Below are 72,089 nucleotides of genomic sequence, written 5' to 3'. Positions count from 1 at the left end.
CTCAGTAAATAGAAATTCCATGCTGTGGTTGAAAGGTCTATGATGAAACAACATTCATAGGAGAATAAATGTGAAATATTTAGGAAAAAGCAGAAGAAACTTTTTTTTAAAATACAGAGGGTAGTGAGGCTACTAGTGAGCAACTCGGCTCAGGATTTTCATCTCCCAACAGAGGAGTGAATCAGGTTGTGAAATATGGAACTTTGTATTTTTGGATGGGAACATATTTTGGCTCGGCCTGCCTGACCCCAAATAAAGCCTGTGTGGCTTTTGACAAGGGTGGAAAGTTTTGGATGCAAAACGTGCGCAAAACTCTTCTAAAATCAGGGTCCCCATTGTGAGGACCACAGGAAATTGTGTGCATTTCCTTCCTCTCTCCATTTTCATTTGGTTTTGAAGCCAGGAGAAAAATGAACCTTCTTCAAGAGCTGATGACCATAGAAATACAGAAAATAGGAATGGTAGTAGGCCATTTGGCCCTTCAAGCCTGCTCTGCTATTCAATATGGGGGATTATGACTGATTGTCCAACTCAGTACCCTGTCTCCACTTTCTCCCTATACACTTTAGTATATTTAGCTTGAAGAACTAGACCTAACTCCTTCTCAAAAATAGTTAATATTTTGACCTCAAACAATTTCTGTAGTAGATAATTCCATAGGCTCACCAGTCTTTTGAATAAATTTCTCCTCATTGGCTTACTCATATCTTTAAATGAGACTACCGGGGGAAGGTTGCTGAGGAGTCAAGAACATGCTGAAAGTAAAGTGTGACATAGCTTGACACTATCAAATGTCATTATTCGATATTCCATTGTAATACAGATATTATTTTTTATTAAAATGATTTATTACAGGGATATGTCCTGTAAAGGTAAGCTTACCTTTACATTGACAAGTATTGCTTAAGTATTGGCAAGCTTTATGGTACTCTTCCATTTTTCTAAAGTGCCAGAATGAATGTCGTATGAGCTTCTGCCATAATTTAATCAACTGACAGCTTTAGCTTTAAATAAATAGGTTTTGAAAGTTGAAAAAGAATCTTTGCACCTGCTCCTATCTGTCAATTGACAGGCACTGTGCTCTGAAATGGAAATGTGATAACATTCTGTAGGTTTCGCTCAATGCAGCTGGAAGCTTCTATAACAACAGCTGTAGCCATTATGAATGCTTGACTTCAGCACACCTGGGGGTCCTTGAATCTAAGAGTATTTGAAACTCTTAAGAGGTTTCAATGACACAATGTGGCTTTTTTTTTTACTAATTGTTTGCAAACTAATTGGGACTTAAAGCATTACAGTGTTTTGTGCTGGAGAGGATGGGTGGGCTGTGAGGGGATATGTGGTAGTGTGAGTGACCTGAGGGGGTATAACCTGAATGCTCGCATGGGAGAGTATGTGGGGAAGTTTGCAATGAGGCCTAGAGGGGATTTAGATGGTATTGGGAGCTGTGTCAAACCTTCTAATTGACTTGCATTTACCCCCAAACTGATCACAAACTCCATTGTACTTTGAACTCAGCCACAGTGGGAAAAGGGAGAAATCTCAGGCAATGACATAAATTCTGCCAGGGTTGCATTTCAGAAGATGAAAAAGGGCACAAGACAGCTTTTCCTCAGCCCACAGAAAATCAGTCTGCATGCTAATATTTAAAAATGGGAAAGCTAGGTGTTTGTAGGAAGGCTGGGTAACAGATTATGGAAAAAGCGTGTGCATTTGCAGTTAGAGCCAATGGTGGATAAACTGATGTAGCAAGCAATTGCCTTGTGGTATTGTCGATGGACTTGCAATCCTGAAACCCAAGTAATGTTTGAACACTATCACAGCAGAGAATGGAACTCGAATGCAATCAAAATCTGGAATTAGAATTCTAATGGTGACCATGAAACCACTTTTGATTGTTGTAAAATACCATCTGATTCACTTGCAAATTTGGGGAAGGAAACTACTGTCCTTATCTGGTCTGGCCTACAGGTGACCTGAAACTCACAGCAAGGTGGTCATCTCTATGCTCTGAAATTGCTGAGCAAGAGTCTTCATTATGTCAATCAAAAATAGTCTCCAAAAAACAATGAAACTACCTGTCACTGTCTAAGGCACAGGATTGGACAATGGCAAACACAGACCTGAAGGCCCTTCAAGTGTCCTCCTTATTAACATCTGCAAGCTAGTTCCAAAATTGGTGGAGCTGTTTCATAGTCAAGTAATGGCCTGACAGTCACAGTCACATCATAATACCTTACTGACAATGTCCCAGAAAATATTACTACCAAACTTGGGTATGTCCTGTACCACTGGTGGGACAGACGCAGCAGAGGTGATGGCATAGAGGTAAGCAGTTGGGAAGGAGTTCAATCTTGACTCGAGACACATGACATCTCATGGCAATAAGTCAACAATGGCAAAGAACTCTCCTGCTGATTACCATGTACCTCCCATGCCCAGCTAATGAATCCATACTCCTCCATGTTGAATAGAACCTGGAGGAAACACTAAGTGTGGTAAGGGCACTGAATGTACTGTGGATGGGAGGACTTCAATATCCAATACCAACAAGAGGGAAAAAGAAACTTAACCTCAACCATAACAGTATCATTCAGAGTGACTACCACACAGTCCTTGTGGAGATGAAGTGCCACCTTCACATTGAGAATACCCTCTGTTGCGTATGTGACAGCACCATCATGTTAAACAGAATAGATTTCAAACCGACCTAGCAACTCGAGACTTGGCATCCATGAAGCACTGTGGTCCATCAGCACTAGCAGAATTGTATTCCAATACAATCTACAACCTCATAACCAGGGATACCTTCCACTCTACAATTACCACCAACGCTGGTTCAATGAAAAGTGTGGGACATCAGCAGGCAGGCCTAAGCACTTGGTGTCAACCTGGTGATGCTACAAAACAAAACTACTTGCATCCTAAATAGTGTGAGAGGCAAATGATAGTTCTAAGTGATTTCACAATCAATGGATCAAATCTAAGCTCTGCAGACCTGCCACATCCAGACATGAAAGGAAGTGGAAAATTTAGCAACTCATTTCAGGAGGATCCAGAAGTATCCCTATCCTCAATGCTGGGTTAGCCCAGCAGGTCAGTGAAAAAGGTAAGGCTCAAGCATTCGCAACAATCTTCAGCAAGAAGTTCTGAGTGGATTCGTCCAGAGGTCTCCTGCATCATTGACGGCAGTCTTCAGTCAATTTAATTCATTCCCTGTTACAGTGATAAATGACTGGAGGTATTGAATACTGCAAAGACCATTGGTTCTGACAAATTTCTGGCAATACTACTGAGGATTAGTCTCCAGAATTTGCTGTGACCCTAGCTAAGCTGCTCCTGTAAAGTATCTATTAGGTATATACCAAATAATGTAGAAAATAGCTCAACTATGTCTTGTATACACATTTGACTGAGTGTGGCATCAAGGAGCTCTGGCCAAACCGAAGTTAATGGGTATCAGCAGGCAAATTCTTTACTGGTTGGAGTCATACCTGGCTCAAAGAAAGTTGACTATGGTTGATAAAGGTCAGTTATCTCAGCTCCAGGACATCTCTGCAGGAGTTCCTAAAAGTAGTGTTCTAAGCCCAATCATCTTCCCTGCTTCATCAATGACCTTTCCTCAATCATAAGGTCAGAAGTGGCAATGTTGGCAATGATTGTGCAACAGTCACCAACATGCATAACTCCGCAGATACAGAAACAAACAACATTCAAATGCAGGAAGACCTGGTCAAAATTCAAGCTTGGTCTCTTTAATGGTAAGTCATATTTGTAGCACAGAAGTGCCAGGCAAAGACCATTTCCAACAAGACAGAATCTAACCATCGCCCCTTGACAATCAATGCTATGACTATCTCTGAATCCTCCTCTAGTCATAGTCTGGGGTTACATTAACTAAAAACTAGTCATATCAATTCTTTGGCTATGAAAGCAAGTCAGAGGCTAAGAGGCTTGCAAGTGAGTAACTCACCTTTCAAATTCCCAGAACCTGTCCACCATCTATAATGCATAAGTAATGTCCGTGACGGAATATTCCCCACTTGCCTGAATGAGTGCAACTCCAACAGTAAAGATGCTTGACACCATCCAGAACAAATCAATGCAATTGATTGGCATCAGATCAACTAACATGAGCTCCATCCTCTGCTGATGTTCAGTAGCAGCAATGTGTACTATTTAAAAGATTAATTCCAGAGTTTGCGATTTAAATTGTGAATTTGTATTCATTAGTTCTACCAATTATAATTAATTGTCTTAAAAATCTGATTAGTTCATTAACACCCTTCTACAAATGAACACAGCTATCTGTAATGAATACCATGCTTTGTATTTGATTTAATGTCCTCTGAAGCAGTCCAACTAGACACTCAGTTTAGAGGCAGGATTTATCAAGAGGCTGCAGAGATACACAACACCTCACTGTTTCTAATGTAGTTGGTTTCTTCAAAGGAGCATGTGATAGATTTTCAAGGCATAAAAATGACAATCTTGTATTTACCATGGCCACAAACGTAAGCAACAATCTGAGATAAAACGTCCTCAATGCATGTTATCTTGATAGGAAAAACCAAGTAAACACTGCAAGTGTTGAAAAGAGAATAAAACTAATACACCAGGTCTTCATACAGGAAGACAGGTTTTTGTAGGTCGACAATTGCAGTAGATATTTTTAATGCCACAAAACTTATTTTCCTGGACTGGGTTAGTATTTTTCAGATTTTCTTTTCTTGTTATCATCAGTGTTTCTTTATTCATCCAGGGTTGTGAGAAAACAAGATGCTTTAAGGTGCATTGTTACATTACTCTTGGCGCTTGGTATAGTGGTCATTGACAGTTTATCAGCATGCTTAATAATCTGTTGAGTTCAGTAATATTTTAGAAATATGCTATTGAGTTTTGTGCAGAACTTCCATCATGAAACCAAGAGGCTTCAGCCTTCAGTAGAATGCAGGGAGGCATATTAATTTGCTGCTAATCTGGCCATCCATATAATTAAAGATGGGGACCCGCTTCTAAGAGTTGTTGACCCAATAAGATGATTGGCAAATCTGCAGGTTCAGCAGTGTCACCACAGTGGCAGTTATTTCTGAGGCAGAGGGCACCTTGATAGCTGGGCATCTGGCTCTGTTTGGGGGAACACTGTCATCAGTCGGGCAAGCCTCTAAGACTGGAGGGGGCAGGGCAATGCAAGGATGAGGAAATGCCCATTATATGGAAGCACCATTGCTGCTGTGGGGAGCAGAGTGGGATGGGCAGTGCTTTTGAACCTGAAGAGGAAGCCTCCAACACCAGTGCCTGCTGAGAGGTCACCAGGTTTCAATGGGTGGCTTCCACATATTGCGATGAGCCCCTTAATGTGAGCAAAATGCCTGCAGAGGTGGCAAGTGGCCACCAATTGACCATTTAAATAGCTCAATTGGGCTCCAAGTGGATGGCTGATCTGTCAACTTTTCCACAGCTTATCTAGTTTGCCTTTCCATGTGAACTAAATACAGAGCAGTAAAGGGTAGGACTGCCTATGTTGAGGGAAAGGATGCACAACCACTAAGAATAATAATTGCAACATGGGCATTACTTTAAAAATAATACTTCTCATTTAAAGTTATCTAGATTTTGCTTATTCTTGTACAATGAAGCTAAATGTGAAAACATGATTTTGTAAATTAATACTGCAATTTAAAATCCAAAGATATGACTAAAAACATCTCCATGATTATTAATTTTTATGCAAAAGTTCTGAATGGATTATCACGCGCTGGAATCACAAAATTCCAAAATGGATATTTACTTATGGAGGAGTTACCTTGTAATATATGTGACTGGTAACGGTTTCAGGAGATATGTGGTGGGCACTAAAAAGGGACATGAGTACTGAGCTGAAGGATAACTTGTGAATAGATGCCATTCTGATAGAGGAAAGTGGAAATTGTTGACAAAATAATCAACAAGAAAACTTTATTTTAGTGACCACAGCAAACAATAGAAACATCTCTGCACACTTTCTAGCATCCAATTAATTAACTCATATTGTTTAGTTAAATGTATTGTTATATTTTATGGCAAACATCATAATCACCTAAAAGTAGCTATTATATTACTCATTAATGAGGAAACTCACATACTTTTAAAAACTGTTCTTCTTTTCTCTTATGCCAGGAAATGTATATCGGCTCAAAATAAAATAAAACTCAATTCTAGTTTGGCAACTAATACTTCCTTAGCAACTCACAATGAGCTTGTAGCTTATATGTTCTCTTCTCCTTCAAGTCTTTGCCTGAAAACAGGTTGTTGGCAATTATTTGCCTGATCAGAGATAAACGATGTGAGTTGTAACTGTGCGTGCGGTGAGGGGGCTGAACATTCAGTCTCGCTCAACCAGGTTGAGAATGGAATGATGTTCTGTTGGAATTTATCAGATTCATAAACTGGTCACCAGCCAATTAAGGTAGCTGGCTCCAATCTTAAACATACGTTGTCCAAATTATGTCATGCCCTGTTTAAATAAAATTCTCTATTACTTTAAATGTGCAATTGCTTCAGAGTAAAAACAGAATTGCTATTTTAAATTAAAACACAGGTAGGCAATAAGTCAGATGATTAATAATTAATTATTTAATAATTAATCAATTTAGTTCTTGACCACAATCATTAGTTCTAGATCTGAGATTCACACTGACAACTGAGGAATCTCTTCTGCTTTCCAGTTGATAAACAATGATAAGGTAGAAATTCATTAATTGAACAGAAAAATAAGAATTTGAGAATCAAAATTTATTGGACTATAAATCTAAGGTACAAATTAAGGACAGAAATGTTATCAATTTCATGAAATATCCCCTTGTAGCAGAAGATAAACGTTTGTTAGCAATTACACTAAACATCTGTCTAAACATGATGGACAGAGGAAATGTTGAAACAAGATATAGATATAAAACCTAAAGCAGGAAGGGCTGTGTTCCCTGAGGAAGAATGTTTGTCAAGCAATGATTTCCTTCAGTACCGGGCTGTCATTCCTTCCTAGTTAACAGACCAATCAACCATGAAAATTTGGTCTGTTGCATAATTTTTTTCAAAACGTGTACTGAACACATGAAAACATGACATACAATTTATATTGTAATTATTTGCTGAATTATTTTATGTTTTGATGTATCATGATTCTCATTTTGAAAATCATTTTGTGCTTACTTTTATTGTTAATTTTCAGCAAAATATAATTTGTGCACTGCCAACAAACTCTCTTTGGATGGACACAATCAAAACTGGTGGACTGGTGTCCTGTCACTTTGAATAAATGATAGATAGGGGCATAAACAATTGAAGGGGTTGAAGATGGTAGGAAGATTCAGGAAAGACTAAATTTTGGAGGAACAGGAATATCAAAGATGTAGAACTGACGAGTGATTTGGCTAAAAATAAACAGAATGGGTCAGGAAAGGGCAAACAGCTTAAGAAAGATTAATAGAGCATAAGTAACAAAGGTGGCACCAGGGAAAAAATGTTAAAGCTAAAAGCAGTATATTTAAATCTGTCTAAAGAGATGAATTTTTAGCATTGACTAAAAAAAAGTAATGCATTTGATTTAATTGACATTAGACAAAAGTGTTGCAGAGAAATTAAGAATGGAATCTATATATACTCCAGGATACAGGATGTTTAGTAGACATAGGCAAAATGGAAAAGTGAGGTTAGTTTTGACGGGAGTGGGGGTGTGGTGCTTATGGGCCTGCATAGTCTTTGTACTCAAAAAAAAGGGATGAACACAGTGGAGAGAAAAGACCTTAACTCGGAAAAGCATAAGGCAGAAATTTTTGAGTAGAGCTAAGGATCAAGAAGCTAAAAATGCTGGCATGAGCAGTTTCTACGTCCTTAACTATGGTTACAGTATCAAGCAGAATATTAATCAGTGAATCAAAGGTATGTATAGATAATGAGGGTATTACACTAACAGTGGGGGAGTTTCAGCTTATAGGCTGGGCAAACCAAATTTCCAATAATAGCATCGAGGCTGAATTAATCAAATGCAATTGAGGAACGATAGGAAAGAGGTTATTTTAGATCAAGATTTGTGCAATGTGACGGGATTAATTCACAGCTTTGTGCCAAAATGCCACTGCAAAGAAGTGATCATAATGTGACAGAATGTTATCATGAGCTTGCAAATGATTTGGCTAAGTCGGAAACTGGGGCCATAAATCTGAACAAAATAAGCTACTTAGCTATGTGAGGTAAATTAGTCAAAGTAGATTGTAAAGCTAGTTTAAAAGATGGGAGCACATATGTATCATAGATATTTTTATTTCATTCTAATTTATGAGAAACACACATTCCTTTGCAATGATGGATGGAGTAGAAATGTATCGAAATCTCACTTCAGTATCATGTGTGATTCCAACATCTGAATCATCTATTATAGCCCTACCAGGGTGAAAACCAGGATCCGTGAACAGAAACAAGGGATAGATTTTACTGGCTCTGGTAAGGGAACTTGTCCACCAGTTGGAAAACTGATGACAGCCTGCTGGGGCTGTTTTTGAGAGATCTGATGCAATTATATCCTGACTGAGCATTTACCTCTCTGTCATTGTTTGTTTGAAGGAAATTACCCCACAGAAAACCTGGTTCACAACGGATATCATACTCCCAAAATCTATGTTGTGGAGGTGCCGGTGTTGGACTGGGGTGGACAAGGTCAAAAATCACACGACACCGGGTTATAATCCAACAGGTTTATTTGAAGACATAAGCCTTCTGAGTCTCACTCCTTCTTCACACCTGAAGTCACTCAGAGGCAACTAATGGTATTGCAGCCCAGGCAGAGGATCAGTAGTAGAGCACTAGGAACAAGGAAATTAGAATGGATTTACTGGAGCCAGGCAAGGGCAGGTTCTTCACCAATGGATGGCCCAAGCTCTCTCTCTCTTTGCTGAGCAAAGGCTGCTGAAACAGAAGGAAGCTTCGACAAAGCTGCAGACATACCAACTGGGGTTAACTAGCAGTTTGTTTAACTATCAGTGCTCTCATCCACCACAAGTTTAATATCATTGGCAGGATAAACAGCTTATGACCCCAAAAAGACCATTTAAGGGCCTCACTTGGACTCAGGAAGGGAAGGGCTGACCACCCTGGACAACATTGGGGTGAAGTGGGAAGGCAACTGCGATAGGGTTAGTGTTAGTGTCTCTACCCTGCATCATCCAGCCTGAGAACACAGCCTCTGCCGCCTCTGAAGGGTACATTAAATTCAGTCATTTATCAGTATTGAGTGCAAAGAAACCTCTCTTCTAATGTTGTCTATTGGATGAGCAATTTGACAAATTAGAGATGGAAGATGGATCAAGAGAGGAAGTGGAGGGGTAGTATCATGTCATGTCAACAGTATATATGTAGACCCTGATGTACGTATTTGGATGATGTCACAAAGGAGCAGCATATAAATGCGCAATGAGAAGGGGACAAGGATAAATGCTTGATGGACTCCAGTGGCAATAGGAGGAAAAGGCACTGCAGTCGATTCTTTGACTATAACTGGATGAATAAGAATAACCAGTCTGGTGTCTTTGAACTGACATTAGAGGATGATGGTATAGTCAAACAAATGAAGAAGGAAGAGAAGGGATAGAATTGCATCGTCACATCATATAAGATGTAATTAATGACGTTGATAAGTTCAATTCTGTGGAAAGCTGATTCATGGGATTCAACTTAAAGTCTTGGAAAGATGCACAAATTTTGGAGATGACAGAACAGGCAGGTCTGGAGTGAATAGCTGGAAGTTCGTGTTGGTGAGGTAATTTATTGGAAACAGGTGCCATGTTATTTTAAGGAGGAGGTTGTGTTGGTGGATTTGAATGGAAGTGTAAGTTTATATGAATGGAAAATTGTTAACAATATATACTAACACAGGTATGGAAAGGGAGATTGTGTCACCAAGAGTTTGGTATAATTAAGTTTGAAAAAATAAAAATAAAAATGGAAATCATTGGAGAAACTCAGCAGGTCTGGCAGCTCTCTGGAGAGAGAAACAGAGGTAATGTTTCAAGGCTGATGCAGCTCTTCTTCAGAATTTAGATTACAAGTATATTCATGATATACAGCACTCCTCAGATAGCTGCTCCCAATGCAACCTTAATTCTACACTGAGTGCTACTTGGCACACCCTGTCACCCACTCTCCCCATTAGCATTGCTCCACACTATCTCAAAGCTGTCCTGGTGCCCAGTTCCATTTCATCACATTCAATGCACTGACAAGAAACATTCTTTTCTTCCTTTCAGGTGTTAAGGAACATAAGCTTCAAGAACTCACTGGTACCAATTCCTCTCTAGACTCTTCCTCCCCTTATTTCCCTCTGACTCCATCTCTTCCTCTAATCCCAACTCTAGAAATGTTTTAATTATGCCCGCTCACCTTCCTCTCTCTGATGCTGAATGATCCGTGATTAACAAAAGAACTTAGTTTATTACTTTACAACCCTACCCCAATTAATTTCCAGATATGACACAGGCCTCTTTGTTCATCGTTTTCAACTCCATGCCCACTTCTTTGGACAGGTGTCCTTTCCACACTCCAATGACTTTTCCATCTATCTGCAATACTCCACCCCCACTTGGAGTCCTCCCTTTGGCCTCTTAACTGAATTTGATTTCTTCATTAGAACTGTCAACATGGCGTTTGCTGCCTTAATTTCACTGCCTACCTCACCCTCCTTACCCTGTGTCCCTCCGAACTTGCTGCAGTCTGTGCTGTCAGGTCTAACCCTAACTTTGTTAACAAGCCTGCTGGTAAGGGTGGTGCTGTTATCACCAGGCATGCCAATCTCTCCCTTGCAGAACCTGTGCAACAACTCTCAGATACGTTGTTCTTTATCCTCCTGAACCATGACTTTCATCAAGTTGTTTCCAGACTGTGACTGATCTCATCTCCTTTGGATATCTCTACTTTACAAATTTGCACCTGATATTTCCCCAACCACACACAGCCTGATTCCACATTCTTTTCCTAATCCAGAAAAAAGGACTGCCCCGCCAAACACATTGTTTCAGCTTGTCACTGGCCCAGTGAACTTATCTCTTCCTATCTTGACTCTATTTACTGCCTCATTAAAAGGAAAGTGCTGAAGAAGTCAAATTGAAGTATTAACTTTCTTTCTCTCTCCACAGATAATGCCAGACCTGCTGAGTTTCTCCAGTATTTTCTGTTATCATCTCAGATTTCCAGCATCCACAGTATTTCACTTTTATTTGATAAACTAGAGGATGGGTTTCTTGAGCTAGATAAGCTCAGAAAGGATATAAGAGAATATAGGAAAGAACAAGTGTGATTTTTACGTGATAATGAGCATAGGGAAGGGGTGGAGCAATTCAGAATAGTTTGACCTGATGAGACAGTATGAAAGGGAGGAGAGTAGCAGATCCAGTGGAATGGATAAGCTCAACAATAATATTCAATGTGTTCTTTACACTCTTTGGGGGTGACTGTGGAGCAAACCAGTTTTAAGATGTTCTGCAGTGAAGAGAAATTGGACGTTAATCTTACATTCCAGGATTATCCTCAAATAAGCGTTTTCACAGGGTTCAGCCACTTTGTGTGCTTGGTACAATCCATGGTGCTTACTTAATAATTATTCTATGTTAGAATAAAACAAAAAAAAATCTGCTGACGCTGGAAGTCTGAAACAAAAGCAAAAGGGTCACCTGACTGAAACGTAAACTCTTCCTTTCCACAAATGCTGCTGGACCAACTGAGTTCCTCCAGTAACATGTTTTTATTATTGTCATCCATGTTGTTTGATGGGAGGCAATGGCCTAGTGGTACTATCGCTTGACTGTTAATCCAGGGACCTAGACAATGGTCTGGGGACCCGGGTTCGAATCCTGCCATGGTAGATGGTAGAATTTGAATTCAATAAATACCTGGAGTTAAGAATCTAATGATAACCGTGAATCCATTGTTGATTGTTGGAAAATACCATATAGTTCACTAATGTCCTTTAGGGAAGGAAGCTGCCATCCTTACCTGGTCTGGCCTACATGTGACATCAACACCAACACAAATGTGGTTGACTCTTAACTGTTCCCTGGACAATTAGGAATGGGCAATAAATGCTGCCTAGCCAGCAATGCCCTCAACCCGTGAATGAATAAAAAAAAATTCAGCATCCAGTGGCTTTAGATGCTGCCCATGGTGCTGATTACAGCAGCAGGCTCTGTTTGACACTCTCCATGGTCCTGACTGTGTTCAACGGTTCTGATGAAGGTTACTGGATGCGAAACGTCAAGTGTGCTTTTCTCTTCACAGATGTTGCCAGACTTGCTGAGTTTCTCCAACACTTTCTGTTATGTTTCGGTTTTCCAGAATCCCCAGTTCTTTCTTTTTATTACTGTGCTGACTTCAGCAACCTCCTCCCTATGACATAGTCCATTGCGCAGACTTCAATCTCTGATTGATTAATGATTGGCTGCATTAAATATTATCCAAAGTGCTGATGTTGGTTGCTGATAAACATTGTCCATGGTCTGAATTTATTTATGGAACCACAGAAAAGTAACAAAATCTAAAGAGGCCTTTTTATCCCATTATCATTACACTGGCTGAATAAAATAATCACCCATGTTAATCTCACTTACCAACACATAACCCATAGCCTTGCAGGTTTGAGCATTTTAGGTAAAGATCCAGTTCCTTTTAAATGAATTAGGGGTTTCAGACTCAACCGCAAAACAGTACAGTGTATTCCAAGTACCAATCACAGTCTGGATGTGTCCCCTGTACTGTTTCAACCAATCACCTTAATGCTGTGCAGCCTGGTAATTGACATCTGTACCAAGGGAAACCTGTTTCTCCTGTTCACTCAATCCAAGCTTCACACATTATTTTGAACACACCAATTGAATTGTCCTTCAACCTTCTCTATTCTAAGCAAAATGAGCCTAGCTTGTTATTGATTTACCAAGAACTGTCAGGGTGCTCACTGTGGTAGAACCTGTCTATGGTGTTGATTTCAGTTCCCTTTTAGGTGATGTCAATGATGCTGACATCAGTTCCTGTTGGGGTTAGGTGATGTGTAGAGTAAAATCCTGCTCATTCTTCAAAAACAAAAAAAAAAATTGATTCATTAAAAAAAAATTCACATAGATCCAAATTGTGTGAACACATACGTAAATTACTGTTGTGGTGGTACAAGTTCTTATCCTGTCAAACACAATGGGAATAGTTTCTACCTATCTCCTCTGTCAATACACCTCATGAATTAAAAACAAACAGAAACATCAATAAAAGTTCCTCTCGATCCTCTCTTCAAGGAGAACAGCCCAGCTTCTCCAATCTATCCACATATTTGAAGTCCTTGGATGATTATCATGTGTCTTTTTTGCTCCCAATATAGTGCTTTCATATCTTACCTAAAGTATGGTGCCAAATATTGGACACAGTCCTCTGTTTGAGGCTGTACCAGGCTTTACACAGGTTCATCTTAACTTTCTTGCTTTTTTAGTCTTTTGGATTACATATAAAACTGAGGATCCAGTGCTTTATCACCTTCTCAAAGAGCCCTGACCTTAATTGACTTGTACACATTTCTGTACTTTAGGCCCTCTGCTCCTGTGCACCCTTTAGAATTGTACACTTTATTTATGCCTACTTCTCTTTTATTCTATCAGAATGAATCACTTTGTCTAATTCTGTATGATACTTCACCTGTCAAGTCTTCACCCATTCCACCAGCCTTTCATAGTCTTCTTGACTTCCAGTTGAAGCCATACCACATGCTGTTCATTATTCTGATGTGACATCCAGTGCTATGCTGTCTGCACCTCTGCTAACTTACCTGAAACTTGTGTTGTGATGCAGGTAGTTTCTAACCATTCTTCACTGAGCCATCATTTCCTCCTGATAAATAATTGGAATACCAAAACATCAATTGCTATGGTCTCTATACACATGCCTGTATCCACTGTACCCACCACTTCCATTCCATTCTTGGTCATTATTGTAGGTTGAAGCACAGGTCTCAATCACATGAAATTTTTGACTCCAAGCTGTGCTTTCTGTCCCATATTCTGCTCACCGCAAACCTCAATAATTTTACTTGTCTGATGAAGAGTCACTCGACTTGAATCATTAACTCTGTTCTCTCTGCACATATGCTGCCAGTGAAATTAGCAAGTTAAATATAAATCCTCAGTTACAATGGACAAACAAAGTTACATTGCAGGGTAGAGTGGAGGCCAAGTTTATGGAATGCGTTCATGATTGCCTTCTTCATCAGTATGTATTGAAACCAACAGGGAGCAAGTTATTTTAGATTTGCTCATTGTGTAATGAGACTGGGTTAAATAAGAAGGTAGGAGTAAATGTCAGGCATAGCTCAGTTGATAACACTCTCACCTCTGAGTCAGCAGGCGTAGGTTCAAGTCCCACATCAGAGATTTGAACACAAAAACAACTAGGCTGACACCTCAGTATAGTGAGAAGGGATTGCATCAGTTTTGGGACATACCATCTTTATGACATGATATTAAGCTAATGTTCTTTAAAGTGGACATAAAAGTCCTCAGACACTGTTTTGAAGAAGAGCAGTGGAACTAAACCTGGTCAGTATTAATCCCCAATTCAACATCATGCAAACATACAACCAGTTCACTCTCAACTTGCTGTTTACGGGAGCTTGGTGTGTTCAGAATGGATGTGATGTTAACAATGATTCCATCTCAAAAGCACCTCATTGAAAGCAAAATGCATAGGAACATTTTGAAGTTATGTAAAGCACTATTGAACTGCATATTGTTCTTTCCTCAGGGGACTCAGGGGAAGAAAAATAAAAATATAGGACCATCTAATAAAAACCGAAAGAACTGCGGATTCTGTAAATCAGGAACAAAAACAAAGTTGCTGGAAAAGCTCAGCAGGTTTGGCAGCAGCTGTGAAGAAACAAATCAGAGTTAACTTTTCGGGTCTGGTAACCTTCCTCAGAAGAAGTTTGCGAATGACATTATTAAGAAGGTGTCTTAAAACTAAAAAACTAAAAATGCGAATTACATAGAACCAGTAGTGAGTTGCTAATACAGATTAGGGAACTCATTTGAAAGATATCAGGGTAAATAAGCAATCGCAAACATTTAATAATTATTTATAATACACAAAAAAATTAAATTCCTGTAGAATAGAATTCCCAAGAGGAAAATCAGCCCTATCCTGACTAACTGGAAAAGTGAAAAATAGCACTAGATTAAAAGAAGAGGCTTAAAATACTTCTGAAAAGAATAGTGAGCCTGAGGTTTTAGAGAATTTCAGAATTCAGCAAAAGAGAAGCAAGTAAGTGATAAAGAGAGAAGACAAGCAGAAAATAACAACAAATTATATTGAAAACATAAAGGGAAAAAAATCAGATTGAAAGAGCCTCCATAAGACCATTAAAAGGAAGAAGTTAGTGAGAATAAACGCAAAGCCCTTCCAGGCTGATACATGAGAAATTCTAATAGTCTGTGGAACAACAAACCAGCTCAGCGAGCCAACCAACCTCAAATTCTAATAACAAATAAGAAAATGACACCCATTAAGCTAATGTTTTGTGTCAATCTCATGGGCAGAAGGCACATAAAATATCCTTCCCAAGCTACATACTATCCAGACTTGTAACCACTGTTACAACCAGACCTTGGGCAAAGTTCACCAATTCATCATGCTTACAAATGGGAATTAATGTCATGTATCTGAGTTTGCTGATAGCATAAAATTCAAGGAATAGCAATGATATTAAATTGCATCAGTTGTGGGGCTAGCATTCATGAGTAGGATTTGATTGGCCACCTCCATTTTTGTGCATATTTTGTTAGATATTATATTGTGAAGGGGAAGTAGGACATTTTAGATTATTAATTGAATGTGGAATGCTTTACCAATAAGATGGCTAATGAAACAGCAACTTCAACATTTAAGTTGGGACTGGATAAGTATTAAAAATAATATTATAAACAAATATAAGGAAAGAGATCAAGGTAATGGGAGGTAATGGAGTAAATAGCTCCAGTTGAAGGAAGAGCCATGAGACATCATGATGAACTGAATGGCCACATGTGTTGTAATTTCTAATATTCTACAAATATATAGGCGGATAGCATACTTTTTTTAATTTCAATGCCAGTTTACGCTGCCAGCACTTTGTTTTATATTTAAATTGACCCCAGAATTACTCCAATAACTGTAGTGGATTGGGTTACTAACATACAATTAGTATCTAAGATTGAGAAGACATCATGGTAGGTTTCTGCAGCTTATCTTTGACTTCCATTTGTCAAACTTTTATTTCTCATACATTCTCCCTTTTACTGAAGGTTATGATTCTTAAATAGTGTAACTTGTTTATGTTTCACTGATCAGTGAGGGCCAGTTGACCATTTGATTAACTGGCTATGTTTGAGAACATGAGCTTGAGACAAGTCATCACAATTTAAAGGTTAATTATCCATTTTCTCAAATATTTGGGCTACAATGCTGAAGTCTATATTCAATGGTGCTTTTAAGGAGTTCAGTTAAGGCTGTGGATGCTGGGACAATTGGAGCTCATAAAGATGGAGACTTATCTATTTTCAGAAGTTGAAGAAATGCAAGAATTATGGAACAAAGACAAGTCAAACCTGTTGAACACATCAGCCTTGATCTCATTGAATGCTTGAGTAAGCTTGGTTGGTTAAATAGCTTATTCTTGTTTCTGTCTTAAATATATTTTGACTGAAAACAAGTGATAACACATTATGGGGAAATGTTTCTTGCGTTTATAACAGTTGGGAAAATAACAGTATTAAAATCATGCTTTAAATTTAGCAGTCTTTTTTTAAATGGATAATTATTTAAAATCCATTATTCTGTCACCAAAAGTCTTACCTATACACATAACTTAAAGTATTCCATGGATATGAATCAATTCAAATTTAGACCATATTCACATAACATAATAAATTTGATAACTTGACAGCTGAGTGTAAAGAAGCTTTGACTTTTTAAATTATATTAGCACATGCTCAGTGCTATTTGAGCATTGTTTAATATACTTAGAAGGTCTGCGCAACCTTTTGGATGCCAGTATAAAGAATGCATGTCGAATATATTCACTGTATAGATATACTTAACCATAAATTACCTTTTCCAGTGAGTCATAAAGTTATCCCATTCATTTCATTAAAAAAAATCTGTCCTGCTTGAATACAGCGTTTATAATTCTTGCTTACATTGATCTCTCTGCCATGAGATACAACACAAACACAGATATCTAATGCATTTGAAGATGCAAATGCTCAATCTCTGTGTTATTGAGCATGAAGGCATGAAGCTGTCGTATCTGGTTCTAAAGAGGTCAATTGTGCAGAGGGCGCTGTCAGACTAACTGTGCATGAGCTAATTAGTGCTCTGAAAAATGTTTAAATTAGAGGGTCTGCTCATAATATGACTGGAGATCCGTCTCAACACTTAGGGCAACAACTAGAAGCATGTATACCAGTCACACTATAATCATGTCCTCTTATTCTGTAGCGTTGATGGAGTGTGAAATCCTTTCAGCATTGTTTTCAAGTCAGAAAGAATTACAGAATCTAAGAATATGGCAATACACAAAGCTCATTTAAAACTTGTATGACAAGAACATTTTACCATTATTTGTTGTCTAAGTAATGGAAATAAAAGGGTTAATCTAGCAGCTAAATCAAAGCTCCACCACTCTGAAATAAAGCTTTGCCGTTGGTGGAGCTTCAGACAATCTCAGGCAGGCAATAGTTTTTACAGTCTGAACCCAAACAAAGGGAACTACAAGAGTATGAGGCGTGAATTGGCAAAGATGGACTAGAGAACTTTGCTGAAGGGTTGACATTGGATAGGCAATGGTTAATGTTTAAAGAATATGTGTATGAATTACAACAATGTTTAAGATGCATTTAGACAGACACGTGAACAAAAAGGAAATACAGGGATATGGACCACATGCAGGCAGATGGGAATAGTTTAGAGTGGCATCATGGCCGGCACATACATAATGGGCTGAAAGGCCTATTCCTGTCCTTTACTGTTCTATATTTATATTAATTATTTAATTCCTATCTGGCATGAAAATAAAGTAGGAACAGTGGCTCAATTGTGGCTTACAAAAGAAATTATGTAAGTATTAGATCTAAAAAAGAGACATCTAAAATAGACAGAAAAATAACAGCAGGACCTGATGAAAGAAGTCTGAATTTTGCCACACTTATTACAAGGAAGACCATGTAGGATGATTTGTTTGCAGTTCAGAAGCACAAGAAAAATTCACGAAGCATCGTCCATAGCAGCATAAACAAACAGACAGTGATAATATGTTTATAACAGAAAATTGGATACAAGCTTTGCAAGGACTTTGGGATTAAATGATTTAAAAGATAAAATTAAATTCTGATAGGAACAATTTCACCCTTATTTACTGAAAACAGAATGTTCAATTTAAATTAATTAAGAACAGAAATAAATATTTGTACTAATAAATCATTCAATGCAGTAAATATTTAAAGATGCACTGATATGATTGTGCCATTTACACAGATGCTCGCAATAATAAATTTACCAATTATAAGAGTTTATTAAATTTAAGAAGTGTACTGTTAAATGTAATTGCTCGAGGGGGTATTCTGTCCTTTGGGAGTTCCATTAGGATACACCAGAGTCATCCAATTTATGAATGCAAAGCTATGTGCTTCATGCAGCTGAGCAGAAATGACTGTCACTTCCTTGATCACTTTTATTTTTCCAGTATCACTTGGGAAAACACATTTTCATTCAATATTTCATATCTAGTGGTGATATGAATAAAGATTATAGTGATGTGGATATCCTTCTGCAAAAATTGAATCCTTATCTGGCAGTGACAGTGAAGGGTCACTGGACCCAAAATGTTGACTCTGTTTTTTCCTCCACTGATGCTGCCAGACCCGCTGGGCTTTTCCAGCAACTTTGTTTTTGTTCCTTATCTGGTACTACATTATTATATTCCAGAAGATAGCCCACCCTCAGCTCTTTTCTATAGTGATGGACCATGGAAAGTAAGGCCAACTTCACTCTATATGGCATCTATTTGTAGGATGCGAAATCATTTTTAATTTTTCTTCTTCTCTTTAAGTATAACCAATACTTTATTGCCTTCATTTTTGAAATAAATTAATTTCTGTCCTCATCTTATAGAGCTTCACATCCCTTCAATTGTTGCGGTGTGTAATAGCCTGTAAAATAATGGACAAGAGGAAACCTGAAACAAGGCTCTGGTAATGTTATCCATAGGCTGGCTCCTATATAGAGTGAGTGAGTAAGCTGCCTTCTGAGTTTCCCACCTTTCTGGTTCATAAAAGTCAACTGTCAGGCAGCATGCTTCGAGTACGCTCCTCCCAAAGACCTGCATTTTACATTCAAAGTTCTCAACAATTTATTTGGATGATATGAGGTAATCTTGAAAAAGGTTTACATATATGATTTTCATCTGCTTTTCAAATCAAATTTCTAGATTGCAGATCTGGACCACGTGCAGGCAGATGGGAGAAGTTTAGAATGGCATCATGGTCGGCACAGACATAATGGGCTGAAGGGCCTATTCCTGTCCTGTACTGTTCTATACTTATATTAATTATTAATTCCTATCTGGCACGAAAACAAAAGAGAAACATTTCACAGGCTCTTCACAAAAATTGATGCTGGTAGGTTTCCACCAAATTAAATCAGAGAATTGGCCAAAATCAGAAATATTTATCAAGCAATCACATTCTTGAGGTTAAAAAAAATTGTGTCATTACTATTCTATTTTGATGCAAAGACCTTACTGTGAACTTCAAAAAGTAAATGCAGGCCTAAAAATAAGTTACAGGCATCATGGCAGTACGACTCTAGCACTGTAATAATTTCCTGTCTGACAAATAAATAACAAATTCATTAGATATTTCCACATGCAGCAAAACTGTATAAGCTGCATCCTCCAGTATTGTCACTCCTACATTGCTTGGCTTCTGCAGCATAATATTCGGTCTCTATAGAATCATGGAATCCCTACAGTATGGAAGCAGGTCATTTGACCCATCCAGTCTACAGCAACCCTCCGAAGATCATCCCATCCAGACCATCCCCCACCCCAACCCTATTCCTGTAACCTTGCATTTCCCACAGCTAATTCATCTAGACTGCAAATCCCTGGACACTATGGGAAGTTTAGCGTGGCCAGTCCACATAACCTGCACATCTTTGGACTGTGAGAAGAGGATGGTGCATCCGGAGGAAACCAACACAGACACTGGGAGGATATGATAACTCCACACAAACAGTCGCCCAGGCTCTAAGAATTAGTTATAATTAGAAAAAAGCATGCATCAATATTATTTTTAAGCTTCACAAACAGAAAATGCTGGGGAAATTTAGCAGGCTGAGCAGCATCCATTGTAACGTATAGGCATTATGGATCTTTGAATAATTCACAAGTAAAGAACGTGTGTGTGTGTGTGTGTGTGTGTGTGTGTGTGTGTGTGTGTGTGTGTCATTTTCTGCAATAGTGAAGAATTTAGCCACCAATTGATGATTTACAACTTTGAACATAAGAAAAGTAAAGGATAAGAAAGGCTTATTTGGCATTTCAAATCCCATGTCTCCACACATTGAATTTTCCACCACAGCCTCTAAGTATCTTTAGAATAATCTGTTTATTCATTCACTGCTTTGACACTCTTCTGCTACAAAATGTACCAAATGGTTGCCTATAAGTGACTCAATTACTTTGCACTGTCAGTTTAAAAATACTTGTGATCCGAATTGCCGCCAAGCAATTTTTAACCAGCCATCCAGTCTTGTGCATATCACATTACAACTGACAATCCAGAGGGTTATCTTGGTGATAGGTTCAAACTGGTTCAAAGGTTAAATGGGTGCAGTCTGAAATACTACTTTGTTTCAAAGTCTGATTTTAGGATGCAAATTTGGTTATCATTCCCAATTTAAACTTTACTAAAATGGACGTAGGTTTAACACCCAAGCATTGGTTAGGCCTTATTTTTGTGTTGCAGTTTATGTGGGCACCATCTACCTACTTCCCATGAAGTTATGGAATGTGTTTGATGAAATAGGCAGCATAGTTTGGGATGGCACAGAGACTGAGTGAGGGAATGCACATGTCCACCATGCAGTATCGCAGGTTTTGATGGAGGAGTGTCTAGAAGAGGAGTCTAGCTTGATTGCCTGTCCCCATATCTTACAGCTGTTGATTCTGTTTTATTTGGTCTCATATCCTTGCCTCATCCACCTCAGAGACCAAAGAGGACTCTCAGTAATGACACTGATGACCAGGCACCCCCTTCCTCCTGGTAATTCCTAAAAAGTGACCAATAATGTAGAGTAGCACAACACTCAAACTTTTTTTTAAATGAAGCTCTCAGAGAATTTCCAGAACAAATGTTAATAGAGCACTGGTGAATTTTTGACAAACTGTGCCAAAAGGTTACCTGATAGTAAGCAAAAGCCCTTTTCCAGTCTCCAGCAGAAAGTAAACAGTCGAAGATGATGCATATTTATGTGGTTATAAAAATCCTCTGCTAAGGTCAGGATAGTTAACCAGCTGATTGTTATTTGGAATAACAAAGAACATAAGAGACAGGAGTAGATAAAGTTCATTCAGCCCATCGACTTGTCCTGCCATTTAATGATATCATGGGCCGATCTTCTAAGTTACAACACATTTTTCCACTCTTCCCTTCATGTTTTTAGTATGTAGAAGTCTATTCATCTCTGTATTGAACATACTCAACAGATGAGCCTCCACATACTCCCTCTAGGGTAGAGGATTTGAAATGTTTACCACCACCTGAATGAAAAAAATGCTCCTCATCTCAGTTTTAAATGGCCTGCCCCTTATTCTGAGACTGTGTTCCCAGGATCTGCTCTCTACCCCCAGTAAGGAGACACATCCTCCTGAATCTATCGTGTTGAATTCTGTGTAAACTTTGGATGCTTGAATGAGACTACCACTCATTCTCCTAAACTCCAGAGAATTTAGGCCAAGTCTATTTAATCTTTCCATCGCTGAATAAAAGCATTTTCTTTGAAAATCCTTCCACCTCAGGAATTAGTTTGGTAAACCTTTGCGGCACTCTGTCTACGCCATGTCTTTCCTCAGGTAAGGAGGCCAAAACTGTACACAGTTCTCTAAGTGCAGTGCCACCTACATTTTATATAAGTGCAGTAAGATTTTCTGCTCCTATACTTGTAATAAAGGACAACATACAACTTGCCTTTCTAATTGCTAGTTGTACCTGCATGTAAATTGCATAAAAGATACACAAGTGCCTTTAAAGTTCAGCACTCCCCAGCCTCTCACTATTTAAGAAATACTGTTTTTCATTCCCCAACCAACATGTTGGGTAAGCTTTGGAGAGTGAACTCAGGGATTGTTTTGTGGGGGTGGAGGGATGTCAAACCTGTGAACCATGGAGATGATTATGCGTAACAAATCCACAAACCTTTTTGAAATATCTGATTTGTCGAAGCTTGTTAAGAAGTGTCTGGGATTATCAACCTGTCAAGAAGTGTCACCAGGTGTTAACATTTGTTCTTATGAATGAAAGTGCTTTCCTTAATACAGGGTAGTCTGTTGTACAGAAGTTTAAGTAGAAGAACTATATATTTTCTCCAATGTGCATGAGTACTTATGGATGCTTAATGAGTCAGTATAGTAGGTAAGGAGAAAAGAGTGATAGGTGCAAGTGGGCACTACATTGTCATAAGGTTATGAGGGACCATAGGGACCGGCACAATGTGTTAGTTTGCATGGGCTGGCATGAGTGGACCATGTAGAATGTGTAGAGGTGAGGCCTTGAGTAATCTTACGTATATATTGACATTGGAGATAGGCGGATGAACATTGGTTGGCACAGGAGGTATGATTGGAAAGTGGGGTGGGCGTAGGTCAAAGGCGTGGGGGAAGACCACAGAGATTAAGAGAGACAACGGAAGTGGGTAAAAGGGAATAGTTTGCCATTAATGGGACATAGAGAGTGAATGGATCACAGAGGTGAGGGGGATGAGAGCAGCAGGGATGCTTTACATTTTAATTTTCACCTTTAAATTCTGAACACATTGCAGGTGTCCCAAGCAGGCTTTCTGGCCAGCTTGCCTCAGGAACTAACAGCCTTCCCAGCTCTTCCCAGGTTGCCTGGTACAGCTTCTAATCCTTCTCTGTCCAAGGAAGAACAAAGACTATAGGAATCGAGGCCACCAAAGACTACCAGAGACCACGACAAAAGATAACAGGACAATGGGGATGTGGGACTGCACTGCCTCCACTCCTCCATTCTACAAAATTCTCCAGGATTTGTAAAGCATTCTTAGCTGTCACTGGTCATATATTTCCTTTCTTTGTCTAATTAAATAATGTACTATATCTAAATTGCTGCTTGGCAATAAATAGGAATCAACAAACTGGCTTATATTAGTAACAGTGATCACAGACATCCAAAAATCAACCTGGGGCTTGAATCCAGGTATCATGGCTCAGAAGCAAGGACACTAACACTGCATCATGAGAGCCCTAATCCATGTCTTTATAGTTACTTTTAACCAGCCTGTTCAATCATGTAATAACACACACCAGGTCAGGTGGGACTTGGACCCAGGCCTCCTAGCTCAGAGGTGGGAACATTAGCACTACACTGCAAGACCCCTGCACCCATATCACCTTTGTAGCAGGTGGGAGTTGAACATAGGTTTTCTGGCTCAGAGACAGGGAAAGCTTTAAAGGCATTAAGTGTCTTGGTGGACACTCTGTGCTCCCTCACTAAGGACAGGTCCTTGCTTTTTGATAGTTTCCAAATCAACCTGCTCAGTGATGTTATTAGCACTTATAGAGCAGGTGGGACTTGAAACCATGCCCATCAGAGTCACTACCTTGCACAACAAGAGGCCCTCCCATGTATGTTTACTTTTTGAAAAAAAAATGAATCAACTCTGCTGAAGCAGAGAAACCTATTTAAGTTAGTTAGCTTCTGAACTGATTACAACCGCTCTCAGTGAACTTAGATATCCCTCTTTAAGCCTGGAAAACTTTTAAATTACTTCACTCAAAAAGTAACATTTAGTCAGTTGCTAAATGTAAACAGAAATTAGGCTTTACTGAGCAAGAATGGAGCCCGAGCTACCGCTACCCAAAATATCCAGTGGTTAATTTAAGAGGCATGCCTAACACAAATTTCAGTTCCTCTACCAAGACGGTGTTTCATGGTGTATTAGAAAATCCAATATTTTAGACAAAGACTCCAAATTGGTCACCTTGGAGGTACTTTTTGTTGCCTAACATTTATGGGAAAACTATACAGAAGAACAATAGCCTGCTGACTCAACTGGTTCACACTTTGTTGCTGATCTGTACAGAGCAGGAAGTGCCATGTCTTATCTCTGAGCTGTGCTGACCAATCTGAGTCTAGACATTGGCTTTATTTGGCCTCAGCATCCCTTGGTCAAGTGAGAGACAAAGCTGTGGTTTCTGTTCTATTCATTGGTCAGACATGTGCACAATATAGACATCAGGCGAAGCCAGGTTTGGGCTCAACGTTGATGTCTTGCATGGTCAAACAGTGACTTTATTCAAAATTTCGATCCTAGTTTGAAATTGGTTCTTTAAGTGAGAAATCAGAGGGTAGACACTATGTAGTGAACAAAACCCTACAGTTGGCCAGCATCTCTGGGAAAGGAGTGATTGCATGAAGAATGCAGATCATTTAAAAATGTAAGCATTTACTGGAAGTATCTCTATTTAGATTGTGGTCAAACAGATGAAGTGAAACCATGTTAAATCTGGTTTCCTAGTTACAGTTCTATAAACAGACCATCTCCTGTTCGTACATTATTCTTGCTGACAACAGTTTCCCTCCATGTGCCTGTGATCAATTTAATGTGTACCTTCCTGAAGTTATTCTTCACCAGAATTTCATAAAATAATGCCCCCAAGGGCCTTTGGAAATAATGCAGGAATTGTGTGTACAGTGAGCCCTCGGGGAACCGGATTATAAATAAACTCTATTTGACAGAGGTTACTCTAGTCTTACAAAGAAACCCCAGGTCTTAACTCAGAGGAATATACTTACCGTTTTAGTTTGAAGCCAACAAAATAACACATCCACAGACTCTTGTTAATAGCACAATTCAGTCAATGCATAAAATAGTCCACATTGCCTTCAATTTTCATAATTATCCCACTATGTACATTTGACTAACATTCTATATTTAATTATAGATGAATATATTCTGCAGGGCTATCACTAACTTGTTGAGTAAATTAAATTTTGACTGCAAAGAGAAATGGTTGGCATGGATTTTTCGCTTCTTCAGAATTTTGAGTATTTGTATGTTACACAGGAGGAACTGAAACAAATAAAAAAAGTACCAGAGATAATTAGAGTAGGTTGTGGATGTCACATTCTGATTCCCTTCCATTATTTCAGCGCATTAGGCTGTGAAATGGATAGCATGTTAAACAATGAAAAAGATACAGCAAGTCTTAAAAATAGATTGGAGGCTAATTTAGATTCGATTAGTAATTGGGTTCAGGGAGCAAACAAAATTTGTGCTGCCTGCTAACTTAAAAATTAAAGCCCAGCACTAAGCATCCTGCTGAAAGCTGTATCTGTCAGCAGATGCGCATGTTGTTGTGAGACTCCCATAATTGATGTGAGCCAGCACTGCTTACACCCTTCAAAGCTGTGTTGAACTCTGGCTGAAGAAGGTGCTGTCACTTGTAAAAGGGGAGTTTATGAGCAGGAAAAACAACTAGAAGTAACTCAGCATAACAGAGAGCGTCTTGGTTTTCAAATGCAGCACTGGTGCCCATGTTTCAGGAGGCGGACAAATCAAGCAAGTCCTCTTCCTTCAGGGGGGCTGGAAGCAAACAGACTCTATGAAAGCAGTGTGGGAGATCGTCATTGTGCTCAATGCCATCAGTCTACCTTTAAGGATCAAGAATCGGTGGTACTACAGGTTGAATGATCTTGCACGAATGGTCAAGATTGTGATTGCAAGGTCACATGACACTAAATGAAGCATCACCCTGACATACTGCTACATTCAGCCTCATCCTCCCTCATATGCCAAAAATCGCTTATCAGTTTAAATTATACCTCACATTTATAGCTTCATTGCACCTTCACACAGTGAGGACAGCTGTAACCCTCAATCCACATCTCAAAGCTTCAACTCACTTACAATTACCCAACTTATCATAGCACATCAACGTATCGCTGAAAACATGCCGCAGGACACTCACTGAAACACTTTCCTCTTCTCTCTTGCATGTAGCAGCAAGAACGGCAAGCAAGAAAATACTGCTGCACATTTCCACTTCCACATAGATTAATGGTCAGTGTATCTATGTACCTAATCTATATTGCCATTAGGACGGTAGCTTCAGGATTTTGACCAGCAACACTGAAGGAATGGCAATATATTTCAAGTCAGAAAGGTGAGTCACTAAGAAGGGAACTTGCACGCGGTGGTGTTCCCATGGATCTGCTGCCTTTCTCCTTTTAAGTTTGGAAGGTGCTGTCTAAGGAGTCTTGATGATTTCTGCAGTGCATTTTGTAGCTTTAAATGCTGCCACTATTGAGTGTTGGTAGTGGAGGGAGTAAATGTTTATAGATCCACTGCCAATCAGATGTGTTGCTTTGTCCTGAATGATGTCAGGCTTCATTTATCCAGGCAGGTAGGGAGTATACTGTGACGCCAGTGACTTGTGCCTTGAAGATGGTGGACAGGCTTTGGGAACCCAGGAGGTGAGTTATTCACTGCAGGTTTCCTAGTCTCTGACCTGCTCCTGTAGCCTCAATAATTCCATGGCTTGTTCAATTTTTGGTGAAGTCCCCAGGATGATGTCAATGTGGGAATTTAGTGATGGTAATATCATTGAATATCAATGAGCGATTGTTAGATTCTGTCTTGTTGGGGATGATCATTGCATGGTATGGTATATCCAAACCAGGATATTGTCCAGGACTTTCTGCACTTGTACTTGGACAACTTCAGTAACTGAAGAGTCATGAATGGTGCTGTACATTGTGCAGTCATCAGTAAACCTCCCCACTTCTGACCTTATGCTGGAGGCAAGGTCAGCAATGAAGCAGCTAAGATAGTTAGACCTAGTTTACTACCCTGAGGAATCCCTGCAGAGATGCACTTAGATAACTGACCTCCAACAACCATGACCCTCTTTATTTATGCCAGGTATGACAACCAGCAGACTATTTTTTCTCTTACTCCCAATGACTTATTTTGCTTTGGCTCCTTGACACTTGTCAAAATGGTCTTGATGTCAAGGGACTCTCATATTTAGAGGCATTTCTTGGGTCATGGACTTGTTACGGTTGACTGTAAGTTTACTGCCAAACTTTGTTAAATTTTAAACCAACGGGTTGACTCCAATTGGTCAGGTTATTGTCCTGAGAAATGAACCAGAGGAATGTCTGTCACCTCATTGAAAATTGAAATAGGCGCAATGTGTGTAAATGTTCTTTCTGTTTGAACCCGGTGAATTAATGTATGTATAGCTATATGCACCATACTGTGAGTCCAACCAAAAATATTAAATTGAGCGTGCTAAGAATTAAGTTGGCAATGAATTTAGAAGAAGGAAATTGGCTGAAGTTGGGACATGGAGCTCCAAAATGGAACATATATGTTGACATCATGACCTATCTTCTCTGCATGTGCTAGCAATCACCGGGTCTTGACATGCAACCCCCTTTACCAAGTCTCTGGCAGGTCTACCTTACATTGAAAGTGAATGTACGTATTGCAGATACCGTTTTGACTAATAGAAAATGCCTCAGAAGGCCCGAGAGCACTCTCTAATGTTTTGAAGTTTTGATTGAGGGACAAGTATTGGCCAGGCTTCGAGGGAGAACTCTGCTATATATCTTTGAATAGTTTCACTGGCTCAACAGCTGAGGACAAATGTAACATTGATTTAGCCTCTAATCTGAAAAAGAAGGCACCTCTGACAGTGCAGCACTCATTCAGGATTGCATTACAGTGAGAGCCTTGATTATGTTCTCAAGTTTCTGGAGGAGAATGGAACTCATAATCTTCTGACTTTCTCAGAGGTAAGGCTGACAAAAGAAACCAAAAGCATGGTTGGTGAGGCGATGGTATTCTCAAACTAAGAATGTCCAAATAATTTAAAAAACTTCTTTAAAATATTTTTTTAAAACTTAAAAGATGAAGTCTGCTGCTTGAGTGGTAGATGTCACCGGACAACTCATGTCTTAAAGGCATTACATTTCCAATCAGTTCTGAGTGAGACATCGTTTTTACATGCAAGTGCAACACAGCTGTCCTAGGCTAGCAACAGGCCAGCCATTCTTGTCCCTGGTGCCTATGTGGTGAATTCTGTTGCATACATATCAAGTAAACATAAGGATGGGATCTCTCACGATGCACCACATATTGTCTGTGAGCCTAGGCTCACACAAAAACAAGGTTTACATGCATGAGGCACAGAATGCCTACACAGTAACTATTCAAATGTAGTCCTCTGTTCACTATTACCTCTGTATTTGTTGACCTACATTGGTTATTGGTTGAACATCTTCTTCATTTTAGAATTGGCACACTTGTGGTCAAGCCTGGTGAAAGTTCTGACTCTCTCCATGTCTGTAACCTCCTCCAGTTGTACAACCACCTGTTAACACTGAACTCCTCTAATTTTGGCCTCTTACACACGTTCTTTGCACTTTAGCATTGGTGGCCGTGCCTTCAGCTGCCTGTGCCCCATGTGTTGAAATCTCTTCCCTAGATCTCTCGGAATCTATACTTCACAGTAGCCCTTTTACAGCACTCAAAAGTGATCTCTTGAAGCAAGCTTTCAGTCACCCATTTTAATATTTTTGTGGTTAGATTTAAATTTCAATTAAAAAGCTTCTGTATGTTAACTTGAGATATTTTACTACATTGAAGGCGATATGCAAATACAAATTGTTGTTAAATTAGGCAGTGAATTTGGAAAAGAAACCAAAATAAATGTGAATAAACTGACTATAAAAGCCAGTATTTTAGCAAACAGAACACCAGCTGCAGCATGTACCACTACAGTTGGACAATGTTGAAGTATCATGGTAATGTCATTTTAAACTGTTCTCAGTATTCTATCACAGACCAAGCCCGATAGAAAAACTCCTTCATATGATAATAAGGTGTCTTTATAACTTTATCTCACGCCATGAATAATTCACATTGTTGATAAAATTTGCTCATTCCTATTGACCTTCTGAATCATTAGCGAGATTGCCACATGTCACAGTCTTCACAAGGACAATAACCAATTGATGGCAGGGAGAAACTGGTTTAACATTACAAACAAACCATGTAGAAATCCCAGCAATAGCACAGTTCTTACTTAATCATAAAGCCAGACAAGAGTTCCTTTAGTCAATGGCTATTTGTGAGCAGTTTAATACTGTAGTGGTCTTAAACCAGCACTTCACTGAAACAATGGTTCAGCACTAATTCATCACTGATCCCTCCCTAGCCCAAGAAACCTACTGTAATTAGAAATTGTGAGCTGAGACTCTCAGTACGAGAGAGGCTCCTTCTTTATCTGAACACCAATTCGACTGGAGAAAAATGCAGCTAGCGTGTAAAAGCTAGACGATCTCTGACTTGTCGTTTTAAAAGCAAATACTTTATTCAAATGTTTGGTATCTGGTGGAGCTTTAAATTATTTTGTGCAGGTCATTGTTCAATTATTTGCTTGTAAGTCAAGATCCCTGGGAAAGTTTTATGGCACAGTTTTCTATATCTGCCAGGCACCAAGGATCGGATTCTTCCTAGAATGTCGTATGTATTTACTTCTAGTAAAGAAATGAAGTGCCAGTGTGTGGAATTCTCCACAGATTACAAATATAGGACCCAAAGAACCTCACAGATCTAACTGTTGAATAAACCACCAAATTTCCATTTAAAGTAAAGGTGCAATGTCCTTGAATTCAATGTTTCATCCTGAGGTCTCTGTCTAAAGGCAAGTTCTTGGCAATTATTCATGCAACCATAGCAAAGTGCTATGATTTAAAACCAGCTAGGACAGAGATCAACCACTGTGCTTGTCTAGCCAAAATGAGCTAACCTGCTCTCAGGATGGTATGGTGGCTCAGTGGTTAGCACTGCTGCCTCATAGCACCAGGGACTCAGGTGACTGTCTGTGTGAAGTTTGTATATTCTCCTTGTGTCTGCATATGTTTTCTTCAACAGTCCAAAGATTAGCAGGTAAAGTGGATTGGCCATGCTAGGTTGCCCATAGTGTTTTGGGATGTGCAGGACAGGCGGATTAGCCATGGGACATGCAGGGTTCAGGCATGGAGTGGGTCTGGTTGGGATGCTCTTTGGAGGATCAATGTGGACTGGATGGACTGAAAGACCTGTTTCCACACTGAAGGGATTCTGTGAAATGAAATGCAATATAATTTAAATTCTAATTGGACGGTTTGCAATAATTTCAAGTGCAAGTTTCTCCTCATCCGTTACAACCAATGACCATTGAGTGATTTGCCATTTCTTCCATTGATATCAGTTTATCTCCAGTCAGTCAAAACATACTATTTTGTCAAAATTTCCTGGCAGTATTGTGGAAGGATATTATTTATCAGGGTCCACTGAAAATGGAGCGTGTTGTTGGCCTCACTGGGGAAAACCCATTCCTCAGATTCAGCATGTCGAGATGATAAGCTACTTTTACACTTTATAAGGTCTCCTTAGGGACCAACAGAAACAAGAATATTCCCAAAAAAATGATCCAGTCTCTCTTGTCCCAGGCTTCCCAAGCACATCACAATCTAGCGTTCCTTCACTGACCTTGTCAGATCATGACTGCTATTGCAGCCTTCTTCCAGACTTACCTGACTCCTGCGTGCCTGCCAGCCAGTTTGGGTTTGAACAGCCATTATTTAAAATGTGGTCTGGGGATTAAAGTAACCTCAGTCTAATGTTGGTCAGTCAGGCTACACTTGACACTAGCTGGATATCAGAGTCAACTAGTCACTACTTGCCTTGAATTAACATTGGGGCTATTATGTATGTACTGATATTTAAAATATATTGTTATTTATCAAGCAAATATTTGTTAGGTTTTGGCAACATAATCCTTCCTCGCTGTAGCCTCACTGTGTTGAAAGCATGACTCACAACCTGCCAGCTCAAATGAACCTTTCCCCGCATCCAATGGAAGAAACGTTGTTTCACTCAGCCTTCTCTTCCTCTGACAATCAACAACTTTTTATATCCCAGGAAAATGCTACAGTTCAGCTTCACTTTGGCTGATTTTTTCCCAAATTGATAGATAATACCTTGGACCATATCATTTAGTTTCCCTTCTGCAATTGAATGAACTGCTGGAATAAAAAAAAAACAGAAAAACTGTCTCCCTGCTATAGGAAAGATGTTGTGAGAATTGAAATGGTTCGGAAAAGATCTACAAGGATGCTGCCAGGGTTGGAAGGTTTGAGCTGTAGGGAGAGGCTGGGGCTGTTTTCCCTGGAGCATCAGAGGCTGAGTGCTGACCTTATAGAGGTTTATAAAATCATGAAGGGCTTTCCCCAGGGTGGAGGAGTCCAAAACTAGAGACCCTAGGTTTTAGGTGAGAGGGGAAAGATTTAAAAGGGACCTAAGGGACAATGTTTCACACAGAGGGTGGTGCATGTATGAAATGAGCTATGCACTGAGCTGTCAGAGGAAGTGATAGAGGCGGGTATAATTGTAACATTTAAATGGCATCTGGATGGGTACATGAATGGGAAGGGTTTAGAGGGATACGGGCCAAATGCTGGCAAATGGGACTAGATTAATTTAGAATATCTGGTCAGCATGGATGAGTTGGACCAAGGGATCTGTTTCCTTGCTGCATATCTCTATGACTCTATGACTCTATACCATCCTGTTTAACAAGCAGCAATATTGTAAACAATAATTCAAGTGCACTGAACAGATAGTGAAAAAGAAAGTGTACAAGTGCTAATGGAACTATTTTGGACTACCTCTGGTTTAATTCCATAGAATAGTAAGAACTAACTGCTTATTTCTGTTTCTCTTCCCAGCTAGGGAGTTTCTAGAATTCGGTGACAATCCCTTCAGAGTCACTATAGAACGCACTGACCCAAATCCTCACAATTGGAATGGGAATAACCTCAGGGGAACTTGAAAACAAATATTCCTCTCAAACTTCTGTCCTAGAGGGAATGAATCTTATTCAGAAGGTAGAGAGTAAGAAATTACGTATGAATGAACAGCAGAGAAAAAATATACATCAAAAGACCAGAAAGCCTTTGTCTTTTAGATTATAAGACCAAAAGACATAAGAGCAGAAATTAGGCCATTCAGCCCATCGAGTTTGCTCTGCCATTCAATCATGGCTGATTAGTGTCTCAACCCCATTCTCCCGCTTTATCCCTGTATAGTCAATGACCTGGCCTTCACAGCCTTCTGTGGCAATGAATTCCATAGATTCACCACACTCTGGCTCTAGATGTTTCTCCTTATCTCTGTTCTGGAGGCTCTACCCTTTACTCTAAGGTTGTGCCCTCGGGTCCTAGTCTCTCCTGCCAATGGAAACATCTTCCTAACATCCACACTGTCCAGGCCATTCAGTATTCTGTAAGTTTCATTTAGATCCCCCCACCCCCGATCCTTCTAAACTCCATCGAGCATGGACCCAGAGTCCTCAAACACTCCTCATATTTTAAGCCCAGCATTGCTGAGATCATGCTCATGAACGTCCTCTGGATCTCCTCCACGGCTAGTACATCCTTCCTGAGGTATTAGGCACAAAATTGGGCACAGTGCTCTAAATGTGGTCTGACCAGATTGTACCAGTAATGATCCTGTGGAGCTGAAGAAAATCAAAGTAAAAGATGTTTGGCCTGGATTTTCACTGGCAAGGCAGTTGCATAGATTTGGGGCATTTCCTATCTAGCCACACTTGTCTCAGGAAAAATGCCCTGAATGGTGGGTAAGTGCTGGGGCATGCTGAGGTTGAGCTGGCTATGCTTGGATGCAGATTGGAGGGCTGCAGAATGCTCAGGTGAGCTGCTTCAAAGGCCAGCTTCAAATCACTGAGACTTTGTTTCCATTGTGTTGTTCGAAATGAAGCACTCTAAACCTCATCTGTCATCTCCGTGCCCCCTCCAACTGTAATATTAAGTCTATGGGAGCCGTCAAACAATAACAATGCCATAACGATAAGATTTAGGGTTATGTCAGCAGACAGCAATTGAAATATCTTTTTCAGCACTGAAATCCAGGTGGAGGCCATGAGCAAATAGCAAGAGGAATGTTTGAAAGCCTGAACATCCCACCCAGCCACCTCAGTAAACACCATCTCCCCACTTTGTTCAGTCACTTCAAGCCCGACAACCCTGGATCCTTAATGTCAAAGGGCTGCCTCTGAAACTGAGGATTTTACTCCACTGGCTGTTATGTAACTAGGAAGAAAATTAGTGCAAACTTGTCCTATTCAAGGCTACAATCAATTAGGCAGATCATCAAAATCATATCCACTTCACTGAAGTGTTCTCACAAATGCACTGTTATATGTAATATTGTTGCTTGGTTCTTCAGATTGACGTCTTTTCTAAAACTTGATCTTCAGTGACAAGATGAAAATAATTTAACTGATGATAATATTTCTATGGTATGCTGCTGAGTAGAATATGATCTAGTTGCAAACTTCTGAAATCATTAAATACTGGGCAGGATTCTACTCAGAGTATGGGATCGACACACCCAAACATAAATTTTGAGGGCAAGCCAACCTCCACTTAGTTGGCTTTCCCTGCTTTCATTCTCCGAGCAACAGCCCTTTAATTAGTATGAGGTCGGATCTTCGGGAGAAGGTCCCATCTCATGGAGCTGTCAGTCAATCACAGGCAGCACAATTTCCAAGAAGGAATGATGGCTATTGCCCTGATTCTGTAGCGCAGGGGGTAGGGTTCAATGTCGGACCTTGACATTGAGGTAAGGCCAGGATTTCTCTGGTTGTAGGCTGACGATTCCAATGAAGGTTGGTAGGTGACATATTCAATAGGACAGGTGAGAAAAGCAGGTGTTGGGAGGTAGAACGCTGCGAGGAACCCTCTGTATGACACAGGGGAGCTGGAAAACATTTACACCCACCGCTGGCCATCTTCCCACAAGGATGAATACGTTAACCGCATTTGGGCACAGGCCTCATCCATTGTCTATTTATTGGAATTGCAGTGGTGAGCTCTTAATTGAGCTATAGTTGAACAAAGGCCCTGGCACATCTTCCACTGCTCTTAAAATTGTCTAGGGGTGACGTTCAGTGGATCACTGATAATTATGCAGCTGATGAAACAGTACCCAAACTGTTTCTAAACTAAAAGCAGAAAATGTTGGAGAAACTCAGCAGGTCTGGGAGTATCTGTTGAGAAAGCAACACAGTTAATGTTTAAAGTCTAACAATTCTTCTTTGGAGCAGAAGAACAATCGGATCAGCTCTGAAGAAGAGTCTTTGGGCTGGAAGCATCAACTGTGTTGCTTTCTGAATAGATGCTGCCAGACCCTGCTGAGTTTCTGTAGCATTTTATTTTTTTCTTTAATTTCACATTTCCAGGATGCACAATATTTTGCTTTTCCCAAAATGTATTTGTTCATGAGATGTGAGTGTTGTCGGCTCAGCCAACATTTGTTGTCCATTTGTAATGAGCTTAGAGAAGGTGATGGTGAGCCACCTTCTGAAATTATTGCAGTCCTTGTAGTGTACAAACCCAAAAGTGCTGTTAGGAATGGAGTTCCAGGATACTGACACTACTACACTGAAAGAACAGCAACATAATCAGGACAATTTGTGGTCTAGAGTGGAACCCCCAAAGTATGATGCTCCAATTCATGTGCTGCCCTTGTCCTTCCAGGTGATAGAGGTTGAATGTTTGGATGGTACTGTCAAAGGAATCTTGGTAAGTTGTCACAGTACATTTGGATGACTCTCCTGCCATCGTGTGTTGGTTCTAAAGGGAGTGAAATGTGGAAGGTGATGGATGTAGTGGCAAATGAGCAGGTTGCTTTGTCTTGGATTGTGCCCAGCTTATTGAGTATTGTTGGAGTCTCTGTCATTCAGACAAGTGGGAAGTATTTCATCACACTCTTGACTTGTGCCTTGTGACCATTGGATATGCTTTGGTGAGTCAGGACATTAGTTACTTGCCACAGAATTCCCAGGCTCTGACCTGTTCTTGTCGCGACAGTATGGGACCACCTGTCTTGTTTTCCTGCCAGTAGTTGTCTGTACAATTCAGTCCATTGATTTAATAAAATTAATGCACTAATTTTCTTTTAAAGCTTATCAATTTCTTCTTTACTTTATGATTCAATTTGGAAAATTTCCCTATCTGCTGTAACTTTTTGGCAAACATCCTGGCCAGATCTCTCATACTTCCGCTAATGACCTGGTGAAAATGTCCCTCAAAACTGTCTGAATATGTGTCAATCAAAAGTAGAATAAATTGCCAGAAGACTTCTTCCATTCAACCAATTTATCTCACACAAAACTGACTGGTATTAAATCAAAGCTGCTTTCATGAAAGAAAGAATTTTGATTGATTCTTTTCTTAATTGCATGGAACACAGTTGAAAGATGTCAGTCATTTCCCTTGTGTGTGGTATTGTGGTTACATAATTGACATGAGAGTTCTTCTAAATAATTGCTTTCAGCAAACAAGAGAAAAAATAATGCCGACAGTTCTACTGTTTTATGAAGACTGTCAATTTGAATGTATAGATATAAGATGCACAAGCAGCCAAAATTATTCAGTCACAATATTCAGCCCTCACAGTTCAGCTCTGCTCGATCAAAATGATACTTTATGGGTGACACAATATGTGAGCAATACTGACGAGATGGAGTTTGTCCCTGACACAGGTAATCCACTTCCTATCAGTTAATAGAAACATATTTAATAGCAAGGTTCCTTCGATGGAAAGATTTCATCAACTTCTCCTCAATGCACTCACATCAGTCATAAGTTATTTTTTATAATAGGGTCAGTAAGATAAATGAGATCATGTAGTTTCCAACAATAAGTCCCAATTTAATGTTCCTCATTATATAGAAATTTGTTCATCTCAGCATAATGTAATGTATGCTGGACATGCGTTTCGACATTCATTTTAATGTCTGGTAACTTTGTTAAGCCCTTACTGATTCATATATAATTATCAGGCAACATTTTCAAAAAATATCACAGGCAATAGTAATAAACATTTAAGGCACTGACAGTTTAAAGTAATTGACAGAAAAATTAGTGCAAGTGTTGAGGAGAATGTGTTTTTGCCCAGATGTTCTGGAATTTACTGCCTAAACAGTTGGTAGAAGGTAAAAACCTCACTAGATCTAAAGATTACTTGGATGTGCACAAGAATTGTTGTTGACTATGGACCAAGAACCGGAGAGTGGGACCAGGTGGTATTGCTTCATCAACTGGTATAATTGTAGAGGTTCAAATGACCACTGTCAGTGTTGGAACATTTCACTATGTTCCTGATCATGTGACCTGTATGATTCTAATGGAGAGATAACTGAATGTTAAAAAAAAGTATATCTAAAAATGTAATTGGAGACTAAACAATTCACTTCCTGTTACATGCACTGTTAGTTTTCAAAAGCAGTAACTCCCTACAGTTTATTCATCCTCCAAAGGAGTTTGGAACTCTTTCAAGGTTCTTATCTACTGCCTGTCACCTTTGCTCAAGTTGCTGTTTCTCATTTGAGAGTCTGGACAATAGACAACATAGGGACATTGAAGCCCTAGAACATTTTCCCCTGAACGCTATGTTTAAACACATATCACAGAAAGAGTTCATTCAGTAGAAATCAGAAGCTGGAAGCTATCTGCTAATTCCTTATTCTATTTCAGGTACATTGAGGTAAGTTAAATCACTTGCTTTATTTGTATTTGAGGGGTGGATTTTCATGGAATCAGGCCAATTCTGGAGGCCTTCAAACAGGTTGTTGGAGCCAGAAGTGGACATCCAGCCCCAGTGTCCAGAAGATCCTATTTTTGCCAATAGGAAGAAGGAAAAGGGAGTGAATCAGACAGGCAGGAAATCTAAATACAGCAGGGCCATGAGAAGTTCGTGCTGATTTGAAGCAATCCTAATTTGCTCTGCTCCATGGGCTTTAACCCATAGAATAGAGAACCATATTTTATGGAAGAGGTGTAAATGCTCATGGAGTACAGATAAACTCTGTTTTAATTGTCATGATCTGAGGTTTTCTGAAGAAGGGTCTAGGCCCAAAACATCAGCTTTCCTGCTCCTCTGATACTGCTTGGCCTGCTGTGTTCATCTAGCTCTACACCTTGTTATCTCTTAATCTAATCACCACTTCTTTAATAATGGAAGAAAAAACTTCAGTTTGAGTTAGAGTAAATAAAAGATATTCACTATTGCATTGCATTTATACATGCATCTGGTGTAAGTTCAAAAGAAATTCTCATCTGTTCCTACTGTTTTAATAGATTTCATTATTGACATTTACCTGGGGTTGTTATTTCACTATGATTGCATGGTGAATGTTTGGCTGAGTTTCAAAACATCCAAAGCCACATACCTCAGCAGGGAGGTGAGTTCACATTTTGACAGCTGCAAGGAGTGTTTAAAGAATTATCTGTCTAATGTGGTTAGTGAGATGACATTTTTTGCTTTTACAATGCATTGAACACTTGAGCAAATTTACACTTAGGAATTGGTTTCATGAATTAATTTTTTTTCGATATTCTGTGTGTATCAGTGAAAGTTCTCTTAAATTGTTTGAAAGTTATCATTTTTCATCTCCACTTGCCTGGTGAGGTCTGTGGTGTATACTATGTATGAGGCTATTGAGAGGACATGCGGCATGGAAGTGCATGAGGGAAGGGGTACATGGAGGTGACGTATGGGCTTTGATAGTATAGATGGCATAGAATATGAGAAAACATGGAGGTGACAAGGATTAGGAGTGTTGGGTTTGAAGGGTGCATCAGGGGTATGGGAAGGGATAGATTGTCAAACAGCCTTTTATTCAATAGAGCTGAAATCTCAGGGGACTAAAGCAAGCCTTCTAACCTGTCCCCCTCAGTCCTTTCTCATCGCCATGACCAAACTCCATACTGATACCATCTCCTTGAAATGAAAAAGAAAGTGAGCAAGAACATCTTTAAAGGGGACAGAGCTTCTGAGTATGGCAATTTCCTGACTTAAGCTTTCTCCCTTGAAGGTGAAAGATTGGTCCTGAATCTTTCTGTTAAACGGATAACTTAGATCCTTTCAATTCAATAGGTTTGGAGAATGTTTTCACAAAAACAGATGTTTCCATGGATTCCCATTTAGCAATATTATTTTGAATCATTTTCAGGTTTGACACATTGTCATGGGCAGTATGTCACTCTATATTTATATCTCTGCACATCATTTATGTATATTAGAGCCAGTTGCAAAGTTTGCATAGCTCATTATCAGGTTTTTGGAAGATTTGATGTATATTAAAACATATATGCGGACTATACATTTTGACCACTTTGGTGAGTAATTATGCTTGTTTTTAGTAGCAACACATGTAATGTACAATGTGAAAATACCAAACCACTCAGAAAAGAGTGATACACTTAATTAACATACCAGCACTTCTCTTTTGAATTTATGATCAGAGGCAGATTTGCCCAATCTGAAACCTTTTTCTTTACTCATCTATCTGTCACTAAGATAGCTGTTAAAGAGTTAATGTATTATCCACCTTTTAGACAGTGTGGCTAAGCCAAGAAGTCATTTACGCAGTGATTCTCTCAATCTTCATTCCACCACTGCTAACCCTCACCCCTCTCCCACATCCCAAGCTTTCTCCATCTTCAGATAATACTGACTGTTACCAGGTTACAGATCCATTATGTTAGGCAGCAGTCTGATTTTCTACCTAAGTCTGGTGTTGCCTTTTTTGAACCTTGATTGTGAAAATCAGAGACTATTCAACTGCGGACAGTTGAATAGACAGTTACTCTCTTATTCCGGCCCCACATGCAACCTTTCCAGTCGGAGTCACCGGATAGTGTTCAGAGGCATCAACCCTGTTGATTTTACTCTTTTCGTTAGCCTGTGGACACCAAGGATGAATATCCCAGTCAAGATAATCTACCTCAGAAGAGAAAAATAGACAAACAGACAGATAGAGAAGTGGGTTCATTAACCAGATCATTGGAATGCTACGCAGTGATCAATTATATAAAACGCTAACCAAATATTCACTGCATTTTCAAAAGCAGTTGATAATTCTGCTGCTGGAGTGAATTGATAAAGAATTGATAAAGGATAGAAATGAAAGGGTACATAATGAGCTGCTGGAGGAGGTGGGTACAATTACAACATTTAAAAGACATCAGATGGGTACACGAATAGGAAGGGTTTAGAGGATATAGGTCAAATTCTGGAATTTGGGATTAAATATGTTTAGGATACATGGTTGGTGTAGAAGAGTTGAACTGAAAGGTCTGTTTCTGTGCTGTATGACTCTATCACTCTATGAATGGAGTACTTGAAGGAGGTGGACAGACGGCAAGGTGAGGGGAGGCTATCAATAAACAAACAAAGACGAATTTAAAAAGGCTGAATTTGATCTGTTGGACCACAGGGAAATAATCTGCAGAGATTACCACAGGGGATATGAGTGAGCTGATTTTGGGATGAGATATGAGTTATGGATCATTTGACATTTATTGATGGTGGATGAGAGGAAACCTTCAAAGAGGAAATTACAGTAGGCCTCCGTAGAGATGGTGAAGGCACGGTGGAGAATCTGAGCTAAGGAGCAGAAGTGGATCATGTGCAATGGTAGACATCAGCAATCTTTGTGGCAAGAAAGTTATGAAAATGTGGAACTCAGCTTTGGACACCAAAGATGCGAATGATGAAATTCAACCTGAGATAGCAGCTGGGGAGGGCAACGGAATTGGTGGAAAAGACTAAGGGGTTTGAGGCAAGATTTGAGGGAATCGGTGAAGTTATAATCAGAAAACCTATTTTTCCTTGAATCCTAGATCGCTACTATTTCATTGTGTGCATTTGTGTGGATTTCATTGTGTGCAGGGGAGGCAATGGTCTAGTGGTATTATCGCTGGACTGTTAATCCAGAGACCCAGTTAACATTCTGGAGACCTGAGTTTGAATCCCACCATGGCAGATGGTGGAAATTGAATTTAATAAAAATATCTGGAATTAAGAATCTAATGATGACCGTGAATCCATTGCTGATTGTCGGAAAAACCCACCTGGTTCACTAATGTTCTTTAGGGAAGGAAACTGCTATCCTTACCTGGTCTGGCCTACATGCAACTCCAGACCCACAGCAATGTGGTTGACTCTGAACTGCCCTCTGGGCAATTAGGGATGGACGATAAATGTTGCCTAGCCAGCGACGTCCTCATCCCGTTAATGAATAAAAAAAAATTTCCCTGGTGATCTGATGTAGAGGGGATTGAGGGGGTGGGGAGAGGGGGAGAGTGTATTGTTGTCCTTCAATGATGATATTAATTTGGGAGTCAAAGGTAACTACAGTGTCCCAGTAGCAGAGATTACTTTCCCATTCACTCCAAACAAAATAGAAGTCAAAGACCATCTGGATCATTCAAACTTTACCTTTCCGAAAAACTTACATCGAAATCTTTTTAAAGCATGACACACCAGCACAAGATGTTCTGAAGAACATTTTGCACCTGAAATACCACCCTTTTCTCCCTTTCAGATGTTAACAGACCTTGCCTTGCATTTTCAGTATTTTTATTTCTTACAACATACCAAAACAAAATGACCTGGTGATTAGAACATATTTACTAAAACCACAAATATAGATCAATGTACTGCAGGGTTGAAAAATCTCTTGTATTCAGTGAGAGTCTTATGCTTGGAGCACAACTTTTCATCCAAAATTTATAATCCCATACCTCTTCTGTGATGCTAAAGCTTTGATCAAATTTGTCCTGCATCAACAGCCTGACTAACAAATCTTTTGAGAAATCAACTTTGCAATCTACACTTATTAAATGGATGCTATTCATACATCTTTGGCTGTGGTAATTGTGTAGCACTTTCAGTCTAATTTTTTTAAATGCCTGGGCTTGGTCATTGCCCAGGCTCTATTCATGCTCAACCACTGCTCCTCCCTGAAGCAATAGGCCTGTGAGTGATGGATGAGATGTCAAATGCACTGTGCACACAGACTAATCCAACTCTCCTCTTTTTGCTTGTCAAGTGCTGCTCAGTGGAAACTGAAAGCCCTGCAAAGGTCAAGGTGAGACAAATCCAGCAGCAGCATGTTCAGTTTATCACAGTGACAGAAATGGAAAGTGGGACACTGCAGATAAAAGCACTAACAACAGATTGAGACAGAAAAACTTACTCCTGTTTTGAAGACTAAGGGGTAAAACACATTTTTTCTCAATCAAAATCATTGGCATTTTCAACACCATGTAATCGCTATATCAATCCAAAGTTTGGCATCTCATTCATTTGACACAGTGTCAATCACAATTCTTATTAGCTGAGAACACAGCTGTTGTTAACAATCCTGGTTCAATCTACAACTTGGCCGACCAGTTGACAGAAGATGTAAAGAAAATTTTGACCCTTACAAAGGAAGGTGTAGAATTTTCTTATTTCTGCGTTCATCTTGGTCCTTTCTGTTACTGACATACTATTGGTGTTGGTCCATGGCAGGATTGCAGCCAAAATTGCAACATTTTACTACCAGGTGCCTCTCAAACAAAATATAAGGCTGACAGATATTGATAATGTTAATTGTAGGGGCTCACAAACACAGTTATCTAATATAGGTACTTGATGATTTGTAAGTAATTTTCTGCTAGTTCGTTGAGTCTGATAAGAAGCAGCAGTTTAGATATGATGCATTTGTTAATTATACAAAGAAAGTATATAACTGTGATAATTGGGGATGGTTCACTGATACCAGAAGGCAAATGGGCTGTTGGTATGGAATTTTTCAGCCTTGCTGAAGTAGATGGGCAGCATCCTGCTTTCCAGCCAAGGTGTTAGGGAACTCTTCCTTTGGTCTTACTCTTCTTCTTCAGGCCAGTCTTCTACCTGCCTGGTGAGGATTGCTAAGTGAAGACTACTGTATAGGGACTATGGCTTATTCCATTCTTCGTCCTTGCACGGATCCTGCAGCATGGATCTGACTTAGCCCTGACACGGTTACTCCAGCACAGAATCTGGCTCCTGAATTATCTTGGCCCTTGTGCAGCTTTTCCAGTGCGGATTTGATTACCTTAACTTCCTTGGCCCAATGAGGTTATTCCAACGTGGGATTGGCCTAGCCTTGCAGGCTTCTCCCGGCATCTCCTGCCCTGAATACTCCTGTCCTTCCGAGCCTGGTATTTATTTTTAGATCACATTTCCAGGTGTAGGTCAATGAACCCTTTTGGCTAATGGCCATGTGGCAATCACTCATGACGTCAGATGATTGTCATCCCCTTGCCTGCCTTCATCTGAGGGCTAGTCTACCATTCGTTCCAAGAAAAAATACTTATTTTCGAAAACAACACACTGAGAGGAGGGTGCGTTTGACATCGGATAAATTGTTGGTGCTAATTCAATGGACATCACGCCCTCTGTATTTTTCACATTTCTTCTCATTTTCTGATATGCTAGCACTTTGTAAAGTTAATTATTGCTGTAATATGTTTTAAATTAAATCTTGCGCTGCTCAGTAAATATTTGGAAAATTCAATATTTCAGGGACGCTGATATGCAACAATCAGATTACATGGAATGTGCAATATAAATCACTACCTATGGGTAGTCTTTGCTTTGACACTGAGGAGCATTTGCAGTATGACCTAGAGAGACGCTTATACGGGCGAATGCACCCAATTCCATGTCGAGCCTGTTTTGTGCACATACGCAATGCACACACTGTGTGTGACATAGATGGTCTGGAATCATGCACGTGTATGTTTCCATGCGAACATGCAGCCGCAGCTGCCCTGCAGTTATGGTGTCAGCAAGCATTGCATTCTGCTATATTCAGACCTCTATACTTATCCCAGAATTCAAGAGGTGCTGCACCTACACTGCAGCATTTTGTATTAGTCTCTTAGATGTGTTAAATCATTACCTTTTGCTCACAACTGTTGACACCATTGAGAAAGCATCAAATCTCTTCCCAATTATGCACTAACCTTCTCACCCATGCCAGCATGTTGTGAAGTAACAATAACGGTCATTTTCACAATGTTTCTGCACCTTACAAACATTAAACCATTAATTGTTGCCTTAATTGTGCCAGTTTAACACTTCGTTATTCATTTGTTCCTAGGGTCCAGGCAATGTAACAATTATGATGCAAGCTTCATGCAGAAGCCCCAAATAGTCTATTATTAAATTCCAAATGTCACATTTTGAAACCAATTAGTTTTCATATGCTAAAGCTACATATTATACAACCTTCTTGTGAGATCAGGATATGTGTGCATAACTTTGCAAGAAATTGATTTTACATTTAATGGGTGAGCTTCTTTTTTGCCCACAGTTCTTCTCGAACTAATTATGGAAAATAAATTGCACAATAATAATAATTCTCCAACAATTGATAGAATCATGGGGAGCTACATAGTCAGTGAGAAATGAAAGATTCATAGATCATGAGTTCTTAAAATTAAGTACATTAGAACCATTGTCTGAATCATTGCTCAGTACCTGTTATAAGTTATGTTTTACTTGTGTGTCCAATATTTCTTATCCATAGAATTAGAAGGAGACCTTTAGCCCATAATACTTGTGCTGGCACTTTAAAAGAGCAAGCCATTTATTCTCACCCGCTTCCTGTTCCCCACACCCCTGTAATTTTTACTCTTCAAGTCTTTATACAATTCCTTAGGGTAAGTTACTACTGAATCTGCTTCTGCCATCCTTCTAAGCAGTGCATTCCAGATCATAACTGCTCATTTCATAGTCAATGTCCTCTAATTTCTTCTCTAATTCTTTTGCCAATGATCTTAAATTTGCCTCCTCTTGTTAGTGATCTACCTGCCCGAGAACCAGCATCTCCCTATTTACTCAATCAAAATATTAAATAACTCCATTTTTATTGTTATTTTGTGCTAGCCATGAATCCCTGTAGAATTACTAGGCCACAGTACAGCAATCAGCCCCACGGGAATGTGGTTGACTCTTAACTACCTTCTGAAATGGCCGAGCAAATCCAGTTCAATGCCAGTTAGGAATGGACGATAAATTCTGACTAGCTTTTCTTTTTGAAATAGCTGCACAAAGCCTGGTATCAGGTCACCAAGTCACTATTTATTTACACGGTCACTGTACATGGGCTGTAACCAGCCAGTTCAAAGCCAGCCCCTAGACTGAGGAGACCTCCTGAATTTCCTGCTTATCTCTCTCAGCCAGGGCTCCCTGATTGGCCTAGGTTAAAAACCTCCATGTAACATCCCATAGTCAATGAGATCCACCTGGCCACAGTTCCAATCACTACAAATTTAATTCTAGATTTGTATTGAATCTAAAAACAAAAATGACAGCCTTTGGTAACCACGTAACCATTGTTGGTTGTTGTAAACAACAATCTGATTCACTGATCCTTTCAAGGGTGGAATTCTGCATCTGCCTGGCCTGGCCTCCATGTGACTCCAGACCCACAGCAACAGGGTTGATTCTTATCTGCCCACTGTCCACATACTGCAAGATCTGGATGACATTTGGGCTTAAGTTGGTAACTGGCAATTGTACTATTTTCCCAGATGATCACTCCTGGTACCTTGTGGCATTTGTTATCTCCCAAAGTACGTGGTACTGGGTAAGTATTATTTAAAGCAGTTCATTGCCACTAGTCATCCTTTGTCTTGGGCCTATCTTGAGATTAGTGATAGAGTTGCACCATTGTAGAATATCTACTGAAGGCGCACCGTTCTTTGTTAGCAATCAAGGTTTAGTGCATGATAACAATAGGTACAACACAAGTTGGTAATGGTACCTTAGAGAGCGAATATAGATACGTCTGCTTCCTCGGAAAACTGGAGTAGAACTCCTCATCTCCATCACCAGATTTGTGTGATCATAGCAGAATGTCTAACCAACTCCCGTTGGCTTCAATAGCATTACCATAATCTTATCTCCATTATCAACATTTTGGGGTTACTATCAAAAATTAACTTAACTAAAAACAACACATGAATACCATGGCTTAAAGAGCTGTGTATTCTGCTGCAAGTAATTCATCTCTTTACTCTCCAAGTCTTTATATCAACTGCTAGGTACAGGTCAGGAGTGTGATGGAATATTCACCATCTGTCTAGATGATGCAGTTCCAATAACAATCAAGGTACTTGACACCATCCAGGACAAAACAAAACCCATTCAATTGCACATCCCAACAACATCCCAACTGCATCTACCATTGGCACACTATGTCTGTACCATCTACAAAACTCACTGCAGTAGTTCACCGAGGCCTCTTAGTCAGCACCTTCTGAATCCATGATCTGTGCTGCTTGGAAAGGTAATAGCAGCAGATCCATGGGATCTCTTAGGATATGAGTTCCCCAATTGGGGCTGTTAAGCTGGTCCAATCAGGGAGTCCTGTCTGACAGATGTGAACAGGAATGTAGGGGTTCTGTTCAATCGAGGTGCCTGCTCTGTGCCAGCTGGGTCAGTGTCATATACTATGCACGTGTAAATAAAGGGTGACTTGGTGACAGGATACCAGCCGTAGTGGAGTTATTTCACCAACACCTGCAAGTCCCCCTCAAGTTGCACACCATCCTGACTTGGGAATATATCACTGTTCACTCTTTATGAGTGGGTCAAAGTCCTGGAACACTCTGTAGTGTTCAACTGTTCTAGTGTTTGATTATGTGAGCCGATTTCATTTTGATTCTAATTGTGCTTGATTCTGGTTGTAGACTTAGAGAAAAGTAAACAAACTGTAAGAAGCTAGTGGAAGCCAGAGCTATAAACATGGATACGCTATCCTAGGCACTGTGAGTAAAACCTGTCATATACTCGTGTCAACTCTGCATGGTTTTGAAAGATATAAAATATATAACACTATGTAACAACATTGTAGATGTACTTTCAACACATGTATTGGTTTCAGTACCAATTCAATACAATGAAGATGGTGGCACTTACTCTGGCGGAATACATGTCATTAATTTTCTTGCCGATTTGCTGTATGTGCAACAAAGACAGAAATTGCTGGAAAAGCTCAGCAGGTCTGCCAGCATCTGTGAAGACAAATCAACGTTAGCGACTCTTCCTCAGAACAGCTTTCTGAAGGGTCACTGGACCCAAAACGTTAACTCTGATTTCTCTTCACAGATGCTGCCAGACCTGTTGAGCTTTTCTAGCAACTTCTGTTTTTGTTTCTGATTTACAGCATCCACCGTTTTTTTCGGTTTTTATTCTAAGTGCAAACCCATTTAGAAAACAAGGTGCAAATCCTGATCTTAATTCTCTCCTTTCAAGGTACTCAAATTAGATACACATCTGAGGTTCAAAATAATAGCAGTTTCCTCATAGTTTATCACCTGCTTGATATCCAATTTCTTCATTTTAAACACCATGATTCATCTCCTTTCCTGAACTCCTTTTGCTCTGATGCTTTTAAACTTTGCATTGGTCACTTCTCAGAAAGGGAATTTGAATACGATTCCACTATTTGACTGTAAAGGCTGGACTGTATTCAGCAATCTCGCAGACAATCAACTCTGACTTAGTTTAAATTGTGCAGTTTTCTTTCTCTGGTCAAAATAAAACTACACGTAAGTCAGTCGGTGGTCTGACATATTATTCTGAGTATTCTGTTCTGACACACACATACAAACCTGTGGCAGACTCACCATAGTGCATGAGGTAATGAAACTCATATGTGATGAGATAATATTATTTTTCCTTGTACTCCATCTTTCAAAGCAAAATCAGCCCAGGCATGTATTTCTGATCATTTTTTCTTTGTTCATTGTTAGAACAATATAGAATCAAAGAATAAAAATTATAAATTATATCAATTGATTAAAAAAATCCCTGTGAACTCTACAAGTTTGTTGTGGTTGATCTTTGTCTTCAGATTCAAAGCACCTTCTATTTTAGTTTGCATAGTTAGGACCTGACTGAATCCCAACTTTCATCTATAATTTTTGTATTTGCAATCCCCAGTGCAAACATCAATGAAGCAAAAAATGAAATTTCTTTAGAAATATTAATCAAACAGGGTGAAGACAATGAGAATGTCAAGGAAGATGTTAAAAATTAAGATAGATTTTCGGAGGATTTGCAAGTATCTCATCTCATCAGAAATCACTGCCATGGATAATAGGGATAGGATTAGGCTGTGACATGCTCAGATGAAGGGAAAGTAACCACACGGTGTGGAGAGGAGTCTGCGGGTTTAAGTGATGGCCCAGGTAGGCACTCGGCCCTCTTTCAGATGATGCTGCAATACTTGTTATCAAGGAGACTCTATTTCTCTCTCTCTCTACACCACTAACCTATTGGTCATCATTCATCAAACATAAAAATGGGTGCTGGTAAGTTATATTTCACATCTGACCCTTCCTGTCCTTACCTATGTGTGATTTTGGAGTTGTATGGTGCTTGCTGGTGTCCTTGCAGCAGGCAACAGAGCTTCACATTCTCCCTCTGCTGGCCCAGACTCCAAAACAGGAATTGCCAAGTACGTTTGCTAGGGGCTTGCATCCACCCTCAGCCCATGCCATCCCTACAAGGAGTTTCGACTGAACATTGCCCCCAATTCTGTAATTTGCAAGAACAAGTCACCCTCCCTGATAGAAAAGCAGGGAGAAACTCAGCAGGTCTTTATCATCTGTGGAGACAAAGTAGAATTAGAAAGGCCAGTGACGCTTCTTCACCCTCTAACCCTTCACTACCAATCCCCTACTCACACCACACCAATATTTAGTGAACACTGTCTCCCCAGCATGCCATCAGTTCCTCCTTTGTCCTGCTGCGGCCCCAAGACCTCACTCCATAGATTTCTATCTTCATCATCCCGAGATTATGAAATTCCCTTCTGACTGCTCTCACATCACTTTGATCTGAGCATATTCCAGTGCTTTCTGAACCAGTGCATCCAATGATCCAAAACGCTCAAAACATTTTCTAGACTGCCTTCAAATCCCTTAACCTCTTTCCCAGTAAACTCTTTTTTGAGGTCACAGACGCCTGGGAGACCTTTATTTCTGGTCAGACACACTGACCTCACTGTTGACTCCAAGTTGCTGGAAGTCACTTGCTCAAAATAGTACAACACTTTGAATGCTCCTTTGCAATTACAAAAGAACCAAGGACTGTACTAATGTTAATTGGTCATGTGGTGTTAATATTACATCAAATATCATGTTGCTGATGACAAAAACTCAGATCCACTGTGCATTATGCTGTGACAGTTCAGTCTAACTTTATTTTTGGCATTTACTTCTTCAAACAATACCACCATAGATTTCTTGTATGGCTGATTGGATGACTGTGTTTGATGTTTACATCCAAGAAATTGAACTATATTTGTAGCATGGCTGTTGTAGTGTGAATGGTTTTCCAACCCTGTAAGAATGTACTTATCCATGTATTGATTGAATGCCTTTATTTGATCAAACACAGGAATCACTGCAAAGATAACATGTATATGAAGCTGTCACATATTTTATTTTTAAGTCAATCATCTTCCTATATGATTATTTATGACAAAACTTGAGCAATGTATTTCCATCTTTAGCTCTTTCATGTAACTTCATTTACTTTCTTCCAGTCTCACTGACTAGGGCCTTGTGTATTCCTTTCCAAATCTACTGACTCACTCCCTTTGTCCATATGCCAACCCCAGTTTGTCCTCTTTATCAAACAAGTCATTCCTTTTGTTTTGCCAAACTCTCTCAATTGTGCAAAAATATTATCAAGTTAATTACAAGTCATTTATCTGGATGATGTCAGGATCCCAATCCACCCCTATATTAAAGTGGGGAAAGCTGATTGAGACTCCCACTTTGGCTGCTATCTGGTGAGCTACACCTCAATCTTCCCCACAGTTGTGTGAACATCTGGATATGAACGCCTAGGATCCTTCCTTGGATGGGATCCATGACAGAAATTTTCAATCATACTCTATAATAGACCTATTAAACTTGTACTTACGTATGTTGCTTCTGATTGATGAGGCTCTGAGGAAATATTACAGAGATTACAATTAATAACTAAATTAAAAAACCTGTTACCATAAGGTTCAAGCTGATGTTAAAGCCATCATTACAACTCTGAACTCAACTAACAGAACCTAACGTGTTCCCCTTTCATCCATGGAGCTGAATCCTCAGTTACTATTCTCATCTGTCTTCTATCTTATTGAAATTTGAGGCAGTATGGATGGAAACAACATGAGGAACTTTACAGCATCTGGTATCACAACGGTATTAAATTACAAACAGCACCAGTGCTGTTATCCATTCCACTGAATGAAAGTTTGGGTCATGTTGAGAGTCCAGTTGCAACTGTAGTTATACATTGACTATATAATAATCAATGTAATTAGCAAAGACTCCATAATTTCTCTGGGTTCTTCTCATTTTTCTAACACATTCAGTATTGTAAATGAGTAACCTCAGGGAAGATTTTGGGATGTGCAAGTCTCATTTTACTGTAGCTTCTTCTTCCTCTCATTCAGTCATTGGGATTTCTTTGAGAGTTCTGTGTCTTTTGATTAAGTGCGTACAAGCCATTAATATTCCTATTCTTTGTGTGATCTTCAAATTGGTTTGGTGATTTTGGACTGAAGTTCCCCAGTTCTGGGCTTGAAGAGAGAAGGGAGAAGGCTGGAAAAATAGCAAAGAGCCCAGCTCACTGACACATTCCAATCGCTGTGGAAAATCCAAGTGACCTTTTCCAAGCTAGGAAAAGGCAATTGGCTGCTTCCTAAATCATGATGGATAGCTAATTAAATAATTAAATCCCCAACTCTTTTTTTAGGGTTGTTGGATTTCAGGAATTTTTTTCAGTGGCATCTGATGATACTGCTGGTTTAATACAAGCAGCCTCACTGTGGCAGGCTAGTAGCTATCAGAGCTAGAGACGTCATAGCCCACTGAAGGGGCAGTAGGTAGGAAATACTGTCCCTGCAGCCCTAACTTCCTCTCTGAACTGAGGACCCTGCCAGGATTCTCCTTTAAAAAGACATACTTACCTCTAGTCCTCAAACATCAGATCCATTTTGAGGCACCCCCATGTTCTCAGACTTGCCTCAGCTGTGGTCATCTCAGCCAAAAGAGTTGCCAAGACTCTATAGTGCCAACCCTGTGATTGGACCAGCAGATTGACCACAATTAACAGCACAGTGTGCTCACAAATTGCTAGTTAGGAGGTTGCCTCTAGGAAAATACCTCCCAGATCTGGCTGCTGGCAATTCTGAGTTCAGAACATGGCCATCGCAGCCCCAAAGACTTCAGGGGAATCCTTCCTATCATCTCTAGCACTGTGCTGAATACACTGTCAACTCATTGAAAATAAACTCTGTAAGTTTCTTTTCTTTTAAACCAGTGATGTAATCAATATCATTGAATGACATTACGCCAGCTTTCAAACAGTTCAAAAATTCACTTCTGACAATTTACAATTGAACATTTACAGATTCAATGAACTACAGTTAGAAAGAGACTAGGAGCAGCTATAGGCAATAGCACAGCCAAAGGATGAGTTAATTGAGGGAGCAGCCTGATCTTCACTGTCACAGATTTTGATCTCATTCGAAGCCTACGTGTTCCTGCAGTGTAATTGCTCATGGCTGATTTCTAGTTTGAAAGCTGTTTATTTTATGTGCAGAATCTTTGCATTCATCCCCTTCCAATTCTACTTAAAATGTTAATAAATAAAGTACCCTACCTCTCTCAAAATCTATAATTGAGGCGAATCTTGATGTAATGTTCTATAAAGTATTAATATGCTCATTTACACTTTCCAGTTTAGACTCTGAATGTCTCAATAAGATTTTTCAAGCTGGCTAGGGAGATACATTGAGATCTACAGTTGTTGGCAGGATCAAAATCCTGTGACTTTCAATGGAGTATTGTTGCTAATGAATGTGACTCAGGAGACAAAACAATTTCATGGAAGTGCAAAACATGAGAATGTGGAAGCCGAGATGTAAAGACTATGAGATTGCATATGGTCTCATATTGTGTGTGGAAAGTAATGCAAGTGCTGGATACTACATGAAGCCTATCTTTGTTGTTGTAATCTATAGATTAATTCACCTTTTATTTCAAACATCCTGCCTTTGTTAAGTGAAGCTTGAATTATGTTGATTTTCTTTATTTTTTACAGTAAAAGCTTAAAAATGACACCGCGTCATTAATTTTCTTTCTGTTGGCTTTGTAGGAATTCCCTTCTATTGATTCATTTCTGTTCCCTTCTACAGGGTCATAATAACTTTGGTTTGCCCCATAACCTTTGAAAAATTAAAGGCCATTTTGATAAATGACATTTTTTTGATAAATTAGCTTTAACAGATCAAATTTTTAGTCAGATGCTCGAGGTGGTTACTAATGCTGTAAGAGCAGTACTGCTCCAAGTTGATGAGGCTGGTTTGATGCACAACGTTAGCTACTTCTCAAGGAAGCTTAATAAGCATCAAAGAAAGTATTTAGCCATCAAGAAAGAGCCATTGAGTCTTGTACTATCTCTTCAACAATTGAATTTTACATGACCAATTGTGTGAAGGAGATACTAACCCATACTGACCAGAATTCACAAGTATTCTTATAAAACTTAAGAACAAAAAAACCCTCACAATGTTTCATTACAAATGTTTACCAAAAAAAACTGAGCATTTTTGCAGTTGATAACATAGAATATAGAATTAGGTCATTTTTTTCAGTAGATTCAGTTTTCCATTATCATGAATTAGATCTTGCATTTAATTTCCAGTGTTAACAGAGAATTTTAATCTGTCCTTTCAGGCACAAAATCAGTCGGTAGTTAACGAGTGGAGAAATGGCATTTTGTACAGTGAAACAACTAAGTTCTCAGACTGAATTTGAAAAGAGTTCAGATTTTGGGTGGAGTTAAAATCAAAGAAATTATGCTTGAATATCACCTATCTCCTAATTGGTAATGGTTGTTAGCACAATATCCCTATCATCACTTTGACTAAGCATATGGTGCAGACTGGATTCGTTCATTCAAAATTCACCTTCACTGCATCCTCCTTTTCATTCACCTCAGAAAACAGGAGGCACCAGGAAACATACTTTCAGTGCTAACCATCAATCCTGCTGTACAGTCAAGAAAAACCACACTTGCAGCAGGAAAAAATGTTATCTATTTGAACCTCTCTCCTGAGTATGATTACTTGGTTATTGTATGGTCTTACAATAAGAGCATCTGATTGAGAAATAATAGGACTCATAGCAATCAAAACTCACTCATTTTTTGAAGAGTACGATTGTTAATGGGATACTTTGCTTTCAATTCAATGGGATATCATAGTCAAGAGCATTTTTGTCTCAGTCATATAAACAAAGCTCCTAACTGTGTTTGGTACAGTAATGTAATTGTATTCCCACTGATTTTTCAGTTATTTATTTCAAGCCTTTCTTGCAGTCCACTGGAAAGATGTGGCTGCCCAAATTCTCAAGGTCTCATGAAAAGAAAAATTCAATACCACTGGTTTTTAATGTCAGAGGTAATGACCATTTATCTAATAATTATCCAACAGAATAAATAAACCAATAGCAGCTGTATGTTGGCTTAAGTTTAAATTGGATCATAATGTGCAAATTTTGCACCTCAGTGGCGGTAAATTAATAAATGAAGAGACAACTTCGTTCCAGCTGACATTTTGACAAAATAGAAAATGAAATCTAGTAGATGTAAGAATTTGCAAGAGAATTTATAACCTAGGAGTGAGTATCCTAGGTTCATTTTCAATTTCAATTTCAGTTTTATTTGTCTCCAACTTATAACTGGAGTTAAAAACCAAAAGAACTACAGGTGCTGTAAATCAGGAACAAAAACAAAGTTGCTGGAAAAGCTCAGCAGGTCTGGCAGCATCTTTGAAGGAAAAAACAGAGTTAACATCCCTGGGGAAGGGTCACCGACCCAAAATGTTAACTGTTTTCTCCTTCACAGGTGCTGCCAGACCTGCTGAGCTTTTCCAGCAACTTTATTTTTGTTATCATTGGAATTGTTCAAAATCAACACTGAAGAATTTCTGAAGAAGGGTCTAGGCCCGAAATGTCAGCCTCCCTGCTCCTCTGATGCTGCTTGGCCTGCTGTGTTCATTCAGCTCTACACCTTGGTATCTCACTTTATATCATCAAATGTTTAATGTCAATATTTTGGACACGCACATTTGCTTCATTTATAAAGGTAATGGTCATAATCCTAACGTCTTTTTTTCTCTTAAATTCAAAACTGAGAATCTTAGCACTACAAATTTATTTGTCTAAACTGCAGGCTTGACAGCTTTGCAGTTCCATCTGTCCCTGGGATTCTACCTTCAGTCTGTCAGCTTTGGGATGCTGCTGGAACCAAGACAAATATGTAAACAGGAAGACCTAAAATTGGAACTGTGACCCTCAACAACAGGTTAATGCCTAATTCTTGGTCTAAACACAGTAAGTGTGATGAGTTCTAGAGCAACTCAGGAGGGACAAGGTGAATGTTTGCTTCAACTGACAACTGCTGTGGTCATTGATGCATCACACTGCAGGATCCAAAGTTGTTTTTGCAATCCAGCATTTACTCTGCCAGGACCAGACTGGGTTAATCACAGTGTACATTGTGCAAAATGTGATATCAGCAGCTGCTGAACTAACAGCAACAGATAGTAGAGATGGTGCCCACACACGAAGCAATCAAAAATGACTGTTTTGAAAATTTGTGAAGTAGGTGTAATTGAATCAGTAAGTGATAACACAACCAAAGCATAAATGTTGAGAAGCTGTGAATTTAAATAATGTCAGTAGCGCCATGTAGATGGATTGACAATCTTAACCATACTTTGCATTCATTTTGAAATTAGCACTGTACCTACTGGAGCTTACGTTATGAATAAAATATATTTTAACTAAATCCATGTCTAATTTAAGCTTTTTCAATCAATAAAATCATAACCTGTTTTAATTGCTCCCCCTTAGCTATATTATCCAATGAAGCAAACCTTCGTTATATTTTTACATCAATAATTGGAACTTTTTGTATCATTCTAAAACAAAGAGAAAATTTATCCAATTTTCTGATGTATTACCCCCACCTTCCTGCACTAAGAGTGGCCTCATCCAAAAATATCCTTCGTGCAACCCCATTGCTAAGTGAAACTGTTGTTTATCATCATGACATTGTACCATTTCATAATTTGATTCCAGGTCACTACATCCCATTACTATTCCCAACTACTCTGTAGCCACTTGCGTGTGCTGCTGGATTTATCACGGGGACATGCTCACAGAGCATTACCAGCAATGATTATGGTGCTTGTGCTGCAGGCATTGAGATAATACTCTCGTTTGCTCGTTCTCTCCGTCTTAGACTTACATGGAATACTGTAATCTTTAAAGCTGCAGTGCAACACAGGTTGCCATGGTGGGGAGGGCTGGAGTTTGAAAACCAGGCCACATTAGTACAAGTCAGAGTGGAGAGCTGGTTAAATTACTGGGAGTAGAGTTTTGATCTTTGGGGGCGAGTTGTTTGTATGTGCCATGCAAGCAATTTCACCACAGGCATTTGAAAGAGCACTCAACTCCTACAACAGGAAGATGCCACACATTATAGAAGTTGGCAATCAGTTTGGTGAACATGGTGATATTGATCACTGTGGCTTTTTGCAGTCTGCCTGTTTGCATGTGGGTTAGCAGGAATTCTTCTGAGTTAACATTTTTCAAATTCACCCCAGGGTCCTCAATTTTTGTTTTGCCTCTGGCAAGAGATTTTGTGATTACATGTGGGAAAGGATGGATTTAATGGACTGAGCAGATTGAACCACGTGATGTGAGACAGACATGATTGACCAAATGGTCTTGGCCTGCCCTTTCTCATTTGTTTGTAATTTAACGCATATGTATGATATTCAGCACAGAAATGTGTCATTGTTACAAGGCTGTGTTATAGAATGATTAAGGTCCAGTGGTCATGGGACAGAGTAAGGTAGTTATGGAAACTGGATGACTGTCTGCTTTTAAAGGAGGTTGTTGCGAGTTTTACCCTACAGACATGAAACACAAGAAAAATAAACAGAAATTGCTTAAATAGCTCAGCAGATCTGGCAGCGCCTACAGATAAAAAACAGACTTAACGTTTCAAGCCCAGTGACCCTTCTTCCGAACTGATAAACGCTTGGAAAAGGTGGTATTTATGCAGATGACAGGGGGTATTGGTAAAGGAGTGAGTGGATAAGTGGAGACAGAGCCCCGAGAGAGAGAAAAATGAAATCTGGCACTCCATGTCTGGGATAATGCAGAGGTTTTGTTATCCACTTATGGGGAGGTGATGTTCTAGTGGTATTATCACTAGACTGTTAATCCAGAGATTTAGGTGATGTTCTGGGAATCCCGCATGGCAGGTGGTGGAATTTGAATTCAATAAAAATCTGCAATTAAGGATCTAACGATGTCCATAAATCCATTGTTGATTGTTGGAAAAACCTATATAGTTCACTAGTGTTCTTTGGGGAAGGAAACTGCCATCCTTACCTGGTTTGGACTACTTGTGACTCCAGACCCACAACAACATGGGTGACACCTAATTGCTTTCTGGGTAATTAGGGACGGGCAATAAATGCTGGCCCAGCCAGTTACACCCACATCCCACGAATGAATAAAAAACAAGGCTATACATCCTAGGAGCAATGGTTCTGTCTTGAAGAATCAAATGGACACGATTGAGAATGGAGAAATGTCTTATTAACTCTCTACATTTCATGATGAGGATTTCTACCTGATAATAACTTAAAAATGGATATTCGTGGAAGAAGTATCTGTTCATATGAACAAATGGTAAAAAGGCTGGGGGCAGATAAATGCAGTGAATAGCATCTTGTGCCATAGCAAAACCTCCATTGATGAAAAGCTGCATTTGGCTTCCTAGTGTGTTGGCAGATTCTTGTGAAAACTGGACATCTGCCACATTCCTGTTGGCTTGGTAAACAGTAAATTGCCTACACCGTGGAATGTCTCCTGATGGGCACTGGACTGAACTGTCACATAGAAGTGAGATGCTGTGAAGCTTGGACAGATAGCAGAATTAATGATGAATTATATCTGCAAATCCTGCTCTAATAAGACACATATGTCAATGACAGCTTTTTTTACTCAGCCTGAGACTTGCCAGGCATCATTCTCATTGATCCCGTGATTGCCGACAGAAGGATACATTGCGTGAATCCTTTAGTAATACAGTACCACAACTCTGACACTGTAGATCAGGAAATGACTGAAACTGATGATGTTCTCTATGTATCAGTCTGCACAAATCCAGATCCAACTCTTAATGAGTGGGAATTATAAACTAATGAAGGAGGTTCTCAAGGTTCCTGAATTTAGATAGATCTTTGCTTCTTTCTTCTTGAGGGCAATTTAACAACTTGAACACAGAGAGCTTTTGTGGTGCAGTGGTATTGACTCTTTGAGCCAGGAGGCCCATGTTCAAGTCCCACCCGCTCCAGACATCTGTAATAACATCTCTGAACAGGTTGATTAGGAAAGTATCAACAACTTGAACAGAGGAAAATAATGTCCTGAATGAAAGGAAAAGGGTAATTTTAATATGGTACCACCAATAAGACATCCTAGCCATATATAGATCATGCAGAATATTTGTTATTTAACTTAAAAGAAAGAATGATTTCTTGAGTCAAGAGATTGGTTTTAATTTTGGACAATAGTAAAAAGCATATTTGCCATCTCTGAGGCACAGGTCAGGAGTGTGATGGAATACTCCCTACTTAGCTGGATGTGTGCAGCACTAACAAACTCAAGAAGCTTGACACCATCCAGGACAAAGCAGCTTGTTTGATTGGCACCAGGACTACAAGCATCAACTCCATCCTCCACCAGTGACGCTCAGTAGCACCAGTATGTACTACCTACAAGATGCAGAAATGCTGCAGAAATTCACTGGGGTTCCACAGACGGCACCTTCCAAACTCATTACCACTTCCATCTAGAGGGGCAAGGTCAGCAGATACATAGGAACACCACCACCTGCAAGATCGCCTCCAAAACACTCACCGACCTGACTTGGAAATATATTGCCATTTCTTCAGTGTTGCTGGAAATCCTTGAATTCTTTCTCTGACAGCCTTGTGGGTCTATCTACCGCACTCAGACTGCAGTGATTCAAGAAGGCAGCTCAACACCACTTTTTCAAGCATACCTGGGGATGGATAATGAATGCTGGCCCAGCTTATGATGCCGACATCCCATGAGTGAATAAAATAAAGGTATCCATTTCATCTTCCCCCAACGGTGTACATTATACACCCACCACCACTTCCATCATATATTGTCTAGTGCCCATTACATACACTGCACCTCATACTCCTTTCCCATTTTACACTTCCAAGTGTCCATTAGACAATCACTGGTTTTCTTTTCCTTTGATAAATTCAGCATCATCCTAATCACACTATTGCCCAAAATTAAATTAGCCCCAAGATCTTTTATCTGAGGGTTCTGAGCTTGTGGTTGGCTTTCAGCCTTGAGTCAACACAAATAAACTTCACAGAAAGGGACAGAATTTAATGGAGGGGAAGTATTTCCCACTGTGCCACCTGGAAAGTTGGTGGATGCCATTGTGAAAGCCAGCTGGCCATCTGACATTGAGCACTTCATGAAGATCTTGATTCGGCCAGAAGTGCTGCCTCAGAGACCTGTCAGCTAATGTTGGATATAGCCTCCTGCTCCTGACATCGTCTTGCCAACTCAAACATTGATGCCTGAATTTGGGTGGGGGCGGACAGGTTATCCTCAGCCTCACCAGCTTACCTTCCAAATGTTAAACCGAGTACATAGCAGGGGTAGTTGGGAGTGCAGCAGGAAGGTTGGCTCTTCATGTAAAAGCCACTCAGCCCAACTGCAAACTACTAAATCTGAGCTGAAAATGCTGCCATATCTAGCATTAGAGCCAACTTGCTTATGTCATCACAGAACAAGCTGAGCAGGCAAGGATGTTGATTCTGAAATATACAGTGATGAATTTCTTACTCCAATCACAGAGATTATTTGAGCTGTTATATTCTAGAAGTTATAGTTTGACGTAGAAATATGTTGACTCTGGAACGGAAGGTTTGAGTTTGACTCTTTAATCAGGATATAAGTAGGCTGGATTTGATCCCAAACTGCATAACTGTGAGCCTGGGTAATTTTATCTCCAAGGTGTTGCCCACACAGGTCCTGCAAATTGCTCAGATGAAGCTCATGGCAAATGTCAACTGATGAGCAGGCAGGAGCCAAATTACTAGAAGCAGGAGGCCACTGTCAGAGTCCCATAGAACTTGGGTCAGCTAATCTTGAGGAAGCAGTTTGAAGAGCATCTTGTGATTTGGGAGTGGGACAATCCTGTAGCCCAAGTAGGGAACATATAGAATTTTATTGACCTGTTTCTGATCTCCTCTCGTCTCAATTTTTCTTCACACTGGGCCAACCTGGCAGGAAGACACCAGCCACTTCTCTGCACAGGCCACTGAGCAAAATGGCATATTCAGAGCTCAGTTTGAATCTTTATAAAAGGACTCTATGGATTTTCATGTAAGTTCTTCAGGTCTGCTCAGCGAGCCAGTGAAAATTAAAACCTGCAAGAAAGCACCAGGATATTGGCAAGTATATACCCTGCTGTTTTAATGACCCATCCATCTGATTCTTACTGAGTAGGAAGTATTAAAATTACATTTACTGATGCCAGAGAATGCTGCATTTACCTACACAACAGCATTCAGTACTCCCTTCTTCCCTCCAAAGTTAACTCTTGTGAAGCATTTTGATATAATTGATGAAAGTAGGTGACAGCATTAAATTATGCATTTGTTCATAAAATAGGCATCAAATGTTGTCTAGACTGACATTACCCAAATCCTAATGATGGGCATCTGTGGATGATCATAATTTTTGCTTTCTTCATAGCTTTTGCAATTTGATATATTATAAATGTCATTAGTTTGTCATTTCAAACTCTGATATAATAAGTGTGCATGAAGTAATTCAACTACCCGAAAAAATCATTTAGAAAATGTGTCTGATTTGGCAGGTTGAAAATGATCTTGAAAGATATACCAACCTAAGTTTTCTTCAAGGGATTTGGAACCCTTGTATTATGTGGTTTGATGCCACACTATGAGTTTGGATTCAAGACGGACTGGTCAAGGATTCGACAAGGTCAAAATCTCTCTTCAGGCTTAGATTACAAAGTAACATTATTTATGCTAAATTAATACTAACTGCTGCTATAGATTATAATCATAAATATACCGAGCTCTGACTTATTGTTACATTAGGTAATGTCTGATCTATCTTCTTTATGTTCATATCCATGTGCTATCATAGTCTACTCTCATTCTAGGCATTCTAGTGAGGTGTAGTATGGTGTAACATGGCTTAACTCCACCCACAATGTCCTACTTATGCTCAGTGATGCGCAGTTCTGTGACGACATTGGAAGGTTGGTCCAGAGTACTGAAGCCCTGACACAAAATGGAGAGTATGAAGCAGAGTGTTAGTGGCTAGTGGGCTGACGGTGGAAACTAAAAATGATCAAGGGTCAGGGTCCTGGAAAATGTAGTTTCAGAACATCATGGTCATTTTTCCATCCCCTTAAAGACTGCAATTGATTGGGAAATGCCACAGGTCAGTTGCTGAGTGGAGCAACAATGGAGAGCGATGATCTGAATCATCGTAGGACAGCATGAGGTCAATCCAACTCATAACTGGAAGGCACCGAGATTGATAATAAATTAGTTAGGGAGGAGGATGGTATTAAGTGGGTAATTGGGTAGGAGAGGGGACTGGGGAACATTGTAGTCAGTGAAGCAGAGTCAGTCCAGCATTCAGGAGGATGGGTGACCAGGGGAGATCATGACTGAATGGGGGTAGGTGTGAGGGCATAGTTTGTCTGACAAACAATAGTGAAGCCTGTTTTATAACTATAGAGTTGCTCCTCCAGAGTGCATTACTCAAACACCTCAAAATCCAATATGACACTTCTGAGGAAGGGTCACTGGACCCAAAATATTAACTCTGTTTTCTTCTTCACAGATGCTGCCAGACCTGCTGAGCTTTTCCAGCAACTTTGTTTTTATTCCATCCCCCTATAACCCACCTAATCTACACATCACTGAGCACTACGGGCAATTTAGCATGGCCAATCCACCTAGCCTGGACATCTTTGGACTGTGGGAGGAAACCAGAGCACCCAGAGGAAAGCTGCACAGACACAGGGAGAATGTGCAAACTCCAAGGGTGGAATTGAACCCAGGTCCCTAGTGCTGTGAGGTAGCAGTACTAACCTCTGAGCCACTGTGCCACTCCAACCTACTGCACCTGGTATTCCCAGGCAGTTTCCCATCCAAGTACTAACCATTTGTTTCCCTTCTTTTCTGTTCCACCAAAGAAGAGCCAGCCTGATCCTAATAATGTACAGGAAATGAATTGATATGTAGAACTACAAACACTGATTGGCCTCGGAGGCCCTAAAGTACGACATCTCAACTCTCAGTTGAGTCAACTAAAGGCAGTTTATCAATGTAGCTGAGTTGATTAAGAATAGATAGGCAGGCAGGTCTGAGGGTTACTTGCTATTCTAGAATAACAGTTGGCAAACATAATTAAACCTTCTCTTTGCATATGACTGAGAAGGTTTACATCGCAGAATCGAATATCATTCCTATTTAACAATATCTTTAATTTTTAAAGGAGATCTCACTTGATTGCCAGAGTCCCATAGCTTTTATTTTCTGGTGGCATTATCTGCGTTTTTTTCTCATTTGCATCAGAAGGGAAGAGAAATAAGAGACTGAGTTAGAAATAAAACTGTTCAGGTGAAACATCTATTTTTTGACGTCATTTATGTTATTCATCTGCTATTGAAACTCCTCCGGTGAAACTTCCAAAGTGTATTCTTTCTCACAGCCTGTAACCCCTGAAGTTATCTGTAATAGCTCCTTAATTGGATTCTTAGCATCCAATGTTGATTTATCCTGTCTAGAGGCTTCACTACCTCTTGATTTCTGACCTCTTTCTATTGATAAATGAAATTGCAATCAATGCCTTTTTCACATACCTCTCTGTCATTTTAAAATGCCTTTATAATTTTAATGTGTTAGAATATTGCAGCTGGTGCACTCTTTAAAATTCCCAAGAGCATTAGACAAACACCAGGGCCAATAACATTGTCTAGAACATAGTTACATTAATGGACTCTGTTGGGTAAAGTTTCTGCTTGAAAAACTTCATGTAATAACATTTAGTGCATTCCTGTTACATCATATGAATGCTTTTTCATGGTCAGTAATGAATTCAAAATAATTGGTTTAACGCCAGTTTAAAGTTAATGCAGCCAAGAATATAATAATATTAAACAATTGTATTGTGAAGTTTTCCCACCCAAATGGATTGGAATAGTTAGATGGTTGATTTTAACTAGACCAGACTTGATGGGCCAAAGGACCTTTTTCCTGTGCTGTCGTTCTCTACAACTCTATGACAGAATGGCAAACCAAAAATCTCCTCCAGTCAAAACAACACCATTACATTTCTATTTTGATTAGCTCCATCACAAGATCAAATTTAGTCATTTGACCAAATGAGGCCAGATAAGATTTCAATTTAAAAACAAGCTAAGGAGACAAAAAACATAGTAGATCTTTTTTAGGTGAACATTTTTACATTCTTCAATATTTAGTGTAATCTGTACCAGAGCCAAGATAAGATGAACGTCTCGTGGAACATTCATTGTTCATAGACAACATAAAATGACTTTTTAGCATCTTTACACTTTCAAAAGCCAGTATTTGGTGTGTGGCTAAATATAGATTACACATCCTCTCTGCTGCAGTATCAGCCAATAACCCTGATGCTTCACTATCACTGGGTTTACCTACTCCATATCTTATTAATTAGGCTGATGCTTCACATTCCTGCAGTAAGAAAGGTTTCAAACAGAATTATTTTCAGAAGCATTGTCTGTTCTTTTGGCAGAATACATTTCCAAAACTGCATTATTTTCACTTCCTAATATTCTATAATAAATCACCACATTGATATAGCTGTGTTATTTATTCCTACATATCCCAATCAACTCTCCAAGTTAGCTGACATATATGTCAGAAATCTTTGCTTGACCCTATACATCACCCCTTAGTTGATTCTAAATTCAGGTCATTCACTTCAATATGAAGGATAATCATGTTTTATAGGGGGACTGAGCAAAGTTTTGGGAGCAATAAAGGTTTGCGAAACTCATAATAAAAAGCAGGAATGTTTTTCAGACACACTATTGCCTCACTTGTCTGCCATATTGTTATGAATTTACCTAGTTCGGTCCTGTCTGAGTGAACTCTTTAGGATATTCAGATACAGGTAGTATCCCTGTATTTCAGTCAGTTGCATCATATTTTTAGGATGAACTGGAATCACTGGTGTTCATCTACACATAGCCCTCAATGCTGCCCCAGGCTCCACACCAACTCAATTGATGGGCAAATTGTAGTGGGGAAAGAAATGATGAATGTGTCACCATTGCAACAAATTACAAGCTCCTAACCTCATGTCAAAAAGCAGGAAAAAAAAGAAAAATTCTGAAACTTGCTCGCTAAAAAGCGCAGATGATGCTCCATGTTGGTGATAGCAGTCACCCTGAATGATGTTCAACTCAGGAGCTAGCCAAACTAGACATCAATATAGCGACCCTAAGGAAAACCATCTTCTCAGAGCAAGACAGCCTGCCTGGACAACACTGACTACAGTCTCTCTACAGACATCAAGGTGAATACGTCCTCTTCAATATTGACTTCTAAGTGAAGAAAATTTTCACTTCTAAACTTGCAAGCCCACCAGTCAACTACTCTAATTGCATAAACAGAAATAGATATTGCTGGAAAAGCTCAGCAGGTCTGGCAGCATCTGTGAAGGGAAATCAGAGTTAACGTTTCGGGTCCGGTGGCCCTTTCTTAGAACTGATGGTGGCTGGGAAAATGTCGGTTTATATGCAGAAGGTAGGGTGGGGGTGAGGAGGTAAGGAGTAAACAATAAGTGGGGATACAGCCCAAAGAGAGAGAAGAACAGATGGACAGTCAAAGGAGTTGATAGCGATCTACCTAGGAGGGTGTATAGCTGTTAATGAAGACTGTTAGGGACTAACAATGGCTTGTGTGTAATGGCAGGTTATGTGATAACAAGGCCTGGTGTGTGGGGTCGGGGGCTAGGACATGGGAGAGTTCAGGTCCAAAAATTATTGAACTTGATATTGAGTCCGGAGGGCTGCAGGGTCCCCAAGCGAAAAATGAGGTGTTGTTTTTCCAGCTTGCGCTGAGCTTTGCTGGAACACTGCAGCAAGCCTGAGACAAAGATGTTGGCCAGGGAACAGGGTGGTGTGTTAAAATGGCAGGCAACTGGAAGCTCGGGGTCATTTTTGTAGGTAGACTGTCGATGTTCTGCAAAGCTGTCACCCAGTCTCCGCTCCGTTTTCCCAATGTAGACGAGACCACGTTGTGAGCAGCAAATGCAGTAGACAAGATTGTGGGGAGTGAAGGTAAAATGCTGCTTCACCTGGAAGGTATGTTTGGGCCCTTGGATACCGGGGCTGGAGGAGATAAATGGGCAGGTGTTACATCTTCAGTGGTTGCAGGGAAGATGCCGTGGGGCTGTGGGTGGGGGAGGGGGTGTTGGGTGGGGAGAGGTGGCATTGGGTGTGAAGGAACAGTGGACCGGTGTTTCCCGGAAGGAACGATCCCTACGAAAGGCAGACAAGGGAGAGGAGGGGAATATGTGTCTGGTGATGCCATCACGCTGGAGGTAGCGGAAATGGCTGCTGATGGTCTCTGGTCGGAGGGTAGGTAAGGACAGAGGGAACCCGATCGCTGTTGTGGGAGGGAATTCCAATTGCATTGTGTCCCTGTGGCTCTCACTTTAAGACCAACAGCATGTAACTCTCATTAGCATTTATATGCTCCAACCCTGAAGGCCAGTCCAAGTGACAAGGATAAATTCTATCAATTCTCCTCAAAACCATCCAAAATGCTCCCCCTGCAGGAGAGAATTGTTACCCTTGATGGTTTCAACACTACAGTTGGCATTAACAATCTGGCGTTGAAGGAAATACTTGGAAAACATGAAATTAGAAACTGCAATGAAACTGAATATCTCCTTTTGGAACTCTGTGTAGAAAAGTATCTGTCCATAAACAACACCTTCTTTCAACAAAAGAAGTGTGTTTCGAGACTATGTGGATGCTTATCCAGATATAAACACAATGATATCTGATAGACCAAATCTTCGTGCACAAATGTGACCTAAGTACATTCTGCAAACTAGAGTCATGCCCAGTGTCATAGAGCCACAAAGCATGACAACAGACCCTTCAGTCCAACTCGTCCATGCTGACCATGATCTCAAACTAAACTAGTCCCACTTGCCTGCATTTGCTCCATATCCCTATAAACCTTTCCTATTCATGTACTTATCCAAACGTCTTTTAAATTTGTAACAGTACCTGCATCTACAACTTCCTCTGGCAGTTCATTTCACACATGAACCACTCTCTATCGAAAAAAGTCACCCCTCATGTTCTTTTTAAATCTTTCTCCTCTCACCTTAAAAATATGCCCCCGAGTTTTGAACTCCCCCACCCTATGGAAAAGATGCTTGCTACTCATCTTATCTATACTCCTCATGATTGTATAAACCTCTATAAGGTCACCTCTCAACCACCTACGCTCCAGTGATAGAAGTCCTATCCAGTCTATTTTTGTAACTCAAACCCTCCATTCCCATTAACATTCTGATCAATCTTCCTTGAACCCCCTCCAGTTAATAATATCCTTCCATAAGTAGGGTGACCAGAACTGCTCACGGTGTCGACCAGCAAACAAACTACTGGCTCCTTTGCTCAAAGCTGAGGTTCCAATTCAAGCCTAAACCCAACAGAACGAGAGAAAACTCACTCAAAAAATTTTGGGTCAGCAATAACGTTCCTTGTAGTTTATCTTGCTGCTGCACAGACCGCCGAGGTTCAGCTTCAGCAGCAGCTTTCTCGAAGCACAAGTCATGATCACACACTGATCGATGTGTGTGGAGCTTCCCAGTAGCTATGCGGCCTTGTGGCCTTGGGGCTGAGCAGCTTCTAGGGAACGTTAGTCTGTAATTTGCAAAACTCATCTTGCAATGAGAAGTATCAAGCAACCTTATAGACCAGATTGGAAGGTCCTGATCTCGCTGCTGTTTGAGATAGGGTCTTTTGCTCATTTATATATAGTAAACCATTATAAAATAATGGTGTCACAGTGACTCAATGGTTAGCACTGCTGCCTCATTGTATCAGGGACCCTGGTTCGATTCCACCCTTGGGTGACTGTGTGGAGTTTGTACATTCTCACCATATCTGCATGGATATCCCCTGGGTGCTCCAGTTTCCTCCCACAGTCCAAAGATGTACAGGTTAGGTGGAATAGCCACACTAAATTGCCCTGTAGTATCCAGGAATGTGTAGGCTATGTGGATTAGCCATGGAAAATGCAGGTTTATAAGGGATGGGGTGGGGGCAGGTCTGGATTGGATGCTCTTCAGAGGTTTGGTGTGGACTTGATGGGCTGATGGCCTGCTTCCACACTGTAGGGATTCTATGAACATAACTAGTAAACTAAATAATAAAAAATAAAAAAATGAAATTGTCATCATATGCAGTATAACCTACAGTAAAATGCAGCTGCACTGTAATCCATAAGAGTTTCATCAATCACATTTTCTACTTTTATGAAGTGTTGAGATGACATCCTGACTGTTTGAAGCATCAACATTTGCAGAAAGCACTGAATCTGAGTCCTTTCCATTAGCTCACTCTTGACCTAACTGCCTGATGACTCAGATATTCCCTGGTGTGAACAGAATTGATTGACATATGGGTAAAAATAGATGGCTGCTCTCATTGAAGGCTTCATTACGAACTGGGAGAGCAGGAATGATTGGCAGATCCATTCAAATGTAACTTTCACTTCTGACTTGGGCAGATATGCAAACATAGTATTTTAAGCAACGTTCTAACATTCATTTGAATAGACATGTTGCTGCAGTTGAAAACCATCAACATTTTCAGTGTGACAGTAAACTATTCCAAAACTGCATTCTGCCTAGTGATTAAGTGGGTTTAAGTGGATTTGACATACTTTTGAATAATCAGTCTGCATTGAATTCAGGAGAATTTCAAAATGTTTTGCTTTTGCCCTGTTAATCACCTCTATAGAAAGTAACGAATGGTGATCTGACACCAGAGAACATGAATACTGGATTGATTAGTAATGCTACCAAAACTTTTCTGGAAGTGGACATGGAGACCCCATTCAAGTTCATAAATAGGATTCCTGGCACCTTTTCAAAAGAGATATGATAAGGGAAGAAGAGGACCTCTGAGGCAGTTCTCGTTCTATTCAGGGAATACAAAGGGTCCACAATAGTAGCCCAAAGTCAGTGTCATCCATTGCATTGTGAAGTTCAGAAAATATTTATAAGGATGTTGCCAGGGTTAGAGGGTTTGAGCTATAGGGAGAGGCTGAACAGGCTGGGGTTATTTTACCCGGAGCATCAGAGGCTGAGGGGTGATCTTATAGAGGTTTGTAAAATCATGAGGGGCATAGATAGGCTAAATTGACAAGGTCTTTTTCCCAGGGTAAAGGAGTCAAAAACTAGAGGGCATAGCTTTAAGGAGAGAGGTGAAAGATTTAAAAGGACCTAAGGGACAACTTTTTCATGCAGTGGGTGATATGTGTATGGAATGAGCTGCCAGAGGAAGGAGTGGAGGCTGGTACAATTACAACATTTAAAAGGCATCTGGATGGGTATATGACGGGTATATCTATGTGTGCAAATTGTCCATTGCATCTCCTGCATTACAACAAATATTACACTTTTAAAAATGCATCATTGGCTGCAAAACATTCAAGGATGACATGAGGACAAAAAAGACATAATATAAATGAATCTTAATTTGTTATTTCATTTGAATCGGTTTATCTGTATTTGCTAAATTTAGGACAAATAATAGATGTGGCGGGGGGGCATAACTCAACAATAGGAAAACTAATTCAATTTCAACCATACTTTGAATTTAACATCTTATTTGACAAAATTATAAGCTCAATTTGTTGGACTGCGCCATTAAGGATAAATCAGGCATCTTTGTAATGAGTACTTTAGTGTACTTGTAGATTATCTCCCTACAGAATTTAGCACAATTGCTGACCCAGTTTTCTCAAATATAATGTTCAATTTTAACCAGAATAGAGATGCCAGTTAACAGAACTCCTTTCATGGTGTACAATCCTATTGATCCTGGCCACAAGTGACCCATAGCTACGAACATAACACCAATCACTAGCTGGCTCCAAGTAGATATGATTTCAATCTAAATATGCCCTTTAATTATATTTGACTTAGTTAACTCCCTACCTTGATTAGTTTCAATTACTTAATTGCAATCTTAATTTAATAGCTTCAGTCATATCGCTTTTCACTTCAAAATTAAAACAGAGTTGAAGTGTATTTTCTGTGGAAAGGAAAGCTGCAGATTATATTGTCCTTGAATTTAACACAAATTTACATGTGGCCTAATTCTTTTATATCATGTCCACTGAAGTGAAGTTAGTCTGTAGGTATTTGTTGCTTTTAATATTATGAAAAGTGCTACTAATCTTAAAGAATTGATTGAGTCAAACCTTTCAAAGTGGGTACATTGGAACAGGAGTAAGCTGTTTAGTTCCAAGAGCCTGTACTGCCCGCAAATACATTACAATTGCTGCCCACCATGCTGTTTTGGATTTCACCAAATTCAACTTCTTTTAATGAGAACGAATTTGAAACTTCTAAAAGTCCGTTCTAGTGCAATTATTGTTAGGTTCAATGAGTGTCTGCAAAGTAAAACTCCTTTTCCCCAAGATACACTCACACTTTACACAAGACAAAAAACACTGTAGAGAAGACTTAGACAGAGGCAGACAGGTTACATTGCTATGTGAGATCAACGTTAGCTAGATCAGCTTTATTTGAAGTTTGAGACTCTATTCATCAGTCTGATAACGGCTGGAAAGAAGCTGTTCCTGAACCTGCTCATGTATGTGTTCAGGCTTCTCTATCTTCTGCCTGACAGAAGAGGTTGCAGGAGGTCATTACCGGGGCGCGATGGGTCTTTGATGATGTTGGCAGCCTTTCTGCAGCAGCGAGCTGTATGAATGGAGTCCATGGATGGAAGGTTGGCTTCCGTAATGGTCTGGGCTGTGCACATCACCTTCTGTAGCTCCTTATGATCCTGGGCAGAGCAGTTGCCATACCAGGCCATTATGCACCTGGACTGTATGCTTTCAATGATGCATCTGTAGAAGTTGGTGAGAGACCTTACAGACATGCCAAATTTCCTGAATTGCCTAAGGAAGAAGGGGCATTAATATGCCTTCTTGACTGTCGCATCTACATGGGAAGTCCAGTAGGGCTTGTCGGATATCGTCAATCCAAGGAACTTGATGTCTTCACCCTCTCAACCTCAGTTCCGTTGATGCAGATGAGAGCAGTTCTTCAATATTGCCAATGTTGAGAGACAGATTGTTTTCATCGCACCACATCACCAAGCCCTTTATCTCCAAAACTGTAGCTTGACTCATCATTGTTAGATATCCGTCCCACTACGATGGTGTCGTCAACGAACTTGTAGATGGCGTTCATTTGGAATTTGGAAACATGGTCGTAGGTGTAAAGGAAGTACAGTCATTAAACAGGCCAGAATTTACTACTAAAATAATATGCAAACTATTAGTGATCACTGTTATTTATAGCTAAACACAACTTCAGGTATGGAAATACTCAAGCATGGCTTGTTGCTGCTACACAGCTAATTTGACCACTTTTTAATAGGCCACTGCTCTAAATTGGCATTTCAAAAGTAATTACAGTTGCTCAATAAAATGTTGAGGTCATTCAGAGGCCAGCTGTGGCTGCTCGTAATTATTAGGCATGCTAGGTCACACAGTTTTGCGTCCGTGACAGGACATGACGCTTGGAAGTTGAGCACTGAATGTAAGTGATACATATTAGCTGCTGCACACACATACACACTCAGACTCTTTTGAGTGTCTACATGTTACAAAAAAAAGGAAATGAGGTCTCATTTTATTTCTCGAAAATGGCATTAAACTGCACTTACAAGATTGGTTGCCAACATTACTGCCCACCCAATTTCAACCTCCAATGAAGTGTCAGGGTACATTGTGATTAGTTGATGAGATACCACCTATTTTACACCAGCATCCAAAGAGCGACAATTCTGGTGTCACACATTTATCACAAGACCTCACACTTCTAAATGGTTCACAAAGTTTTTTTTTCTTACAATCACTTATTTTCCATGACTAATAAATGAAAAGGAATTGAGAAAACCTCATTAAACAAGTCAGAATTTGCTACTAAAATAATGTGCAAGCTATCAGTGAACACTATTAGTTATAGCTAAATGCAACTTCAAGTATGCAGTATATACATGGTTAATTATAATCAGGTAAAAGTTACTGTTGAATTATGTTGTTCGGCCATTTGCTTTGTGAAAACATCTCCTCTTCAACTTTTCTAATTATTTTAGAAACTTACTGTTGTGAAGCAAGTTCATAACATATTGCTATTACTTACAAACTTGACTTCTAATGTAGTGGTAACTGTGTTCCTGTTTTTCAATTCTGTGAAGGTGATTTTTCTCAGGGTCAGAAACTTTTTTTTTAAAGCAAAATAAAGTCCGAAAGAACTGCAGATGCTGGAAATCAGAAACACAAACAGGAAATGCTTGAAAATCTCAGCGGGTCTGGCAACATCTGTGGAGAAAAATCTGAGTTAATGTTTTGGGTCCATTGACCCTTCTTCAGAACATTTTTTTTTTAAAAAACAGTAGGTCAAAGCAGCATCTGTAATAAATCATATGGCTTAAGCTAAATGATGATACAAGTTAATTGGTAAGGTAATTGCTGAAGTATTTACTGGGTTAAGATTTATGAACAAGTGGACAGGGTCAGAGAGACAAGATCCATAAAAGGGCAGTTCAGCTTTGGTCATCTCCAAAGCAAATTGAAAGAAATGTTAAGTTGTTGGAGAAGACCAAGTTGACACAGATGGAAACGCCCTGATTTTATTTTCTTTAGAGTTCAGTGACTTAGCTTGTGTCCTTTTGTCTCAGGGACAGACTGTAATGGAGAGAATCACATCTGGCGAATGTTAGAAAATCACCATAAAACTAAAAGTAAAGGTAAAGTCACCAAAGTTCCATGGGACCATAGGGCTGCTATTAATAGAATGAAAGATAAGCAATTAGCATAAGAACCATCACATCCCAGGTGAGGAGTGTGGTTGAGAAGGCAGGTCCTTCATGGTGACCTCTTAGGGAACTAAACCTGCGATGTTACCAAAAGTAAACTACTTGCAACATTGTCCGTTGAGTAAGAAATTTTAAAGTGACGACAGGAGTGAATTTTAAAAATAACCAACACAAAAACACTATAGATGCTGGAAATCTGAAACAAAAACAGAAATTGCAGGAGAAAATCAGAAAGTCGAGGAGCAACCAGTTAGAGAAAGCAGAGTTAACGTTTCGGGTCCAATGATCCTTTCCAGAACTAATTGCAGCTGGGAAAATGTAATATGTGGGTGAAGACACGGGGATTGGAGGGGAGCATGTAAAGGATTAAACAATAGCTGAAGGTGCAGCCTAGAGAGGGAGAACAGCAGTTGAGCAGACAAAAGGAAGGATAATGGTTAGCCAAGAAGAAAGAAAAGCTGATAATGGAAATCCCCTTAGTGGGTGAAAATGAGTTGGCTGTGATTAAAGTTGTTCATGTGATGACAGGGCCAGCGATGTAGGGGTGACTTTGAAGGAGGTGTTCAGATCCTAGAATTATTGAATTTGACATTGAGTCCCAAACGCTGCAGGGCCTCCAAGTAGAAAATGAGATGCTGTTCTTCCAGTTCACAAGAAGATTCACTGGAGCACAGCAAAAGGTCTGTTTGGTCTGTTGATTCTGCTTTCTATCCACAAATGCTGTCAGAACTGCTGAGTTTCACCAGCAATTGCTGTTTTCGTAGTAGTGATACTTTACTGGGATTGAGAGCCTGTAAACAATTTTTCCGTATAAAAGAATTGAATCTTTCTTTTGTTGTCTATGATAAGATCTTCCCAAATTGTGTTGTAAATATATAGCTTTATTTTTCTGTTTTCATTGGCAGCCTCTTGTGAATAAGTTTAGTGATTAAGCACCATGGTAACCAATTTGCAACAATTAAACTTTTGCTCTATTGAGCCAGATTTTGCTCTGGGATCTATATTAGTTTCAGCTGGGATAAAAACACTGTATTTTTGCCTTAATTACCAATTAAAGTCACAAACATGTAAGTTTAGTCCATTTAAACCTTGGCAGCCTTTTAGTGACATAATGAATATTAACAGCTACAATCAACCTCTTAAGGTTTTGGAGTAGATTTGTAGCTTGGGTTGTGGGTGTTGAGATTGGTTGGCTCGCCGAGCTGGTTTGTTGTTTCGCAGACATTTCGTTACCATGCTTGGTAACATCCTCAATGCAGCCTCCAATGAAGCGTCGATGTGTTTTCTTCCTCTGGAAGTGAGGCAATCCATCTCAACGGACCCCAAAGTTTAAAAACCAGGCGGGAAAACACACCGACGCTTCATCGGAGGCTGCATTGAGCCAAGCATGGTAACGAAACATCTGCGAAACAACAAAGCAGCTCGGCAAGCCAACCAACCTCAACAATCAACCTCTC

This window comes from Rhincodon typus, chromosome 19 (assembly GCF_021869965.1).
Source record: "Rhincodon typus isolate 14 chromosome 19, sRhiTyp1.1, whole genome shotgun sequence".
Classification (NCBI taxonomy): domain Eukaryota; kingdom Metazoa; phylum Chordata; class Chondrichthyes; order Orectolobiformes; family Rhincodontidae; genus Rhincodon; species Rhincodon typus.
Note: the sequence above shows the minus strand (reverse complement) of the source record.